Below are 72,089 nucleotides of genomic sequence, written 5' to 3' on the forward strand. Positions count from 1 at the left end.
GTGTACTAGTTTTCTTTCCAGGACAAAATATTTTATATATGATTTAACTTACGAGCTCACGCCTGCATGCATCATATGCATTAGCTTGAACCATGGCCTCGAATAGCGAGGATACTCGGAGCGAGCGCATTGTTGCAAAATTGCTTTCTTGGCGGTGGGCAGTTCTTTAAGCGTTCACGCATCGATAGTTTTCAGAGAAGTTCATCAAAGATGTGACTGCTTGTCGAGTCCACATCAAAAAGAAGCTCTATGAATGAGCACTAGTTTTGGTTTGATTTCTTGGTGTTTTTAATTAAAAACAACGAAGGAGCTATCTTTTGCGTTGGCTGCATTTTTTGTAGCCTAAATCATTGCTGCTTCAACTTCAGTGAATTTCCTGAGCAGGAGCTCGTCTAACATGTGGCAGTGCATTCGAGGCGCGCAAGCGGGCATAACGCGTGCATTATTTTAATTATGATGCGAAGTACGGAGTAACATATCTAGTGTTAGACGGCCGTGAGGTTGTTCTTTTCTAGGACGCCCAATAAAGGTCTGCTATGCCATCATTGCAAATTTTGTGATGATATTTAATAATTTTGCTGAGATTTATCACTTTATCTTGAATAATTATCCAATTGTGCATGGTGATGTCCAGTAGGGTTACTTCATCCCTCTAAAGAACAAGCGTGCTTTTGGTTGCCAGCTAGAGGAGTGCTTTCTTGGAATCTTAAACGTTGGGTTAAGGTAGCGGAAACATCCGATATGGCGAGATGAATGTGCAGGACGACAGAAAGCAGTGAAGCATATCGGGAACATGCGGTAGCACCAATAACACTGGTGGCGCAATGTTTCACAATGAAGCTGTTAGCTTTCAGTCTTTAGGGATATTTCAGGATGTATATTTCCTTCAGAAAAAAAGAAAGAAGAGGTGCGCGTGGGCTAATTTGAAATATTGTGCAATACCGGGTCAACTCACGGCCATAAAGCAGGCTTGAAGCAATACGCCCCTAATAATAGAAATGATAAACGTATGGGTGATACAGCAAGTTCCAGTTGACGCATTAGTACGTTCGATTCTGTATCAATAGCGTGACTGGCAACCCTGTGTTTGCAGGAATGATGAAATCAAAATGAATTTACAGCAAGTGACTATTTGGTTTTATTCAGCTCTTGTCCTTGCTTTTCTTCTTTTTATCCTTGTCACCACCTTTTTTACCCTTCTTACCTCTAAATTTATCCTTCACATGTTCCCACTTTTCAGACACGGCCCCTTTCACTTCCTCCAGTTTCTTTTTAATTGCGCCCCTTCTTTGGCGGTGTAGTATTATTTCCCTTTTTATGCGCTTGGACCTTCGAAGCACACCTGGCATGTTGCAGCGTCCATTCGAGCATTGGGAAATCTGCAAAAGAAGCAGCAACATGTGGATCAACAAGATTAAAGCAAGACGCCAAAGCTAATGCTACAGAAACTGCCGCTGATGTTATGGAATCTTCTCCACGAAAATAATGAAATAACTCGGGTGTTTTGTTCTTAAATCTCTAAGACAATGCCTAGGACACACATGTGCGATTACATTAAGGTATACGGTACTTTTGCAACGCGCTGTGTTTACTCTACATTAAGAATTACATTTTTTGAAGGTGCAAACGTTCCCTCTTGAAAATCGTTGCAGCGACGTTTGCGTGCTTGTTCCGGCTGCTGATGACGACAGCACTTGGGAGGTTGGCCGCTTCTTTTAGCCCATATGCACACTATCAATATCCTCCAACAGCAGCTAACCTAAACCATGAGTGACAAATTTTTGGGTAATGTTGACCACAGTGTACTCAAAAACAGCAGTTTTTTAACGCAATTTCAAAAGAACATAGTTCCAGTTCCGTGTCCCTGCTCTTGGGGAAGACGCGGAAACCAAATGATGGAAGCAATATGAGCTGAATCTTAGCTTATAGCACGGACTAACACAGGGACGACGAAAAAGGCGGAGAAATTCGCCGTCCTCGCTTTTGTCTTCTCTCTAAACCACGATCATTAATTACCAACCAGCCCCATTCGCGAATCTACTAGTCTGGGCTTGTTGGTGTGATATGATACAAGCTAAATACGAACAATACGAGGACAGAGATGAGGCTTTACACTCACGAGCGCTGCTTACTTGTTGTACCTCAGCATTTGTGCGCGTAAAGCATCCTCTCTGACCTCAAGTTATGCGCATTTACCATGTGTCATAGCCCATTAAACCACGCTGATTTGATGCAGAAGGCACGTGACCGAGGCATAGATTCTCCGTCCCTCCCTGCGCCTTTCCCCGAAAACTTGTGGAGTGCAGCCAAAAATAAGAATTTTTGTTGTTGGACTTCGCATATCTCTTAATTTTAAGCTGATCCGCGGTGAGTGTCCGCTTCGTGGTAATTTCGATTAGGCATTTGGCATATCCTAACGAGGTTCCGCCTGCCTCACAATAAAAATGTTAGGAGGCGGGTTTTCAACAGCAATAAAAACAAATTGAGAGTGGGTACTTGAACAAAGATAAATAAGCATATGGTTTCCCTTATAGCACTCTGAAACGCGGTTCCGAAAACACAGCGCGGTTTATTAATGTATCTCCGCCATTGTTGCAACTACTTCTTCTTCCTCCTCAGCAGACTACCCACTACTAGTTTATGTCCCAACTGCGTCGTGCCAGAAGAAGAAGAAAAGTATGCCACAGATAGGCCCCCCCTGCAGACAAGTGGCCGTGGGCACTTGAAGAAAAAAAAATGATCAGACGGAGCTTGTCAGAATGGGTGCCGGCTTGATCCTTTCAATGCTGACTGTGTCTTCATACCCATTACGCAGGATTGTAAAATGATGTTCAGAACGCTGGATGACTGGGAAAGGACCGTCATAGCGAGGCTGAAGAGCACGGCGAGACGCATCGACACGAACAAAAACGTGTGAAGATGTCTGTAGGTTTGCCGGCAGAAAAACGTCGTTCTTAGTGTGAGCTGAAGTTGGTGATGGGCGCAAGTTTTGCATGAAGACCCGCAGACGCTGGACGAAAGAAGATGGATCCGAAACACTCTGCGTAGTAACGGGGCTGACGAGGTCACCAGGCAAACGGAGTGTGCAGCCATAAACCATCTCGGCTACAGAGCAGGCAAGTTCTGGCCGAAGTGTTGAACGCAGGCCGAGAAGCACGATGGGGAGGTGTGATACCCAATCTTCGGCGTGAGGCTGCGAGGCGAGTGCTGCTTTTAGATGACGGTGGAGTCTCTCCACTAAGCCATTTGATGCTGGATGATACGCAGTTGTGCGAATACGCGCACAACCCAGTAGAGATGTGACAGAGGTGAAAAGCGCTGACTCAAACTGTCTGCCTCGATCGGTAGTCACCGTTGATGGTACACCGAAACGGCTAATCCAGGTAGCAAGAAAGGTACGAGCAACTGTTTCTGCCGTGATGTCAGGCATTGGAGCTGCTTCAGGCCACCTAGTGTACCTGTCAATACACGTAAGCAAATACGTATTTCCCCGACATGGAGGTAAAGGCCCGACAATGTCCAAATGAATGGTGTCGAAACGTGCATCAGGGAGAGGGAATTTTCCCCATGGAGGCTTGGTGTGCCGTTGTACCTTTATACGCTGACACGCTGTGCAAGTGCGAACCCAGTCACGAATGTTAGCGCGTATGCGCGGCCAGACATAGCGTTCAGTGACCAGGTGTTGCGTAGCTCTTACGCCTGGATGGCAGATGGAGTGGAGGGTGTCAAAAACAGCACGACGCAGCTGTGAAGGAACATAGATACGAGTGCAGTTGTGTGAAACATCGCACCAGAGCGTAACGTCGTCGTCGGGAAAGTTGACTTGTTCCAGTCGGAGGGAAGTAGAGTATCGGAGTCGTGGAAGCTCATCGTCTAATACCTGTGCCTCCGCGAGCGAAGACAATGAAAGGTCGGTGGTGCCTGTCGTGGCATTGATGGTAATACGACTGAGAGCGTCCGCTGCACTGTTAAAGCTGCCTTTTACATAACGTATGTCTGTGGTGAATTCGGCAATGAAAGCAAGGTGCCGAAGTTCTCTAGGAGTGTGCGTGGCACTGCAGGAACGTAAAGCCGAAACAAGTGGCTTGTGGTCAGTAAGAATGGCAAATTGTCGCCCTTCAAGGAAGTACCTGAAATGCTTCACCGCAAGGTAGGCCGCGAGGAGCTCCCGTCCGAAAGTACTGTATCGGCGCTCAGTGTCGCGTAACTTGCGGGAGAAGAAGGAAATTGGAGCCCATGCACCATTGATCCATTGATGAAGAGCGGCTCCAACTGCTTCTGAAGAAGCGTCCACCATGAGGCTAGTGGGAGCAGTTGGTGAAGGGTGATGGAGGAGGGTGGCCTGGGCGAGTTTGGTCTTAAACGGCGGCAAAAGATTGATCCGCGACCGTGTCCCAGGGAAGTGCGGCTGACTCGGCTTGCGAAGTCGAGAGTAGTGCTTCCAGAGGCTGCAGCAGTGTAGAGCATGTAGGGATGAAGCGGCGATAAAAATTGACGAGTCCGAGAAAACGTCGCAGACTACGTATGGACGTGGGAGGCGGGTACTCGAGGATAGCTTGAACCTTGTCAGGTAGAGGAGTGATGCCATCTTTAGTGATCTGATGTCCGAGGAATGCTATCTCCGAGACTCCAAACTGACACTTTTCTACATTGATTACAAGGTCGTAATCACGCAGTCGAGTGAAAAGCTCACGTAGATGTGCCTTGTGCGTTTCAGCGTCCTTGCTGGCAACGAGAAGATCGTCGATATAGGCGAAACAAAACGGCAAGCCTCTTGTGACTTCGTCTATAAAACGCTGAAATGTCTGAGCTGCGTTTCTCAAACCGAAGGGCATTCGTAAATACTCATAGAGTCCAAATGGGGTAATTATTGCAGTTTGGGAATGTCAGAAGGCTCAACGGGGATCTGGTGATAAGCTTTCACGAGATCAATCTTCGAGTATACTGTTGTGCCGGTTAAAAAGGCAGTACAGTCCTGAATATTGGGTAACGGGTATCGATCTGGAACGGTGACTGCATTGAGAGCCCGATAATCACCACAGGGCCGCCAGTCATTGTTCTTCTTGGGAACCATGTGTAGCGCCGACGACCACGAGCTTGATGACGGACGAATGATCTGCAGCTGTAACATATGCTCAAACTCGTTGCGAGCAATGCGAAGTTTATCAGGGCCAAGTCGGCGAGGGCGGCAGTGAACCGGTGGGCCTGTGGTTACGATGCAGTGGGTCACAGTGTGCTTGGGGGTCTTATCCATTGGAGACTGCGTTGTAATCTCCGGAAACTCGTTGAGCAGAGCTGTATATGGTGACGTAGGCGGTTTCACGAAAGTGGGGTTTAGGGCCGTAGCGCGTGACAGAAAACCATTGACCGATAAGCCGGTATAGCTATCCACCAGGCGACAGCGGTTCATATCCACGAGCAGATGAAAATGCCTTAAGAAATCGGCGCCTAAGATTGCGTAGCGTACGTCTGCTATCCAAATAAACCACTGCAGTTTCCTCTTGAGACCGAGATCAAGGGTCAGAGACTTCTGTCCGTAAGTTGCGATGACCGAAGAATTGATCGCTTGTAAAGGAGTTGACTTCTCGCGGAGACGCCGGTCAGTTTTGGACGCTGGAATTATGCTGACTTCTGCTCCAGTGTCCACAGCAAGCGAAGACCTGTGGTTCTGTCGGTGATGTGGAAGAGGCGGCTTTGATGCTTGGCCTTGATCGCCCGCCGCTGTTATTGACGATCGGCCGGAGCGTTTCCCATGCGCCATGAGCAGGGTGGCACACATCTGCGAGCCGCGGCACGAAAACGCCGGTGATAGTAGCATGTGTTCCGCGGTGAAAAGCGGTGCTCGGGCTGGTGGCGGGGCCGTTGCGGAGCAGGCGACGTGAGAGATGGTCGGTGTGGACGAGGCTGGTCATTTAAGTTGCGAATGCTCAGCAATTGCAGACGCAAGTTGGCGACTTCAGCTGCGAGATCTTTTACCGTTTCTCGAAGGGAATCTGCTTCGGAAATCGGAGAGGTGTGGGCAGCGTTATGAGTGCCGGAGCAACGTCCATCATGTCATCGGCCATTTCTGCCAGCTCCGACAGCGTCTTATCCTGAGCTGGGACAAGAGCCATTCGCACGGTAGGTGGAAGACGCTGTAGAACCAACTCACGTAGTATGGATGTTTCCAAGCCGTCCGGCTGGTCCCCAAGCAGATGCTGCAGGTGACGTAGAAACTGTGTAGGACGGCGGTCCCCGAGCTCTTCGTTGCACAGAAGTTGCTGAATGCGCCGATGCTTAGGCGGAACGAGTCGGTGAAGAAGAGCCTGTTTGACTGTCGTATATGGAGTGTCACCAGGCGGGCCCACGAGGATGTCGCGTATTTCGGCCATTGCCTGTGGCGGCAACGCTTCAACGAGGATCTCATGCTTGCGAACTTCTGACGTGATGCGATGAATGCGGAACTTGTCTCGACTTGAATGAACCATAAGGAGGGATCGGCAAGCCACAGCTGTGGTAGCGTTATGGTAGTAGTACCTCCAACAACACCCGAAGAGGGTACATGGCCAGGTGCAGTGGCAGCGGGTACCAGGGCTGAGGCCGTCGAGATGCTCACGCTGCCTCCATGGAAGGTCGCGTTCGTAGTCCGGGTCACCAATAAATATAGCACTCTGAAACGCGGTTCCGAAAACACAGCGCGGTTTATTAATGTATCTCCGCCATTGTTCCAACTACTTCTTCTTCCTCCTCAGCAGACTACCCACTACTAGTTTATGTCCCAACTGCGTCGTGCCAGAAGAAGAAGAAAAGTATGCCACACCCTAATTTAGTGATGTATGATGCAGGAGAAAGAAAGCGGCAAATAAAAACATGAATTTTTGTTTGAGCACAACGAATTTTAATTCATATGGCGTAGCGCACCCGGACAGGGACAGAGAAGAGGGACGCATACAAAAAGCGCGTTGTGGTGCGCTACGCCATATGAATTATGATTCCCAACCAACTAGCCCCGCAACGTGCCTTAGCATACAACGAATTTGTGAAGAAACCATCAAATATTCAAGTATAGAAATGGTTATTTGTCTCTCTACTGTGTGTACAAATGTTGATGCGAGAGAGTAGAGGTGAAGTGAACTTGAAGTATGTCCAGTGGACAAACACGATACATTTTGGTGAGGATGTGTGTTCTTGTTGTGTCACAGCGGTATAGTACATGTCATGAGGGTGGGGAGGATTATACCACTCCTCCTTACGCTCACTTGCCTTTCCCACCATCTTGTTATACTGTACTGCACACGGCCATGCTATGCATTACTTTCCCCCTCCTCCTTTTCCTTTCCCTCACCATCACACATCTCCTCCTCACCATCATTTCTCTAATCCACCCCATTGCTATACTGTATGCGGCTATGAAATGATTCACCCTCTGCCCTCCTATTTTCCCTCCTCCGCACTATCAAATCACTTCTCCTCACCCTCAATTCTTATTCCCGCCCCTTTTGCTATACTACCTACTCATGGCTGTGCTGTACATGGTTTTGCCTGCGTGACACCATAGATGGCTAGGATATGTTATACCCGCTCCCCTCCTCCTTACGGTCGCTACCACTATGCGCCCCCTTGCTATGCTACACAATACATCGCTATGCTTGACATCGCTGTGTTATACATGGCTTTTTCTGCATCGCGCTGAGCGACGACGTGACATGAGAGCATACGACAACCTGGACCCCTAAAGGGCTCCGCACTTTAAATTGTGGAAGCGAGCCAGAACTTCACCCCACAGACTTTGCGCCGATCCAAGTTCCTGAAGCAGCTTTCGACGTCACCACTAATCTTTCCACGCGTAACCAAGAACAGCTCAAGGGTCCGGTCCTGAAGAACTGCTTCTGGTCGTCACCGAGAATTCGACAAAGCCCTGCTGCTAAACACCGCATTATAACGGAATATTCCCGTCCGCTCCGTCAGATCCAGTGCAGTGTTTATGCAAGCAAACGCAAAGTCATCAAGCAACAAGTATACGAAATTCTGCGTGACAAAAAAAAAAACATCGTAGAGTCGTCCATGAGTCCGTGGGTATCAACAGAAGAAGGGTGGATGCCTGCGGTTCTGCTGCGTCGATTGTTGTCTTTTGAACAAAATCACGAACAGGGACGTGCAGCGCTTCCCACAGATAAACGACAACTTGGATTGGCTGCGCAATGCAAGGTATTTCTTGTCGGTGTATGTCAAGACGAGCCATTGGGAATTTGAAGTCAGGGACAGGGATCGAGAGGAAACCGACTCAATCACGTCCAGACGGCCTGTTCATGTTTAAGGTCATGCCATTCGAGCTTCGTGCGGCCGCGGCGCCGTTCCAAAGACTAATGAATACAGTATTGGCAGGCCTAAATTGGCAGCCCAGTCTCGTCTACTTGTATGACATAGTGGTTTTTCCTGCAAATTTTGACGATCACCTTAGGCGGCGTGTAACAGTGTCGTGGGCCATTCAATGATCCGGGCTCACGCTGGAACCACAAAAGTGCCACTTCGCGTGCCAAGGGCTCCTTTTTGTTGGACACGTCGTCAGCCCACCGAGTTCGCCCAGATCCTCAGAAGACTGCAGCCATCGCGAACTCTCCTAAGCCCGTCGACAAAATAAAGCAGTGCGCAGATTTCTTAAACACACTGTTATTGACGCTTCGTGAAAAACATATCTCTCACGCCGCAGCTCTGACAGTTCCGGTGAAATATGACGTCGATTTCTAGGACAGCGCCACAGACCGAAGTATTTGAGGAAATGAAAGGACGGCTGCTGTAATCACCTGCTCTTTCCCATCTCGACAAACAAACCAAAACATAAATTCACCCCGACGTAAGTAGTAGGGGTCTCGGCGCCCTGCGTATACAGAAAGAGACGGCCGTAATATAATAATGTTATCGGGGGTTTTGCGTGCGAAACCCACGGCATAATTATAGGCAAGCCGTAGCGGAGGCCTTCAGAAAATTGGACAATCTGGTGTTCCGTATTGTGCACTGACATCGCACAATCCATGGGCCTCTGGTATTTCGCCTCCATCGAAATTAGACCGCCGCGGCCCGGATCCAACCCGCGACCTTGAGGTCAGCAGCTGAGCGCCGTAACCGATAGATCACCGCTGCGGACAAGAGACGGCCTTAAAGAGGTCACTGCTTACATTAGGCGGTCAAAATCAATAACCGAAGCCAACTATTCCACGAGGAAAAGGCCTTGCCATTATCTGGGCTACGTAAAAGTTTCGCCCCTACCTATACGGCAGGCCTTTCAATGTGGTGAGCGAATATCACGTATTGTGGTGGCTGACAAACCAAACGCACTCTTCAGATTACCTCGTACGGTGGATTCTCCTACTGCAGGCGTTCGACATCATTGTGGTTTACTAGTCTCGAAGTAAGCCCTGAGATGCCAAATGCTTCTCCTTTCTAACCCGCCAACGCAAGACGTCAGAATGAAGACGCCTTTCTCGATAAGCAACGTCGACTTCGTCGAGCAACAGCGGAATGATCTACAACTGCGATGGCTGACGGATGGAGTCCTTGGAAGGCAAGATCTGCGTAGTCGCAAGAGTATTAGGGCGTGGATTACAATCGTTTTGCTTGCTGGAAATGTCGTGTTTGTAAAGAAGAATTTCCCACGGTTCCCGCCAACTATCTTCTCGTTGTGACTTCGGCGAAGCTTCCACAGATTCTCCTAGCCATGAATGACGACGTGGATGCTGGCCACCTCGGCTTCTCGCGTACGCTCGCGAGGATTCAGGAGGATAATCATTGACCACGCCTTACACCGACGAATGACACCCTAAAGAAAGCCGACGGGATTCCTACGACTGATCGAACCACCTTGTCAACTGTTCCAACAGTTTGGGAGGGACTTACCAGGGCATTTTATGTCGACAACCTCCGGTAAGTGGACCGTCGTGGCTACAGATTACCTCACCCGTCACACCGAAACGAAAGTTCTTAGTAGAGAACAACCTGCTGCAACTTGGTGCTTCTGAAGTCGTCATCACCGACTAAGAGGGGATTTTACGGGGGGCCTAACTCAAGCTATTCTGAGATTTAGCGAGAACCGTTATCGCAAGACAGCCACCTGTCACTCGCAGACTAATGGCTTTACCGAACGCCTAAATAAAACCATCTCCGACATGTTGGCAGTGTACGTCGTCGCTGAACACCAAAACCGGGACGCAGTCCATCCGTATATAAATTCCGCCTACAACATGGCGGTACAAGAGATAGCACAGATGGCACCGTTCATACTGGCATACAGAAGGAACCCCACTATGACGGTCGGGGTCATGCTGCCGTTTGTCAGCAGCGAACACAACCTCGAGGCCCCGTCTGCCAGCAACGCGCCGAAGAAGCTCGACAGCTCGCCCGTTTCCCTATAAAGGCGCTATGAAGCCCCGCCAAGGTAGTCTGGTGATTATGGCGCTCGACTGCTGACCCGAAGGTCGCGGGATCGGATTCCGGCCGCGGCTGCTGCATTTTCAATGGAGGCGAAAATGTTTGAGGCCCGTGTACTTAGATTTAGGTGCACGTTAAAGAACCCCAGGTGGCCGAAATTTCAGGAACCCTCCACTACAGCGTCTCTCATAATCATATCGTGGTTTTGGGACGTTCAACTTTAGATATTAGTATTAATAAAGACGCTACGAAGGATCGACAGCCCGCACAGCAACCTTCGACGCCGCAAAAAACGCCAACCCGGCCGATACGCCGACGCTGACTTAGCGAGAAGCTTCTCCGGCGATACATAGTGTCGTATGAGGTACTTCGGCGTATTGACGCACAGGACCACGGGGTTATCCTCGACGGCATTACGAACTCTCAGCGGCGCCGCGCACGACTCAATATCGTGCACTTAGCGCGGCTTCAACCGTAATATTCGCTCTGACGATCTCTGGAACTTTATTTCGAACATACTTTCTTAAGTAACTCTGTGCTTACTGAATATTGTCAGATTTTGGGGGAGTCAGTGATTCAGCTCCCCGAAAAATTTTGCAGCGCGGAAAAAGCACAAGCGGAGGAAAGGAGGCGACACGAACAAGCGCTCACTTCAAACAGTAGCAGCAGTTTTAACTGTTGGGGTAGTGGTTGCGTTTCCGCTTAGAGTCAAACAGTGGGGTGTTCAGAAGTAGAAATATGCTTACTAGAGAGATTGCAGAAGCGGCTGAAGAAGAAGAAGAATAACGTTTATTGAGGGAAAGGGAAGGGGACTACAGGGATTGCTTGCCTGGCGTGCATCAGCAAGCTTTCCGTTGATTTAAACGAGGAAGTGGATTATTTCTTCCATGCGGATGTACTGTGACGTAGTGCTTTAACTTTGTCACCAGTTTGTTTTTATGCGCAGTGCTTATTTCCTTTTTATTTATGTTGAGGAGCTGGCTCACTAGGTCCTTAAGCTGGGGCAATATCCCACGTCGTAAGCGTAACCTTAGTTCCATAGGCGACCGCTACAGGCGCAGCTCGCGCGAAAGCAAAGCCTTCTTCCTCTTGTTCTTCGAGCGCCTTGATGATGACATTAACGCAGGCAAAACCACATTTCCTCTATTTCCTCGACCACATGTGCGGCCACAGCTGCAAGGTCGGCGACCGCTTGTGATTCGGCAACACCCTGACCACTATCGCTACTATCAAAACGTCTGACGCCTTTATATGACAGTAGAGGCTTTGTATGGAGCATTCACGGTTTACCCGATTATCTCCGAGCCAGGTCCTGAATCATCATTCACTTCGTGGATATGGCGTGATTTTTTTTTCTGCGCTGGCTTGCGATTTTTCCACTATATATATATATGTCTTCCGAGAAAACACTTTGTTGGAAGTCAGCGCTATTCCGTGTCGCCTCCCTTCGTCCATTCATACTTTTTTCATGCTCTAAAATTTTCCTTGACGTATGCTGTACTCAGTTTTACCTGCATATTCTGTTTTAACCATCGGGACAATGCTTTCTCAGATGGGGACATTGCTACGAGCACTTCTTTGTTTATTTTGATGTGACCAGGCATTACCCACATTAGCTCTTACGGCAGCTGGTCGGCAGCTCGTCATGCCGGAATGTTCGGGAAACTTCTCGATTGTTTCACATTACTCCGATAAGAATTGGACCACTACAGATGTAGTCGAAATTATTTTGGAGCGAACAGGAAACCCAATGCAACGCCGGAATCTTCGACCATTGATGCACAAAAGACGCGGTATCTTGCCCACGATCACATTAACAATGGCCTTTCTGGCCGTTATCATTGTATTGCTAGTGTTAGTCGATTGTACTGTGAGTGCAACTTGGTTTTCTCGACGCAATTTCACTCAGTAAAGAATTTAGACTTTCCCAGTGTGACTATCGCCTTCTTCACCGTCACCATCATGTGACAATAGATTAATTTATGCTCCTAAATGTTACGATCAGCTAAATAATAATACCTCGGGTTTTACATCCCAAAATCGCGATATGATTATGAGAAATGCCGTAGTGGAGCGCTCCAGAAATTTCGACCGCGTGTTCTTTAACCTGCACTGACATCGCACAGTACACGCGCCTTTACCATTTCGCCTCCATCGAAAGACAACCGCCGCGGCCAGGATTGAACCCGCGACCTTCGGGTCAGCAGCCGAGTAGCATAACCACTGGTCCACCGCGGCGGACTATGATGAACTAAATCATAGGCCCTCGAAACGTATTTGAACATACCAGCAACTATAGCTTCGTTTCAAAACCCTGCTAATATACATCCTTTCCTCTACTCATGGTAAGTCTACTAGTTTATCCTTGCGAAAAAGTAATGAGAAACTGCGTCAATCGAACGCAAGTTTTTTGTAAAGTGCCTATAAAACTATTGGCATATATAATACCGTTCGGTAATTTTCTAATTGATTACAATTTTCTTTTTTACATAGAGCCCTAACTACCGCGGACCGCATTCTCGGTGGGAAAATTGGGGATTCCGAACACAGGTTAAACATGTGGGTGAGTAAGTATTACTTCAGATACCCGTTTAATTGGACACCACTGAAAACTCTCAACGCCAAAAGTACTTCCGCCATTCAAACTGTATACGACTGACACAACCATAGATCGGCAAAACAATTGAAAACTTACACTCACCAAAAAAAAGTATTTTTTTTTGCGTCGGGCTCACTCATACTCAAAGCACGGACGCTACATCAAAATAAATAAATAAATGAACACACTGCTGATCCCTTCGTCATAAGAATCGGTATAACACGAAAGTGAAACGTGTCTTCCCAGAGCTCGCGCGTTTATTGCGCTCTGATATATAAGAGCTTGTACAATGTCTATAGGTCTTTGGCAGCTGCAGCACCGTTTGACGTTTACGCACCCACGTTTACGCCTATAGTGGTATATCTCTATCCCGACGACTAACGCCCATGATAATAATTTCTTCATTGTGGTAGCTGAAGTTGTTAACATATACCTGGACACAGCATATCGCAAACCCCGTGCACAGATGGCATCGACAAGCACATAAGAATGTCACAGTTTCGCCGCAAAGGTGAAGCAACGAATGCGATAGCAACAAATTGGAATATCACGCGAAGAACGGCACGCAGCTCGAAACATTTTTTAAAAAATAATTGTTGGGGTTTTGTCCCCCAAAACCACGATATAGATATGAACGACGCAGTAGCGAAGTGCTACGAAAATTTTGATCATCTGGTGTTTTTTAACGTGCAACTAAATATAACCACACGGGCCTCGAGCACTTAGCCTCCATCAATATGGGGTCGCCGCGGCCAGCTCGAAACTTGCAGAGCGTGGCTCAAGCACAAAGCACACACGAAAAGAACACACACATGACGAGTACGAACTAACAACGGTCACATCTCGACACTTAAAACGTGCTGTTCGAACACAAAGAAGGGGACGCACGAAACGGACGGACAAGTATGCACAGGACGAGCTCGAACTAACAACTGTCATAGTTGTTATTTTGTGTTTGAGCAGCGGGCTCCTTTCGCGAATTCGGTCACTGCAGCGAGCGAATGACCTTCGTGCGTTCTCTAACCTTACCGCAAACATTACGGTGAAAGCACAAGACATACAAACCGCCCCCATCACGAGATAAGCGGGAGCGCACGGGCGGCTACGCTCTATAAGGCAAAGTACAGGTGGTGGAGGTAGGAGCCGCGTGCATCACGAGAGGGGCGACGACCTTTAAAGCACGCCCTTTGCGTCATATCGCTGGTGCGAGAACACGCTGAAGTGCCTTCGAGCTCTGCGAACCGCCAGCGGTAAATGGGTATATATTTCGCCGTCAGTGTGCTGAAGAACGTACGCTTCGTGGCCGAGTCGTTTAGTGCCGCGCGCTGCGGCGTGAGGAATTGTGGGTTCGATTCACGGCGACGTAACTTTTCTTGCTTGATTTTTTGTGATGTGTTAGTGCACATTTTAGAACGTGATTGCCGCGACGGAAATATGTCAGCTCTTGGTGGACCCCAGCATAAAACATTTTCGTGTTAAAAACATGATATGATAATGCGTTTTTTGTGTGATAGCATTGAAGTCTAATATTCGCCTTGCTAGCGTCTTCGCCAAAACTAGCAGTTGTTCCGTGTACGAATACAACCGATGAGCGAAGCTCTTTAGAAATGGGACGCAAAACGACTATGCGCCTAATCTCGCTGCTGGCTTTCAGGAGGCGCTAAAGTGGTGAGCAGGTGGGGAGAGCGTCTGCTGCGCTCGGTGGCGGGAACGACTGAGCGATTGAGTGCGGCGCGCGCAGCGCAGAGAGAGGGGTGCGAGCGGCGATGCGGCGGGGAGCCTCGACGGCAGCGACGGGGCACCGCGCGCGCTCATTGTTTTTTGACGCCGGTGCCAGGTGGGAACATCTGTTACTACCTTCGACAAAGCGCCCGCAGTGTGCTAGAATGATGGTTGTCCTTTCACAATCCACGATAAAGGTGGTGAAAGAGAAGACGACCACTATATCTAGTTGTGCACAGAGCTTGTTTCTTTTAACCTCGAATTTCTGGTGCGCTAGAACGAAACCGATCAAGGCCTTAACATTTCCTCTTAAATCACCGGCCACTGCAACCCAAAGCGATGCTTAAAGGGCCCCTCACCAGGCCACATAGCAAATTTTAGTTAGACGCTGGAAGCTGTTGTTTGCTGAATGAAGACAAGTATGCCGCAAGCATTTTTCAAATCGCTCCGTTAGGAGCTGAGAAACACAATAATTTGTAGCGGCGCGAAACCATGGTGCGAGGAGGCGAGTTTCAAACCCTTGCCACTCGCGCCGTGTACCCTTAGCAAGCCAAATCTCTTCCCTGCCCTCTTCACTTGACATATACGCATGAACACGTCATGCGCATGCATGGTCACGTGCGCATGATGTGCCCGAGCCAGCCCGAGCACACGAGCGGCGTTGCACCGTTGCTACTTTTTTTTTTTTTTTTTTATGCAGCGGCCGTGGGCTTTTTGTCGGCGTTCTCTGTGGTGTACTGCCTATTTCTGCGGGACGGGCATGAAAGTTGCGACATTTGTATGGGCACGAAAGTGGCGGTATCATGAGCCAGTGCCGCATTAACGTTTACTTGGACGCGGTAGAATAAATGAGCATAATGAGTGCTCGAACGCGCCGGAACATTACTTTCGTTTCCAGGACTGGCGTCTGCTCGATGCGCTAACCGCGGGGACACGAACGCATGGGAAAGGGAGACACATTAGCCCCGCATCTCGCTGGAATTCACGAAAAAAAAAATAAAAAAGACGCACGCATTCCCTTTGTGTGTCTCATTATTTCTCTCAAGTTTTATTAATCTATCCAAGCAACAAATTACACTAACTACACATGTCGTGTCAAATAATTGTCGCAGCGTCACGTGCTACTGTTGGCGACGTCAGAGCACAGTCGTCTACGTAGAGGAGCGACGTCACAGCACTACCATCTACGTCGGGCCATTTTCTCATGTACGTCATCCCCTCATTCTCTAGAGCGCGCGCCCGCGAGAGGAAGGGCAAGCAGCGTTCACCTTGAAATTTGACCCATTTCCGTGGCGCGTAGCGTTGCAAATTTTGGCAGACGTGATCATGAACGCCCAGTGTACGCATTGCGCTCGTTAGCTCAAAATTGTCAAACCTGGTGAGGGGCCCTTTAAGAGAAGGGAGCTTCAACGTCGATGGCGGGGTGCGGGCCTAAGGAGCTTTGCTTCTAAATAGGTGCGGCCTGTTGCCCTGCGCCGGCGTTAATTCGCGAGCGCTTCTTGCGTAAGTTCACAGATACCGGTGCTGTTTTAAGAGCGCAGCTCTTTAACCTCGTTGTGCTGGGTAGTGCGAAAAGTAGTTATCATCATAGTGCAAGAAAATCAACAACTGGGCTACGTTTTAGATGTGAAGCATCTTATAGCGGAGTTCAATCCGGTGGTGGTGGTGGTGGTGGTGGTGTGCGGCGTGACCACCCTTACTGCGCATGCGCAAACCTTCTCCACTCCCCTCTCCACCCCCTCTCTCCCCTTTCCCTCTCCACATCACCTCTCTCTTTCCCTTTCCCATTTCATGTCCCTTTCCCATCCCCCTCTCCACTTCCCCTCTCCACTCCTCCTCTTCCATCTCCCCTCTCCCCTCCCATCTCCACTCCTCCTCTCCCCTCCCTTTCCCTTCCCTCTCTCCATTCCTCCTCTCCACTTCCCCTCTCCCCTTTCCCCCTCACCACTCCACCTCTGAAACGCGGGCTCTACATGCCGAAATTCTCTCCTGCGCAACGCCGCGATGAGACCGAGCGCATGCGCGTCCCCTTGCCTTCTCTCTCCTCTCCTAAGCTGCCCGCCTCTCGCCCGCCTGTCGACCGCGTTCGCCACCGCCCTGTAAAAATTAACGGCCAGGCTAGATGGAACATACGACGCGCGTAGCGTCCCTCTTCGCGTTCCACGATGCGAGGTCGGTAGAATGCCTAACGAACGCCAACGGAACGCGATCGTGCAAGTGCTCCGGCTTCGCATCGGCTCATGGTCCCCTTTAGCGGGAGATGGTGTAATTTTTTTTGAAATGCATGGTTTAACTGATCTAAGCGCACATAGACGCAGACGAAAAAAGGGGAGACAGAAGGGCAAGCGCTTGTCCTGTTGCCCCCCTTTTTGTTCGCATTCGTCTGTGTGCGCCGAGATCAGTTGAACCATGAATTATCATCATCATGAGTCGGTAAGCGCTCGCTTTGTCCTCTTCAACTTCTGCTTGTCCGGCATGGAATACAAAAACTATGATGGCGCAGTCTGTTGCACGGCTCCAAATCACGTATCATCACGTAACAACTAGTCACGGGGCTGAAATCGCGCAACATCACGTAACAAGTTCTCACGTGACTAAAAATCACGTAAAAATGCGTAACAAGTCACGTTACTAGAATCTAGTAACATCATGTAACTACTCGCGTGACTGAAATGACGTAACATCACGGAACATCTAGTTAGTGACTAAAGTCACACAACATCGCGTAAGAGTTAGTCACGTGACATGTTTCCGCCATAAACCACGTAACAGCTGGTCACGTGGCACGCTCCCGCCAACATCCACGTAACAGCTAGTCACGTGACTAAACTCGCAGCATCACGTAGCAGGTAGTCAAGCGATATGCCTAGCCAAGTCTAGCCATACTTAGTGCTACAACCAAAACCTTAACATCTCTAGCAAAAGCTTGGCAATACTAGAATAACTTAGCTAGGGCGAAAATTAGCTCCGCTGACGTTTACAACCTTGCACCTCTAGTCCAAGCTGCGCACTTATTTTTGGTGGGGACGCTTCTTTTCGGGGACGCAGGGCGGACGGCAGTTTGGGGCCAGAACGTGGTTGCCTCGAGATTTGCGATTGTTTGTTTGCTTTTTGAGGCGAGTTTTCGTGAGATTGCATGTGTGAGCAAGCTTGCCTAGTGCTACGCGCACTTGTCCAAGGTTCTTTGGCATGCGTGCGTCTGGCAGGCAGACCATCTTCTATTGATCTGCGATTCAAATGCCAGTAAAGACGCGACCGTGAAATACCTTAAGTTCTCTTGCGACCCACGGCGTTGAGAAGCGTGGCTGAAGAATATATCTCGCGAAGGACTGTCGGGAAAAGGGAGCAAGTGGGAGCCAAGCATCAGGCCTCTTGTGTTTAGGTTGTCGCGGAAGCGTCTCTCAAGAAACGTTCTCTGTTTATAAATGTTATCTATGTATAACTGTAGTTTATTACCAGCTGACTTAGCTGGGGTACAAGCGTTGCCAAGCCAACTGGAGGAATGAATGATTCATCAGACGCTACTGTCCCTCTCACTCCAAGGGCGGCGCCACGGGCGCTCATGTTTGCCGACCTTATCCACCGGTGAATACACAACATCCCTTCCCCCTTACTAGAGTACACTGTACCCTTACGAAATGTAGTCCCGGTAACACTGAGGGGCTTTTCTCTTACGTCGAGGATATCTAGAAGCCTCGACTGTTGGAGGTTGGCTGGAAGAGCTGTGCTCCTGTGAAGGGCTTTAAGGTACATCAGGACCGTCGAGTTCAGCGGCGGGACTGCTAGGTGGACTTGATCTGGGTGAAGTGTCACTCACTCTTGGCAGTGGTGGGTCCTGGCCAGTCACAGCGAGGTCATCACCATCGGCTGAGTCTCTACAGGTATCACCGTCAGCTTCACCGAGGTTTAGTGGGCTGGCGCGGTTGCGGAGCTGATCAACGCGTCTTCGCCATAAGCTACCGTCGGACAGACGAACTTGGTAAGGAAGGGGTCCGGTGACTGAAGCAATGGACCCGGGGACCCACTTGGTGCCACCCTGATAGTTCCGTGCATACACAGCGTCGCCTGGATAGAAATGCCGAACACGTAATAATAATAATAATATCTGGGGTTTAACGTCCCAAAACCACGATATGATTATGAGAGACGCCGTAGTGGAGGGCTCCGGAAATTTCGACCACCTGGGTTCTTTAACGTGCACCTAAATCTAAGTACACGGGCCTCAAACATTTTCGCCTCCATCGAAAATGCAGCCGCCGCGGCCGGCATTCGATCCCGCGACCTTCGGGTCAGCAGTCGAGCGCCATAACCACTAGACCATCGTGGCGGGGCATGCCGAACACGTCGAGGACCATCACTAATGTAAGGCTGAAGGGACGATCCAACCATGTGAAAATATGGATGCAGACGGTCAATGGCTGATCGCAGTCGTCTCCCCATCAAATGTTGAACGATACTCTTCCCTGTAGTTGTACTGGGTAAAATGTGCTGGCCCAGCAAGAAACGGGACAGCTTGGAGGCCCACTCTCCCTCCGACAACTTACGCAGGACGTGTTTCGTCTCCTGAACAATCCTCTCTATCTGCCCATTGGATGAGGGGTGATAGGGCGCGACGGTAATGTGCCGAATTTGGTTTCTGTTTGCAAACTCGGCGAATTCTTCTGACGTGAACGCCGTTCCATTCTCCAACACTAACACTTCGGGAATGCCAAAACGAGCGAACATCGCCCGAAGTTCTTTAGGAACGGCTCTTGTCGTCATTGATTCCATCAGGAACACTTCCAGCCACTTGGAATGAGAATCGACGACTAGCAGAAACACCTTTCTCTTGAAGGGACGGGCAAAATCCATGTGCAAACGTGACCAGGTGTTCTTAGTGAACTCCCATGGGTGCACCGGCCTTACTGGGAGTGTCTCGCTCTGGAAGACTTGATGCCTTCAGGTACTATGCGAGAGATTATTAGTCAGCTGCCGGCTCGTAAAAATATCACGTGCTACGTGACGCCAATAGGCAGAAAAAGAGTGTTCCACACTCGCCGCCATGGCTGCGATCGGCGCTGACTAACACTCCTAGGTTTAAAATGAACATATCATCATCATCAGCCTGTCTACGCCCACTGCAGGGCAAAGGCCTCTCCCATGTTCCGCCAATCAACCCGGTCCTGTGCTTTCTGCTGCCACGTAATACCTGCAAACTTCTTAATCTCATCTACCCACCTAATTTTCTGTCTCCCCCTCACGCGTTTGCCATCTCTTGGAATCCAGTCAGTTACCCTTAATGACCACCGGTTATCCTGCCGACGTGCTACGTGCCCGGCCCATATCCATTTCTTCTTCTTGATTTCAACTATGATGCCCTTAACCCCCGTTTGTTCCCTGACCCACTCTGCTCTCTTCCTGTCTCTCAAGGTTACACCTATCATTTTCCTTTCCATCGCTCGCTGCGTCGTCCTCAATTTAAGTTGAACCCTCTTTGTAAGTCTCCAGGTTTCTGCTCCGTAGGTAAGTACCGGTGTTATAGATGCAGCTGTTATATACCTTCCTCTTGAGGGATAGTGGTAGATTACCAGTCATGATTTGATAATGCTTCCCGAATGAGCCCCAACCCATCCTTATTCTTCTAGTTATTTCACTCTCATGGTTCGGCTCCGCGGTTACTACCTGTCCTAAGTAGCGTACTCCTTTACAACTTCCAGTGTCTCGCCACCTATCGCAAAGCGATGTTCTCTGCCAAGATTGTTCCACATTACTTTAGTTTTATGCATATTAATTTTCAGACCTACTCTTCTACTTTCCATATCCAGTTCAGTAATCATGAGCTGCAATTCGTCTCCCGCGTTACTCATCAATGCAATGTCGTCAGCGAATCGTAGGTTACTGAGATACTCTCCATTAACTCTTATCCCTAACTCTTCCCAATCTAGGGCCCTGAAAACCTCCTGTAAACACGCGGTGAATAACATTGGAGATATCGTGTCTCCCTGCCGTACGCCCTTCTTTATTGGGATTCTGTCGCTTTCTTTATGGAGGACTATAGTGGCTGTGGATCCGCTGTAGATTTCTTCCATTATGTTTACATAGGCTTCGTCGATGCCTTGATTCCGCAGTGCCTGCATGACTGCTGATGTCTCCACCGAATCAAATGCCTTCTCGTAATCTATGAAGGCTATGTATAGGGGTTGGTTGTATTCCGCGCATTTCTCTATCACCTGATTGATAGTATGAATATGGTCTATTGTTGAGAATCCTGTACGAAATCCTGCCTGGTCCCTTGGTTGATTGAACTCTAATGTCGTATTAATTCTGTTAGCAATTACTTTTGTAAATAGCTTGTAGACAACGGACAGTAAGCTTATAGGCCTGTAATTTTTCAGGTCCTTGACGTCCCCTTTCTTATGGATCAAGATGATGTTGGCATTCTTCCAAGATTCTGGTATCCTCCCCGTCGAGAGGTACTTCGTATACAGGGTGGCCAGTTTCTCTAACATAATCTCTCCACCGTCTTTCAACAGGTCTGATGTTACCTGATCCTCACCAGCTGCTTTGCCTCTTTGCATTCCCTTTAGGGCTTTCTTTACTTCTTCTGTCAATACTGGTGGGATGTCATATTCCTCTGCGCTATTACTCCTCCTTACGTTATCATCCTGAATGCCTCGGCTGCTGTACAGATCCCTGTAGAACTCTTCCGCTACCTCAACTATTCTATCCATATTGTTTGTGACCTTGCCTTCCTTGTCCCTTATTGCATACATCTGATTTTTGCCTATGCACAGTTTTTGTCTTCATAGCTTTGAGGCTTCTTCCGTTCTTTAGAGCATGCTCAATTCTCTCCATATTATACTTTCTTATGTCGGCTACTTTACGCCTATTGATTAACTTCGAAAGCTCCGCCAGCTCTATTTTGTCTGTTGCATTTGAGGCTTTCATAGCTTGACGTTTCTTAATGAGGTTTTTCGTCTCTTGGGATAGCTTACCAGTGTCCTGTCTAACGACTGTACCCCCGACTTCCACTGCACACTCCTTGATGATACTAGTCAGATTATCATTTATTGCGTCAACGCTAAGGTCGGTTTCCTCGGCTAAAGCCGCGTACCTATTCTGAAGTGAAACTCTGAATTCCTGAACTTTCCCTCTCAGAGCTAGTTCATTAATCGGCTTCTTGCGTATCAGTTTCTGCCGTTCCTTCCTCACGTCAAGTTGAATTCTAGATCTTACCATTCTATGGTCACTGCATCTGATCTTGTTAACTACTTCCACATCCTGTACAATGCCCGGGTGGCCGCACATTATGAAGTCTATTTCATTTTTAGTTTCGCCATTAGGACTCCTCCACGTCCACTTACGAGTAGCCCGTTTTCTGTAGAAGGTATTCAAGATGCGTAAATTATTGCGTTCTGCAAACTCTACTAGTAACTCCCCTCTGGCGTTTCTAGAGCCGATGCCATATTCCCCAACTGCATGATCTCCAGCCTGCTTCTTGCCTACCTTTGCATTAAAGTCGCCCATCAGTACAGTATACTGTGTCTGTATACTGTGTCTGTACTGTACAGTATACTGTGTTACCTTACTTATTGCTGATTCTACGTCTTCGTAGAAGCGTTCAACCATTTGATCATCATGGCTGGATGTAGGCGCGTAGGCCTGTACCACCTTCATCTTGTACCTCTTATTAAACCTAATTACGATACATATCACCCTCTCATTAATGCTATAGTATTCCTCTATATTGCCAGCTATATCTTTATGAATAAGGAACCCCACTCCTAGTTCTCTTCTGTCAGCTAAGCCACGATAGCATAGGACGTGTCCGTTTTTCAGCACTGTATAAGCCTCCTGTGGCCTCCTAACCTCACTGAGCCCTATTACATCCCATTTAACACCCTCTAATTCCTCGAATAGTACAGCTAGACTCGCCTCACTAGATAAAGTTCTAGCGTTATACGTAGCCAAATTCAGGTTCCAATGGCGGCCTGTCCGTACCCAGAGATTCTTAGCACCCTCTGCTGCGTCGCAGGTCTGACCGCCGCCTTGGTCAGTTGCTTCGCAGCCGCTGGGGACTGAGGGCCGAGGGTTAATTGGTGTATTCATGTGGGAGGTAGTGGCCAAGTACTACACCAGGGTGGCCAATCCTGCTCTGGTGAGGGAGTGCATTGCTGGCTGTGGTCGCCAGTGAGGCTGCACCCCAGGCCTTTTATCACAATTCCATCATCACGCGGATTTTTTTTTTAATCCGGTTGGGAATTGTCCGGCACCGGGATTCGAACCACGGACCTCTTGCATGCGAAGCTGATGCTCTACCACTACGCCATCGCTGCTCGAATATTCGCACACCCCTAATTTTTATGCTTGGAGTATATAAAAAATTTGTGACATGCTTTGATGCATTTTGTCACTAAAATACCACAACAATAAATTTCTGGCCTGTGTTATTTACACAGCTCATTGTATGGGCCAATAGGCATCAAAACTGATTCACTTTTTCTGCATCCACTAAGTTTCCATAAGCAAGATGCATATAGTATAGTGCTTAACATTATTTTTCGGACAAACTAATCTTGCATTAAGTTATTTTGCTGAATAACACAGGCCAAAGAATGCACTATTCAAAATCTTTGTGGGGCAGAAGCACATAAGAAATGCAAAAATATTTTTTCATTTTAAAACACAAATGCAAATTACCATACATCACTGCAAATGTCAACTGCAGCATCAGTGCACTTGATGCTGCATCAGAGCCATAGGTCGGCAAACTCACTCATGAGTCGACTCACTCAGACTCACTCAGACTCAGATCGAGCCGTGAGTCCGGGTGAGTAATATTTTGGTGAGTGTGAGTCCGAGTGAGTCCGGATCAGAAAAATTTTAGTGAATCTGTGTCCGAGTGAGTCCGGTAGAGGGAAGTTTCGGTGAGTCCGAGTCCGAGTGAGCTCTAAGCGCAAAATATATTTCTTGAGTGAGTCTGAGTGAGCTCCACAATTCTTTGCCGGCCTATGGTTCTATTTACACAACTTCAGCATTACTATCAGCCTTATGTCGGCTCACTTTTATGCTCCCGCTGACGCACACATACTTCAAAGCACTGGCGTTCATATGCCAGCTCATTATTTATTAATCAGAGGCGTGAGTTACGTAGAAGAGGGGGGGGGGGCAGGTTGACCTGCTCTCCTGCAACCTTTTTCACAGGAAGTTCTTGATAAAAATAAAATGAACATATACACCCTATAAATTAGACGAGAGGATGACCGCCTCCGTAGCTCAGTGGTAGAGCATCGGACGCGTTATTCGGAGGTCGCAGGTTCGGTCCCTGCCGGCGGCAAGTTATCTTTTCGTCCACTTTACTTTCTGTACATTTATGTCCCAATTATTACAAATAACATCTCCTATACTTTCCTTAGCATTGTTTGTCTGTTAGTTCTCATTCATATTGTGCCTAACAAAGAAAAACAAGCCCTTAATTTAAACAAGTCCTTCATTTAAAGGCAAGTGATAACCTATGTGAGAGTGGAAGGTTAATCTTTTAGAGTGTACCGAATCGATGTTATATGCAGCAGCGCGTTGGTAAACGAAACATTAATGTAAATACAGGACACTATTTGCGCCCCCAGTGGGACATTCTGGAACGCATACCGTTGGCGTTGAAGGGCCTCAGTACAAAATCACATGTACTGAAAATACCCATGAGACAAAATAACACTTAAGTACATTACAAGACGTTATAAAATTCAACTATAGCCGGACACAACTTTAGAAGTCAGAAGTATTTCTCCTCAAAGGCGGATGAACACAAGCCTACAGCAATGGGTACGCACTCGAGAATGACGTCATGAGCGGGACGGCCGGTGGCTCCGCCTTCGGAGAACATCGGCGCGTGCATGAGCGGGACTATTTCTTTAGTCGCGGAGTCGATCGGCTGCAGCGCTTCGGTGGTCTGGGCGGTGCCTCTCCTGACTTCTTAAGTTGAATCTGACTATAGTGCGTTTCAGTGGAATTATTTCAAAAAAGAACGCCGGGTGGTGCTCTGCTAATGGCCGTTGCGCAAATAATAACACCCCCTATACTTTCCTTGGCATTATTGTCTGTTAGTTCTCATTAGTTAACTTGCGTTACAGCTGGAATAAAAGACCTATAAAGCGATCAGCAGAATATTTTAGAATGCTCCTTACCAGGAATCCAGACAAACCTCCGGTCGGCACCTGGGAAGAAGAAATGTATTGGGTTTGTTTAAAATGCTGTTATGTAGCTGTTATGGAGAGGAACGCAGCTCTCGAAATGGTAAAGAAAGATTCAACGCGTGGGGCGAACCGGCACCCAGCAAAGGCGGTAACGCTCACAATATACAACTACGGCGGCGAGAAGTCTTGTGTTGTTGGCAATCTGGTCGGTTAAATGCGTCGGCTTTAGCATTTGTGTCATAATGGTACATTCGAGCGTTATCGCTAGTGCTCGCGAAAATTCCAGAATCTACAGCCGTCATTGTGCCAAACACGAACGCTCCGCAGCGTGGCTTGGACCGGTATGACAGACGCCAGTCGTGAATGGGTAAGCACTTTTGCCGAGGTAATATCTTAGCATCTTTAGATAATATCCCGGTATGAATGAATAATATCTTGGCAACAGAGCCCAACAATCCGCAGCGCTGCTTTCAGTCAAGTCCGTGGAGGCCATGCAGCGGAGCGTTCACTTTAAGCGTGCTGCCGGCTGTACAAATTATATGCGCATTGCATGCAATCTGAGTAGAATACTCGGGAACTATAAAGAAGATGCGAGTATTGCAGGCACGGTGAGTGCTAATTAGCGTGAAAGTTTTAGGCAGTGAAACCCGGTCGCCACGAATCAGGAAAACTAGTACGCATGCCAGTAAAAAGTATCGTACAGATGCTGCAAACAGAACACGAAAGGAAATAAAAAGTACGCGTAGTTAGTGACCCCCCCCCCCCAAAAAAAAGAAACAAACAAAAAAAAACGCGCAGTGAACAATCTGATACGCATCACATATGACACTTCATGTCATGTTCGACACCGCTGTGAATGCATCATGCTGTCAGGTACAACATCATTGTCCAGTGCGCCGCCGCATGCATCAAAAATACTTTAAGGCCTGATGTATTGCGGAAGAATCTGTTCAATAATTTCGCGTCGGTGTCCACAGCGAACAGGGTCGTCGGGTTAGTATTTTATGCGGCACAGTCGAAGAATATAGTGACGGCTGTCAATGTTCCGCTGGGTCTTGATGAGCACGTGGACATGCGCTCTCGTTTCTTCGTTGAACAGTGACGACGTCGAGGCTGTCTTTGCCGATGACGTCCGTTATAGCATGCGATTGAAGCTCATTGAAGAGTTACTTACGTAACCCATCTTCAGCTATGCACTCCGCGTTGTTTCTTGTTTAGCCGAGTTAAAGGAAAGATTTGCGTAGTTAAAGATAGCGATCACCAGCTTGTCTAATAACGTCAACGTAAATGGCTAGCATGTTGGCCAGGGCCTTGTTTAGCCGTACTGCAAATCCATACACTCGCGCCTGGCAGCCGCTTGTTCAAAGGCGAATTACCTAGCTATACTGAATAATTGCTTGAGTAAGCGCCGCTGTAGAAGCCGTTCATCCGTGATGAAAAACCCCTGTCGCACACCGTCCCGGTAGGATGTCCTCGACAAAGAACATCGCAACTTCGGCAACAACATGTTTCGGTAGGCCTTTTGTTGCGGCATACCGGGTGATGTAATGCGTGGCGGGGACGATACACTTTGTCGGAGCTAACACGAGAAAGATCCAGCCCTGACAGCGTTCAGTTTTCGAACTGATTTTTTATTATCGCGCTGCACCCGCCGCGCGGCCGAATGCCAACTTCTTCTTCCTTGACGAGCGCCGCATTCTGAGGTGCTACAGGCATAGAGTTTCCTACAATACTTACTAGAGGGAACTCTGGCGCTAGTGTCTATGGGGGCTGCAACGCATGACGCTTCAGCCAGCATGGGAATGATGGGTAGTACACAAATTTGTCTAAACTTCGTGCTTTCGGCTCCGTTTGGCTCCGCGTCGGCTGCATCCGCTTTGTCGCAAAACGAATTTCAGTAAAAGTCAGCAGTTTCACTTCGCCACTTTATCTTCTTTAGGCTCAGCGATTCAAATCTGGTCACACAGTTCAGAACGACCCATTCTTTTATTCGAAAGAAAACCAAAACATAGTAATAAACAAAGCCACAAGTACGTTTGAAGCCGTAAGCACGAAGACTAGGCAAATTTGTGTACTACCCATCATTCCCATGGTAGCTGAACGATCGCAGCGCCAGAGTCCCCTCTAGTTAATTTTAGGAAACTCTATGGCTACAGGGCTCCCCCCCCCCCCGTAGAACTAGAGCCATAGGAGTCGCCCAGTGAACATGCTTGGATGTGGGCATCCAGACTGAAGATTGAAGCCCCGCGGACGCGAGAGCGGCGATATACGCAGGTTTCAGTCGATCGGCAGCAACGACGTCTTCACGGCCATTGATGTCCAGCGTGAACGTCTTAGGTGTACGATGGAGTACGCGGAATGGGCCATCATAGGCTGGTGTGAGTGGTGGCCGTATTTGGTCGCGCCGAACGAAGACGTGACTGCAGTCATGCAGATTCTGGCTGACGAAGACAGACTGGGGGTGTCGGTCGGCAGGAATCACAGGAGCAAGGTCCCGAAACGTGGCGCGCAGCTCTCGAATGCACGTGCAGGCATCGTGAGTGGAAGGTGGCGATGATGGCTCGAAGAATTCTCCTGGAAGACGCAGGGAAACGCCATAGACTAGTTCGGCTGATGAGCAGCCGAGATCCGCTTTCAATGCTGATCGGATGCCCAGAAGTACGAAGGGGAGGTGGTCGAGCCAACGTTCCCTTGGCTGGTGAGCAGTGAGGGCAGCTTTCAGTTGTCGATGAAGCCGTTCGACCATGCCATTGGCGGAAGGTTGGTAGGCAGTTGTGTGGATGTGTCGAATGCCCAGGATATTGGCAAGTGCGGTGAAAAGGGCCGATTGAAATTGACGACCGCGATCAGTGGTGACGACAGAAGGGCATCCAAAGCGCGACACCCAGCCGTTTGTGAAAGAAATGGGAAATGCTTCCGGCCATCTGGTGAAGCGATCCACACATGTCAGCAGGTAACAAGCTCCTTGCGATGACGGAAGAGGGCCGACGATGTCGAGATGGACGTGAGAAAACCTTGCGTCTGGAGGCCGAAAGGGGGATGTTGCCGTGACAGTGTGACGGTGAACTTTAACCCGCTGGCACTCAAGGCAGGTTCGCGCCCAGCGTCGGACATCAGCATTGATGCTTGGCCAAAGGAAACGAGATATAACTAGCTTCTGGGTCGCACGAATACCAGGATGGCTCATGTTGTGCAATTGATAAAAAATTGCACGACGAAAAGCTGAAGGCACGAAGGGCTGAGGGACACCCGTAGACGTTTCGCACGTTATTAATGAGGTAGAAAATGGAAGCGGGCACTCCGTGAACGATAGAGATGTGGATGAAGAGCGAAGACGATGCAGCTCAGGATCGTTGCTTTGGGCAGCTGCTAGCTCTTCCATGTCTAGTGGTGGCTGGGTCGACAAGGCATCGATGCGAAATAGTGCATCAGCAGCAGCATTTTCCTGGCCCATGGACGTGTCTGAGATCCACAGTGAACTCGGAAATAAAGCGTAGTTGACGATCTCCCGTGCAGTGTAATCGCTGTGATTGCGATGGAAGGCAAACGTCAGGGGCTTGTGGTATGTAACGACGTAAAAGTCGCGGCCCTCCAATAAATGGCGAAAATGTTTGATGGCGAGGTATACCGAGAGGAGTTCTCGGGCAAATGTACTGTATTTTGCTTCCGGTGGCTTCAGTTTTTGCGAGAAAAAACCAAGTGGCTGCCAACCGGATACGTGCTGCTCGAGAACGGCGCCAACTGCCACGCTTGATGCATCGGTGATGAGACGAATTGGGGTATCAGGGACGGGATGTATGAGCATGGTGGCGTCTGCCAGAGCCTTCTTGGCAGTGCCGAAGGCAGATGCAGCGTCCTCGGTCCACTCCAGTGGCGCAGCCGGGTCTTTATTTTTAGCCAATAGGTCGGTCAAGGGCTTTAGGAATATGGCACACTTTGGAAGAAAGCGCTGATGGAAGTTTAGTAGGCCCAGAAATTCTCGGAGTCTCTTCAGTGAAGTCGGGGGTGGAAAGTCTTGAATAGCCTTCACTTTGCTGGCGAGTGGTTGGATACCCTGTGGAGTGACAAGGTGGCCTAGGAACTCTATTGTAGCAACGCCGAAGAGACACTTATTGGGAATAATTACGAGGCCGTAATCATCCAGGCGGTGGAACAGGGTGCGCAGATGGGCTTCATGCTCCGGGCCGGATGAGCTTGCTACAAGGAGGTCATCAAGGTAGGCAAATACGAAATCGAGACCTCGCGAGACCTCATTCACAGTGCGCTGAAAGGTCTGTGCAGAGTTGCGCAATCCAAAAGACGTCTTCACATATTCAAACAGACCGAATGGGGTGGTGATGGCCGTCTTCGAAATGTCGGCGGGTTCTACAGGAATCAGAAGGTTGCGTGTTCGAATCACGTCCGGGTCACCATTAACTGTCGGAGCTAACACGAGAAAGATACAGCCCTGACAGCGTTCAGTTTTCGAACTGATTTTTTATTATCGCGCTGCACCCGCCGCGCGGCCGAATGCCAACTTCTTCTTCCTTGACGAGCGCCGCATTCTGAGGCGCTACAACTTCTTTCCGGGTGTAGACGGCTCGAAAGGGGCCCCATAAAGACACAAGGATTTGCTGTTGCGGTTGCCTTAGACATTCCTGATTTTAGATATCCTACTGGCCTTCATACAGGTGTCTGTCGGCGCTGGCGTCACGTAATCAGCGACGCCGGTGGTCAGACACAGCCAGTAATGCTTCATGTGTATGCTTGCAAGCGCACGGAAGAGCGCAGGATTCCCAGTGGTAGGATCGCCATGGAACGCTTCCAGTACCTCTCAATGCAGCACTGAAAGCACAACGCGTTCTACTTTTCTAGGATGCCTTATTTCAAGAAAAACTAATGAGGCCCACGTCGAAATACCTTAGGGACATCGCCGGTCTTGCCTTCCAAGTATTCGACCAGTCTTCTGTCTTCCGGATTCGTTTATGCTGTGCCGCGAGGTAGTGTGCTCTTAGCGTTTCATGTCAGCTACGTCATCAGGCCTCCTTGCGACGGAAGGGGGGGGGGATCCATGGAAGCTGAATACTAGTGTTTTGCGTAGATTTGTATACCGCAGTGATTTAAATTTTCTAGAATCTGAGACCTATTTTGAGAGATGGCCTAAATGATATTTCAATGCAGTGACCGACACTCAACGCCGTATGGGTGGCGGCGAAATTGTCGTAGCCCGTATATTGAACTCGTACTCCTTTTCAAATACCGTGATTGAGCGTTCGATAGCGGCCGACTAGCGTAAGCGATTACGCTTTCTCGTCCGTCTTTTCGCTGCACAACCACGGCGCCGAGTACTACACTTCTGGCATCAATGTGGATTTTTAAATGTGCGCGAGTGTTGCCAATAACTGAAGGTGCCATTAAATTTCTTGAAATGCCTCTACATCTGGCGCTTTTCACTTCACCTCAGCGCCTGATTTATTGAAATATGGTAATGGCGCGGTGATGCAAACGAAGTCTGTCACAAAGTGTCTCCAATAAGCACACATACGGAAAAATCTGACTACTGCTTTCTTGTCTGTTAGCGGAGGGAATCTGCGATGGCAGCTATCTTCTGTGCATATGGACACAGACTTGTTGATGACGTTCCCTAGGAGCAGTAGCTCTTCCTAAGCGAAGCAGCTTGTTTCTTCCTTCAGCGGGAACACAAATGACTTGATTGCCTGAAGTATTGCTGCAAGACGTCGGAGGTGTTTCTTGAAAGTTTGGTGCGAGCGTGAAGACATGATCCAGGTAGAGAGGTCGACCACTTCAAGCCAGTCAGTAACGTGTTCACACCCGTTGGAATGTCCCTGGGGCTAGGCAAATGCCGAACAGCATGACCTTGAAATCGCGCCGGCCGTTACAAAAGCAGGCTTCTCTCAGTCTACCTCTTGCCTGTAGGCGATCTGGCGGTCCACCGCCAAAAATATATTGCCTTGTGACTTCGTTCAGGCGAAGGTAATGGACACAGCAGCACAAATTTCCGTCGCCGTTCTTTAGCAATAGTGCTGTATATGCCCATGAAGTCTTGGATTGCTGGACGATTCCGTCGTGCAACATAAAGCTCGTGTCGCCAATAATGCGCCGTCGGCTTCGGCGGCGTTTTCCGCGGGCGCGAAATCCTGATGGATGCAAAGAGGAAATCAGGAATCGAGTCGAAATCTAACCATGCATTCTTCGTGGCAGTCATTGATTCTACCACAAAGGCACACCAGTTATTGAAACTGCTTTAGAAAACACTTTATGTAGGTGTCATTGCGGGCGAGTAGCATTGTTAACAGATGGGATATTGCATGATATAAGCGTAGAGCTGCACTAGGCGCAACACCCGTAAGCTGCTGAACGAGTTGGCAGCTTAGAACTGTCTACCCAATAAAAGCGTGCCACCATATTTCATCATAATCATCATAATGAACAATTAAGAATGGTGCAACAAGCCGCTAATGAAAGTTAACAGGACACACAAGACCAATAACTGGTTAGGCTATACTGATATATAAAAATACCAGCATTACTGCCAACAGCCATTTTAATATTGAGCCGTTAATGCATGCGGCGCAATATGCGTCTCTAACGGATATTCACAGTACCAAAAAGCTGACGTACCACGGTTTAACTATATTGGTGCCACTACTACTCAAATAGTGATAATAAAATACTTTCACAAGGCCGCACTTCGAACGCGGCGTTTCAATTACATTCAGCATGTCAAGTCGCTAATTGAGCGAAATACGAAAGCGTAGGTGAATTTCTGTCGCCTGCGTTTATTTTGAATTTGTAAGATTAATAACTGTTCTGCGCCTGCCTTAACCTTCAAAGTTGTTTCTTCATACATGTGCAGACAATACAAGGAAGTCTTTGTAATGTAAGACCCTCGGGGAAATATTCGTTGCAGGAGCCCATAACGGTCGTTTTATAGGTTTACTTTAATCAATAATTTACCTTACAAGGAGTGCCATCTACTTCTGTGTGCAAAAGTATTATTTGCCCTGGAGCGTTGCTTGATGTCCACAGGCAGGGAAACATGCACGGAGTCACTGCAGAGGTCTGGAACAAAAAGAAAGCAAGCTTGAAGCAAGCTTGCCTCTGCTGTGAATTTTTCATAATAGAGGAAACTTCAATGAAGTAGTTGCTGTTGCAAGAGTGGGTACATAGGAAAAACACATGTGGGTTTCACATTTGTACAAGCGATATATATATATATATATATATATATATATATATATATATATATATATATATATAAGGCCCAAATGCGGAAGAGTATCTTCGGTCTCCGCAAGGTTCTAAGTATTTTAAGAGTATATGCGCCTTCATAATAAACAACTTTATTGTCGACGGTTCGATCGGAGACCGATCTTCATCTTGATGAAGATCGGCCTCCGATCGAAACGTCGACAATAAAGTTGTTTTTTATGAAGGCGCATATACTCTTAAAATACTTATATTGTTGAAGTGTTTATTTGACGGTAGTCGGCGACGATCTGCAATGGCGACAGTCAAGGCAAAAACACGGACTCAGAGCGCGAAGAGCCAAAGAGGACAACCCACTAGAAGGCTATACAGAGAGCAACCTATCACTCCTCTCAAAGGCTTCGCTACAATTACCCCTGGTACGAAAAGGGAACCGTCCGGCGACCTAACAGCTCGTCACTATGAGTGGGTCATAGTAAGCCTTGAGGCGCTCCACGTTGACTATGTCGCGCCCTCGACGGCGCATGTCCGAAGATGGTTCGATGGGTTCGATCACGTAGTTGACTGCGGATGTGCGCTCGACGACACGGTAGGGGCCTTCCTATTTCGGGAGTAGTATTGTAGAGAGGCCAGTTGCAGTGGTAGGGACCGAGAGCCATCCCTTACAAAAATATGTTTAGATAGTCCATATAAAGTTTGTAGACATCTGTCTATAAAATCAATTGACGTTCTATAGCTGAGTTCTTTAGACTGGTCTATAGACAGTCTATGGAATAGTGGCCACACTCGTTTTTATAGACCAGTCTACAAGAAAGTCTAAGTCTATAGATTGGCTATAGAAGGTCTGTAGATTAATAAAAATTCATGCGTTTAAACCGATGTCTGCAGAATGTCTATAAACAAAAGTCTATAGGCTCATATAAATCTACTTTGGTTTACTTTTGTCTATAAAATATCCACAGACAAATGTCTGTAGATTATCCATAGGCTATTCCTATGACCCAGTATATAGAGTGTCTACGGACTTATTACCTCACAAATATACTGTGGTCTACAGATTGCCTAGAGGCAGTTCCTGTAGATTAGTGATGTATAAATTTATCCCAATAAATTCTGGAAAAGAAAACGAGGCAAAGCACACAGAAAAGAATGACAAGCACAAGCGCTGACTTACAACAGAGCTTTAATCAGAAAAAGATACAAAAATATAAAAACTTACGACAAAGCATGCGCGAAAAACAAATGCAGACCCATTTTTGCATACAATGTAACGAAGCTACTTCTCCGTTAATAGAACTTTTACTAGACAGACAATTTATGGTTCATCAAACAAAGAAAATATGGAGTGGCAGGACCAATATTTGCCCCAATTTTTCTCACACAGATACAGCAACAAGGAGAGCATGCACTCGCTTAACAAGTTTAATTGAACTGAAGCTCACATCCACCAACGATAATTTACATATACGTGGTGTGCTACTTCGAATGAATTAAGTTTGTAGTTGTATGTGTGTACTTACTGTTACTACCAGTTCAAAACGTGTTTCAGACAAATGAATTGCCTTACAGTGAGCCTCGTGTACAAACCTAATGAACGAGCGAATGGGAATTTTTTCGAGGGCCTCGTTTCTTTGTTAGACACAACCAAATTAATCGAACAGACAATTAAGCCAGGGAAAGCATAGCGGACATTAATTGTCGTCTTTAAAGGGGCACTGAAGAGCAAAACGATTTTTCTCATATTAGTAAATTACTCTTTCACGATACCAAAACCACCACGCTTGCTGCGAGAAGATGCTTAGTAAGCACGAAAATACGCAAAAACAAAATGTGGGTGGCGACGCCACCTTGAAGTTTCCACACCATTCGCCGTGACGTTACATGTTTTGACGGCGCCTACTAGGGACTACGTAGTTCCTAATCGGTAAAAATGAAGTACATTGTCCTCTGAGGGGGCCAGAGACTTGACATACCAAGTTTGGGGTAATTTTATTGAGCAAATGGCGCCAAAATAAGATAAATACACTTTGAAATCAGTGACGTCACGCGGGAAGATTTCGGCGCGAAATTTAAAAATGAAACTTTGACGTTGGTTTTCTCCTCTATTAATAAACCTATGGTGGCGAAATTAACGACATTAGAGTTCTCAGAGCCCAATTTATCGATCTAAACCGATTCATTGTTTCTCTTTAGTGTCCCTTTAATTGTAGTGTAGTAATAATGGCGTACGTTGAAATTGATTACAGTGGACGAAAACTCACCCTTTCCGTCGGTGGGATCTGAATCCACAACCTTCTAGTTACACGTCTGGCGCTTCCCCGTTTACTTCGTTGGGTACTTATGTATTTGTTATCCCTAGGAGTCTCAGCCAGCACCGCACGTAGCCCAGGTGGCGAGTTTGGAACATTCATTTTTGACAGAGGGCATCACGTGGCACTTGATCTTAGCACCACGTAATAATAATAATATCTGGGGTTTAACGTCCCAAAACCACGATATGATTATGAGAGACGCCGTACTGGAGGGCTCCGGAAATTTGGACCACCTGGGATTCTTTAACGTGCACCTAAATCTAAGTACACGGGCCTCAAACATTTTCGCCTCCATCGAAAATGCAGCCGCCGCGGCCGAGATTCGATCCCGCGACCTTCGGATCAGCAGTCGAGCGCCATAACCACTAGACCACCGCGGCGGGGTCTTAGCACCACATACAGCTGACCAATAAACCCTCGCATGCTAACTTGATGCTTTAAGTCTACCGGGGCGACGCCCTCGCTGAATCTACGAAAGAAGGGGATCTTTTCGATCGTTTTGGTTGTGTATAAAAAAGAAACGAGGCCCTCCAAAAATCCCCTTTTTTTCTTTCATTCACCGCGAAGTCCTTGCCCCGGCTGACTTATGCCTCAAGTTCGCATGCGACGTTTTATCGGTCAGCTGCCGCCTCATGGAAAGATCGCGTGCCACGTGACAAACTCTGGCAAAGAAGAGTGTTCCACACTCACCGCCTTGAGTACGAGTGGCACTGGCTAACACTCCAAGGGACTACACATACATAAATGCCCAGCAAAGCGTACGGCGAAGCGCTTTCCGTCGTAGCTCAATCGGCTGAGCATCGGGCGTTTAGATACCATCAACGCAAAGGGCGATTTTCCGTTCACTTTATTCCATTTCAATTTAGGCCATTATTACTACACTACAGTTAAAGCCAACAATTAAAGTCCGCTATGCTTTCCCTTGGCTAATCGATTGATTTGGTTGTGTCTGTACACACCCAAGAGCTACGATCCTGCGACAGACAGACTAAAATATTTAATATAGAACAATTACGTACATTCTTTGCAAAAACGAGCGCGGCACCGTAGACGGCGACGCAGCTACAAACACATAGCCTCTGAGCAGCATGGCGTATGCATGACCGCGCCGTGTGTGTACATGTGTCTCTCTATCTGCACACCCGTCTACTTTTATAAAGTTGATTTGCACGTTAGTTAACTATAACCATGCTTATAACAATAATTGATGGGGTTTAACATCCAAAAACCACGATTATGAGCGACGCCGTAGTGGAGGGCTCCAGAAATTTTGACCACCCGGGGTTCTTTATACGTGCACCTAAATCTAAGAACACGGGCCTCAAGCACTTCGCGAGCCCTCAAGCAAAGCGACCGCCGCGGCCGGGATTCGATCTCCGCGACCTGTGGGTCAGCAGTCGAGCACCTTAACAACTATATATTTAGACCACCGTGGCGGGTAACTATGCTTATTGAACGATAACGTCTGTTGCATTTCCACCACAGAAAGGGTACGGGGCGACCAGTAATGTTTAAAAGCAGACTCAATTTTATAGTGACAAGGCATGTGCACGTCATTTCATGCAAGGATGCCGCATTGCATACAGTCAAGGAAGAAGGGCGAAACAACACAAGGCCTGCATAACACAAGCATAGCATCGCGCAATGCAACGCGTATTCTTCAGGCTGTTTTTAGCTCTAATCGACGCACACGGCAACGGCTCCGCGGAAGCGTATAACGAACACCACAGAAGGCAGAGACACTAGTACAAGGCATACTTTCGTATCAAACACTTCCTCTTGCACACCATCTCTATTATGGCAGCTCGCCGCTCGGGCAATCTTACCTACACAAAGTCGTCATGCACAGTCACGCGATTTGGCAACGTTCTTGAACTCACCGAAGAGCGATATTCGCTGTGGCGACAGTCTCGTCAAAAGGCGCGCGCTTGTGATCTTGTTCAAAGCTTCGCGCTCGTTGGGGCTACGACAACACATGGCCGTCAACGATTCCATGTCAAACAACGATGCGTCCGTCCCGACACGCGGTGTAAGTACGTGTCCATTCCACGACTTCCAGCGACGACAGCGGCACGTAATATTAATCAACGTGGTAAAAATACATGCGCGCAACAAACTTATTTCGGTATTACACACTGCGCTGCAAGAACTTCTTTTACAAGCGACCCTCAAATGCGTCAACTGCCTGAACGGCTTAAACGTCAGTGCGCCAGTGCGCCTGCGCGCCCCCTAGTTTGAACTGATTGGCTCTCGCTCAGCGAGCGATTTGAAACTGAGTTGCAGCTGCGCGCCCTCTTCCGTTCGTTTGCCGCACCGGTTCTCGCTTTTCTCCCCTTCCTTATCGTGTTCGCTCGCGCGCCTTCACGATTCAAGGCGAAACCCCATATGCGCAAAAATTCACGCGACGAGCGACGAGCGATGCTATGAGCGACGAAACGAGCCGTTCGCGCGACGTGTTGCGTGGTCAATTTCGCGCGATCGCTCGGTTTTTCAGATTTGGAATCCGCATCGTCGCTCGTCGCCCGGAAGTGCTGTGCTCAAGCAGCCAATAGCCAAACACCGGAATAAGATGCATCAGTGACGTATTGCTGATTGCCGCCACTTTCTTATCGACGCACATCAACAACAACGTTCATCAACATGACCAACGGCGACGAGCGCAATGTTGACGTTGTTGAACGCGAACGCTGGGACCCGCGCCGTCTGTGACGCGGCTTGGCAGCACGTAGCAGCAGTGATGGGATCGAAAAATATGCTGCAAGACAATGATAAACATTTTATGTACCATTATGCAACAAAACATCGTATTTGACATTGCATACCGCTGAGAACGGGCCACTTTTGGTACGAGTGAACGCCCTCATGCCAGCAACAGTGGAGATCGCTCGCCGAGGGCGTCGCGTGAATGGGGTTTGCCCATCGAAGCGACCGCTTGCGCGAAGACGATCTACGTCGCGTCGCTCGTCGCTGTCGCGTGCATTTTCGCGTATATGGGGTTTGGCCTTCACGGCAGTGCCTGAACGAAAAAGCACCTTCTTAGTGGGGAGGCCGCTTCTGAGCGATTCTTCAATTGTATTTCCAGTGCTTGCTGTTTAAACATACCGTTCGTGGACCATTCGTGTACAGGATATGTAACGAACGGTCCGTTTTTACTACTATCTGTAACAGCTGTTGCCCTCACGGCCGTGTCTGTGTGTATGATCACAAGCATGTGGAAAACTTGAGCCTTTGACAGCAAGTGTCCGCAGTGCCGAGTGATATCTCTTTGAAATTTGCACCGAGCCAGTGTCACCATGGATGCCTCGCCCTTAGGGCGATTCAGTTGCAAGTTCTTTCTTATTGATGTTCCCTGTTAATTTAAATTAATATATTCTAAGCGGGAGATGTAAGCAAGTGCATACACACATTATCAATTTGAAATCGCTTACTGAAACACGATTTAATATTACATTGCACGTCGTCGTAATGAAAACAGAAAAATGCATATTTGTTGAAGAACATCTTAATTAACATATTACCTTCTGAAAATGTCGTGAAAATGAACAAATATAATGAGCTAGCGAAAGGGCCACAGCTAATTCGCAAAATATTTTTAACAAAATTGGTTTCTGGGCACAGTGCTTCGTATATGAAAAGAATGGCGAAATACTGTATATTGAATAGTAACAAAAATGAAAGCACTGCAGTGGGCCCTGCTATTTGTGTCTTGAAAAAGAGCTGTTGTACTCTGTTCACTGTTTGCCCATCGTCCCGCTTCAAAGCTGCGATTTCCAGTGTTCCACGAAATACATTGCCCTTTGCATTGTAGCAACGAAGGCGGAAAGAAACACACAGTCCTTGCAGTACATCCAGTCGGTGAGCCATAGAGTGCGACATACTTACTGGAAACATCTTTAGTTCTAATGTGAGCATGCGAGTTACGAGGGGAAATATATATGTGCCATGTGCGCCAGAATGTGTTAATGAGATATACAAAAACGCATTCCTGCTCAATTTCACATTGTGGTTCAATTAATTAATGAGCCCCCTTAGTTCTTTTTTAACATACCTTACAGCTAGGGCCCAATGGGGCAATAAGGAGTGCATGCTTAGATGTTATATAAACAAAAAGGTAGCAAAATTGCATAAAGTACACACGTCTGATAAAATTTCAATGAAAAACCTTATTTTCAGCAAAAAATTAAATAACTCCACTTTAGCTTTTGTCTTTAGACAGTCTATAGACTGAGATTTGACAATAGGAAATAACACCAATTTATCAACCTTTGTATATAAACAATCTATACACTGGGATTAGACAAAACACAAACTTCATCAACTTAACTTTTGTCTATAGATTGTATATAGACTAACAATAGAAAAAAAAGAACCATACGCTTTTTAAAACTTTTGTTTATAGACAATCTATAGAACGCAATTAGACAAAAAATGACACGCATTTATAAACTTTTGTCTATAGATTGTCAAAAGATTTTCTTTAGGCAAAATACTAAATCTACATAAAGGCGAACTCGACTACAAGAAGTCTACAGACACTCTATAGACTGTCTAAATCCATTTTTGGAAGGGATACGAGCGCTCCAGGGAGAAACGTCGACTCAGAAGTGGTGTTTCCACCGCGAATGCTCTTCTGCCGCTCTTGTTCCTGCGTTGTAAATGTCTTGGCAAGCTCGCGACACTCTTCCGCAAGCCTGGCTGTGTCAGAAATCGACGTACACTCAGTTGAACCCGGCTTGTATGGGAGTATCGTGTCGATGGTGTGCCACGAGTGCCTTCCGCACAATAAGAAGAAGGGTGAAAAACCAGTTGTGCTTTGAGGGGCGGTATTATAGGCGTAGGTGATGACGGGCAGAATGTGTGATCGGCGGCGACGTACATTGAGAGCATGTCGCCGAGCGTGCGGTTAAAGCGTTCGGTTAGGCCATTCGTCTGCGGGTGGTAAGCAGTAGTTTTGCGGTGAACAGCATGGCACTCTTTCAGAATGGCTTCGACGACTTCCGACAAAAAGACACGGCCTCGATCGCTGAGAAGCTCCTGGGGTGGACCGTGACGCAGCATGAATCGGTGTAGCAGGAAGGACGCAACATCGCGTGCTTTAGCCGCTGGGAGGGCGGCAGTTTCGGCGTATCGCGTTAGATGGTCAACAGCGACGATGGCCCAGCGAAGAGCCAAAGAGGACGACCCACTAGGAGACTATACAGAGCGCAACTCATTACTCCTCTCAAAGGCTTCGCTACAATATATATATATATATATATATATATATATATATATATATATATATATATATATATATATATATATATATATATATTCAGTTCTGCGCCCAATAGATTTATTTGCCCCAAATGTTTGAGAAACACTCATGGTATACAAAAGTCATTGCCAGTAAAGAGGTTTCGATCCAGAGCTGTTACATGGATTTCTACTTGTTCTAAAAAAATATACGCATGTTTCGCTTGCCTAAAGCTGTCAACTATGCGTGAACTTCACACACCATTGTTCACATCACCATACTGTACTGCTGTACTGCTGGAGGTACGTAACAAAAACATACTGGATGTTGAAGTTCTTGAGAGTACTTACTACTGACAAAGGAAGAAGTCGCATGCAGTACCAGTCTGCCGCTGCCCATGCTGCAGACTTTGGCTGCCCTGATGCAAGAATAGTTGCTGAAATAAAATGTTATTTTCAGTAACTGTGGAGCAGGGCTGGGCAGAGATACTCGGAAAAGTATTCCGGTATACAGATATTGAAATTCATGGACTGGAAGCCCAAAATACAAGTACTGAGATATATTTGCCGTTAACGTAATGGGATATTTCGGGTACACTTTCGCAATAACACGAAAAAGTATTCCGGAATACAGATATTGGAATGCTTTTTTAACACGAAAGTGTTTTATGCCGGGGTCCACCAAGTACTTCCGTCACGGTTATGACGCTGATAAAATGGACGCCAACGGGTGAGAAAGAAAAAAAACTAAGAAAAACATCTGCCGCTGGGAATCGAACCCACGACCTTGCGGCCGCGACGGTAAGCGCCCGACGCTCAACCACCTAAGCCAACCTATTTTTTTTCTTTATTGACCTAAGACAACTTCGCAGATGACGGACACTCCACGAAAGCGCCTTATATCTTTCACACATCCTTTCGCACGGTGCTCTCTCTTGGCGGTGTCAGTAGGCGGGGCGGAGCGGGGCGGTGCCGCTGTCGGTGAGATGTGAAAAGAAGTAATGCGTCACGATCGACACTAACTAGCGCTTACTCCGAGATTGCGTGCGATATCGGAGGCCATGATTAAAGCGTCTCGATACCAGCGAGGGACACTGGCCACGTTGGCGTCGCCAAGGGAACCTAGACGCAGTTACATTATTTTGCATTTCGCTTCGTGTTAGCGTGCCGCGGCTCATCGGAGTAGCGCAGCTTCCACATGCACCAACGGGATTTCTCCGCCGCCGACTACTCGTACTTCGATTGCGAGAGCACCGACTAACAAAATTGCTGCAATACGCGTTGCAAAAAGGACACTATTTCGACGGGCGAATGTCGTGCCTTGGTGGAGCGAGACAGAGGCCAGCGGGACGCACGCGTTTGAGGCTCAAGCTACGAACCTCTGCCTCCCGTGTTGCTGAAGCGCAGTGTGTAAGCATGAACACAAGTGTCGGTCACCCATTACTAGAAACGCACACCGTGCCGCTTCTCTCCTTAATTGACGGCGTTTTGAAGAAGTGCATATCGGGTACCAGTGTTGATTATGAGCTTGTTGATGTCATCTTTACGCATGATTCACGATTCGCTGATTCCAAATATATGCTCACAACGTCAGCTACCACAACGGTTTAATTATGATCATGGGCGTTAGTCGTCGTGATGGAGACGGGCCACTAGGCGTCAACATGGGTGCATCGGCGTTAAACGGTGCTATAGCTGCCAAACAACAGTAGACATTGTAGAAGCTCTCATATATCACTACACGATAAGGACAACTTCTGTGAAGACACGTTTCACTTTCGTGTTATACCGATTCCTATGACGGAGGGATCAGCCATGTTTTTTTGTCAAGGATGCTCATACTCCCCAAAGAGATTTATAAATGCAGCATATTGTTGCAAATAAAGTTGCAGCGCATTCATACTCTCAGTTTATTTATGTATTACGGTACCCTGAGCGCCATTAAGACATTACAGAGAAGGGGGGGATTACAAAGTACATAATTAGTAATGTTATAAAACACGTATCTATTGCAATAAAAAAGTACACTATTTCACGGCAACAGTAACAAGCATTGGACACCGAAATCAACATACTTGGTGACAACAAAATGAGCTATGCTAGAAATAGCACAGTTTAAGCAAATCACTCGAATCACTAATGAACACCAGTGAATTAGAAAAAGTATACATCTACTTTGAACATAAGATCTGCTTTGCTGAGAAGGTTGCTGTGTGATCATCGGCTGTCTTCTAGACAGCGTCCGTTGGGCCTCAGCACAATACTTGTGAAAGAAGAAAAGTCTCTCTACCGCTGCAGACGAGCACAAATTCGTGTTAGAGAATAAATACCACCTTCATAGCCGGATAGCCCTGCAGCGTGGCGATGTCTCTTCTCTGGTAATCTAGATACCGACACATTTCCGCCATCACGCGGGTTGTCCTGGCCGTTCAGAAGCCGAAGTCGGCCCCCATCTTCGGAATCCTCAACCGTCTGGTCCGGTCTGCGCCGGGTCTGATGACTGAGGATTCCGCTGCCCTTATATGCCGGCCATAATTACCTGGAGCAATGGAACCCTAATACGTCAAACTGCACAATTCGAACATTGGCTTCCGAAAATCATGTTCATTGGGGGTGAGAGGGCTTAAGCCCTTCCAAGTCGCTCCTACCAGCTTTCTAAACAGACATGGAAACAGGGACAGCTGCTGAGAGCGCCCCATCAGAAACTACAGCAAGCACTCGTCACCTGGGCCGCAACGGTCACTCTTCAATAAAGCTGTCACCACCACCGATACTATCAGCACCCATTCCAGCAAGCCGGAACAGGCGAAGTCCGCTCCGGCGGTGGGGGAGCCTGGTACCACAATAGACAGTTTCACACTTGTAATCAATTAGGAACGCACCATGACACGCTGGAAAAGTGGCTGAATGCGCGACAAAGATAGTCATCTTCTATTGTCACTTCCGCCGCGACTACACTAACTGCTTTTGGAAGTGCCGCCGCTTTGAGAACTGAACGCACGCGAAGCATTGCAATGCCTTTGCTCCAAGGCGGTATCCGCGCGGGAGGTCACGAAGTAATGGCTGGCCACCCGAAAAAAAATTGGCGTGTCGCACTGGCCTTGAGAGACAGCGACTTTAGTCGGCAGAGGCCGACAACAGTGCCTCCGCGATTCTGCCGTCCGTGGCGTCGTGCGCTTTACCACATGGGCCATTCTGTACTTGAGGGGAAACCATCGCCGCCCTTTCTGTCGGCGGCGAGCCTTTGCTTGAGTTGGCACAAAAACAAACAAAACAATCGCCATTCCGTCTTGGAAACACGCCTCAACTCATTTCAGACAAAAAATGTAACGAGATACCCGTGTCTTGAATAGTATCGCGATAACGAAAAAAAAAACGCCATTTCCCCTTTGAAAACACGCCTCGACTCATTTCCGACCAAAAACTGTAACGAGATACCCGTGTCCTGCACAGTATCGCGATACAGACGACACATCGTAAAAGTATTTCACTACTGAGTTACAATTACATTTTTCAAGTGTATCTCGATACAAAAATACAGATACTCAAAGATAGCTCTGAAACGCTATCGCGATACTGCCCTGCTGTGGAGCTCAAAGAAAAATTGTTTCTTCGTCTGTAGTTAATGTTGTGTTTCTCATGCAAGTCATCTCAGTGCATTCAGAAAAGATACAACGTATCATGTAAGGGTTTCAAAAAAATATGGGACAGATTATAAGCATTTACAACGAAGCATTTCATAAGCACACTTTGCTGTGACACTACTACTATTATTCACATTAATGTAAACAGAGAAGAACGTGATAGTTGTTTTTATGGAGCGTAGCTCACGTATGCTGATAAGTCACAGACACAAAAATTGCTCAGGTTGGTATAGATGGACGAAACGAAAGATTTTTTTCAATTCCCTGGCCTACATTTTGACTGTTTGCAGTTCACTGTAGAAACGCCCAAAGTTTGCTATGGAGATGTATGAAAAGCAAGCTTTCACTCGAGGCCAACATGGATTAATGCATTTACCGTCAGGTAAAGCATAAACATACATTTACCAGAGGGGCACTGCGCCATTTGATTGACATCTAATTAACTGCTGAAAGAGCTTGAAAATATAGCGACTGAAGAGGTTGGAGTGGTACTTGCAAGAATATACTTCGCAAGGAATTTGCGAATAGTGTGCTCTCGAGAAAGGTGCATAATGTCTAGAAACCCATCACAATGCACTGAAAGTATGCACCACATTTTTGCGAAAGGCATCTGCTGAAGCCTATCAAGAAGACGAATTTGCTGCAGTAACATACAGCTTTCGGTGAATCGCATAACTATTTATGACTTTTAATTGCGAAGGCATTCCTCGGCAAGCATCTGTTTCAGTTATAGATGTTCGATTAGTTTTTTATCAATTAACGATTACTCGTTCACTGGTTTGGTCATTAATCGATGATTCGCTATTAAGAGACGTTTCTTTCCTCGATTACACGATTAGTCGGCATTTCTGACGTGCACGTCCAAAAATCTTGAAACGCAGTTTATAGAGCATTTAGGACCCTACATACTTGTCTGATAGATCGAACAAGGATGAAAAGCACAAGTGAATACTGATTTGATAAAAGCAAACACAAAAAATCTGAATCCGACGGACTCTAGAAGGGACAATACTTGAACAAGGAGTGTTCCTGATATGCTCTGGAACACGGAATGCCGCTCTGAAATGGCACTTATTGAGTATACATGTGCACGTTCAGTGGAAGGAAGCGACTCAGTACTCACGAACACGAGGATAGAGCACTTCGTATGTACAAGAATCTCGATGCATTTATCACAAGCATGCCGTAATGAACAACGTGTCATCACATTAATGACATGGCATCAATGACATAAATTACAGATATCATTGCTGTTACTCATTTACCTGGAATAAATCAATATGTTATAATCGACACAGTGTAAACGACATCACTAGAGACCGGAGTTTAGGCAAATGCTTATTTTGTTCCTTGCGCTCCTATCACGCCATTTTGGTATATGAGCTTGAATTAGAGGTCAAGAAGGGCTGTTATAGTGTGTTTCTAGTGCCTATAAATGCCTATTTTTGGCGTTCGTGCCTAAATGTTTACAAATGCCTATAAATGCCTATTTTCAAAATTGGCGCTTATATGAACGCTATTTAGCCTCAAGCTTCGCTCCCGGGTTCTGTTTGAGACCGTTATTCATGTTACTGCGTAAGATTGACTGTTGGGAACTATGGGGTTCAACCTATCCTCTAGTTCGACCAACCCTAGTCCTCTAGGTGCCAACCAACCAACAACCGCTGGTAGCAGTGAAGCGGGACACGCCGGCGTGCACTCGCCGCCGCGCTGACATGGCCCGAGCGGTTGGGGAATGCGAAACCGCGGAGAGACGTCAGAGTAAAGGAGAGTGAAGGCCAAAAAAGAAAGAAAAATGTGATGTGCATGTAGCTCTTCTTTCGTTTGAAATTTATTTTTAAGGTGTTCACTGCAGTAGCGTAGCCAGAAATCTTTTGCAGGGGTTGGGGACGGGGGAACAACCATACTTTATATATGTTCGTGCATGCATTCGTATGTGTGCGTGTATATGCACACTCGCTAAACTGAAAAGCTTCGGGGGAGGGTGGAAAGTTGAACCCCCCCCCCCTGGCTACGCCAGTGGTTCACTGCCAGGGGAGAAATTCACTCCACGCAATTCGACCCGGCCAATAGGAGGAATCCCTCCCTTCTGTTCTTTTAGGAATCTGGCTGTCTGCTCCTGCACTGTACTTCTCAGTCATGCCGGAAAGACACTCAGGAGTGTGTTGATTCGACCGTGCACACATGACTCACTCTGCAGAACCCGGGAGTGCGAACCGTGCGGGACAAAGCACGCTAGGTTCAAATGTTGGCGCCTTTGTGCCATCTTGAGCAATATCATTTTTATTTTCCTGTCGTAGATAGAGGTCGCGCACGTCTTCGTTAGAAATTATTTTCATTTATATGAAAATTTATTGTGCCTATATTTACGATTTTGGAAGCCCAAAACATTGTTTTGCCTGCCTATTTTTTGGCGCCTAAAACGAACTTTTTTAGCGCCTGAAAATCCGGCCTCTAGACGTCACATATGTCTCATGACATGCGCCATATTTACTCGCATAAAATCAACATTGATTAGCCGACTGTCGAATAGCCTGTCATGCTTCCTTGTTTTGACAAACTGTTGACTGGGACTGATTGATGTTGCTGAATTGCTTGCTGATGCTGGCTAGCGGGAGATACCTCTGCTGGCCTGGGCAAGCTACTGTGCATATAGCTATTTGCGGTTAACTGGTTTTTAATGCTGGCTATCACTGCATAATGTGGAGTAAGTGCCTGCTAGTGTTGGCAAGTGTGCCCTAACGTTGACTACTGTTGATTACCCCGGTAAAGTTGGTGAAGTGGTGGCGTTTGTTGGCTAATTCTGGCTAGTTCTACCTAGTGTTGGCTAGCGACGGCTGAGTGTTGACTAATGTTGGCTCACTGTCGGCTATTGGTGGGATGGGCATGCTAATATTGGCTAATGGTGGCTAGTGAGGGCTGGCACTGGCTAAGTGTCCGATGGTTTTTGCAAGTTTTAGCAAATTCCTGGCTAGCACAGGACAACGTTGGCCAACTGCCGGTAAGTGTCGACTACTGCTCGCCATTGTTGCCTCTGCACTGTCCGATGTTGATTAACTGTGTGCTGGTGTTGATATATGCTGGCTAATGTTTGCTTATTTTGGCTACTGGTGACCAACTGCCTTATGGTGTAGGCTAGCGCCTCTTAATGAAACACACAGCGCAAAACTACGACGGGGACACAGGAAGGAAACAAACAGCGCTGTGTCCCCGTCCTGTGTCCCCGTGGTAGTCTTGCGCTGTGTGTTTCACTATGCTAGACCAACATGCCCAAATTCGTTCTATTGCGCCTCTTAATGCTTGGCAGTGGTAGTCTCTGTTGACTTGCATAGATTATTGTTGACTACTATTGGGTATTGCTGGCTATAGCTGCGTAGCGTTGGCTTTCTCTCGTATAACAATATAATAAACATAAGATATCTACTGCACTGCAGCTAATAGTCTAGCGTTCGTGGACACACCAGAATAGGCCAAAGAATGCGGCTTGTGATATGCGCGTCAGCGCGTCCTTGCGTGAACCTCTCATCAATAGACAGATTTAGTTGGGCGTCCGCAACAACGTACGGACGCAGCCTGCCAGCCATTTCCTATGGCAGGCTGCGTACGTACGTTGTTGCGGACGCTCAACTAAATCTGTCCAGTAAAGCAGACGTGCGCACTAGAACGTGAATTTTGACTTTTCGCCGTACTAAAAACAGCCCTTTAGCCTTCAGTCGAAAAGGATGCAAGGGGACATCAAAAGGACGTTAATGTACCTCCTGACGCTTTTCTAAAAGTCAAATAACTTGGCATGCGTAGTCCCTCTTTGACTGCTTCGTATGACACTGATTCCCACCGTGCATGGAATGTGCAGGATGTTTTTTTTTTCAATAAAGCGAGCATAAATGTCGGCGAATCCAAAGAAAGAACGAAGTGTGGCGATCGAGTGTGCGCGGTGGGCGAGCTTTCCCTCGTCTTGCGGCAATAAATCGGAGCTTATGGTGCGCTTTTCTGCCTTTCTGAGCATCTCTCTCATTGCCGTACTTCTTACCCTCTCCTGTGCAGAATGTTTACTGATGCCACAGTTATTGCAAAAGTGAAACACACAAATTAGTGGCAAGTTTCAAAGGTGCTATGTAATTAATAAACGTATCTTATGTGTATTACCAGGCGCAGTTTACTGAAGTTTATTACAGTTTTTCAGCGTCCAACTACAGAGCTGTAAATTGATAGTTTCGGTTCTTGCAATACTTAATTCCTGCCAGTTTTCGCAAAGGCATTAATGGCCTAAAATGTTCCTTCAAGAGCGATTAGGCATTACAATTTTAGCTTTGCGCAGCGAATCGATTGAAATATATTGAGATAATTCACACCTCCGTCCCCATGGACTTAAACATTTGGCACATCCCATACCTTGTGGGAAACGAATTCATACGAAGCAGTCAGTGAGTAACTGGCTATGCTGCATGTTTTTGCCTTTAAGTCAAGCGTTACGAGGTGGATTGGCGTTTCTCTTTTTGTAAATGGAGTAGTTGTGTGCGCATGGTCCGCTTACCGGCACGTAGTCTACACTGGCGTTTAAAGGGTGACTTATGGTCTGACATAGTGCCAGCACTCACGTTGGAGCACACACGTGAGTATTATCGAAACAAAGTTGCCTTTACTGTGCGGCGATGTGGATATCATAAGGAACTTTCGTTAGCGTATTCCTCCGGGGATGACCAACATGTGAATATGGCTTGCGGAATCATATTGTAATGATTGGAAATGTCACGTTATTACGAACGGTACAGAACCTCTGTCTGTCGGGGCACCAGGACGTCGAGCTGAACCGACACAGTTGGTTGGTTGGAGCCTACTAATTCTGGCACATACCCACTCTGGGGGATTGGCCAAGAAAAATTATTGTAGCCACGGATGATAATTACAGTAATTTTTTTTAACCTCCCTATTACTAAAGTAGAAAAAAAACGCGAAGCTACAGAGCAATCAATTACAAAAGGTAATATAGCCTATGAAGGATAATTATATTAATTACAATTTTGAGCCGACCAGACAGCTGAGTTTACCTGACTCGACCAAATTTGGGTCTATGACTTACTTTTAATGACATTTTATAATTATGTCACGAGTATTTTTCCAGTATTTCTTAGACCTTATGTTGGAATACGTTTAGTTGCTAAGATGAAATTACACACAGCATCAAAAATTTCTCTGTGACAATGTCCCAAAACAGAGGCACCGAAATTTAGAACATTTTCTGCAGTTAAATTTAAACCAATCGTTGAAAATGGAGTAACCAGAAGTCTTTTCCTAATTATTGAATAGTTGCGGCATGATATAAAATAATGTTCAATAGATTCTGTTTCTTCGCAAAATGGGCAAAGGGGTGATATCGCCAAACCAGCTCTGTGTAAATATAAGTTTAATGGGGGGACACGGCATCTAAATTTGGAAATAATAACCTCAAACTTTCTAGATTGACTCCACTTAGGTTTCCATGGAAATTTAAGGTGTTGATATTCTGTCCATTTCGTTATCGTTTCCATCATATCTGTACAAATTGCTAATTTTCTATATCTGATCGCTGCAATATATTATACTTCTGGGAGTACCGAAATTATTGATCCATCGAGGGAAGCCCGGGCTAAAGAATCGGCCAATTCATTTAATTGTATCCCGCAGTGACCTGGTACCCACAATAATTTCAGAAGTTTCAGATATGGCGGAACTAATGTGCGCAAAGTCATGAGGGCTCGTGAATGTTCTGAAGCTGTAAGTGCTGTACATACCGAAAGAGAATCTGTTATTATGATTGCACTATTTTCGGTTGAAGGCAGTTTTCGAAGCGCCAAAATAATAGCCAAGAGCTCAGCCTCAAAAACAGGCGTAAAATCTGGCAGCCTCACTGAGAATGACCAGCCAAGCAAATCGGAAGCAATTCCTACGCCTGTCTTTTGATTATTCACAGAAGCATCTGTGGCTATTATGTTTTTTGTTTCTGCATGAACCAAGTAATCTTTTAACCTGTTATTCAAAAATTGGAGAGATTGGAACTTAGATTTCGGGGGGAAAATTTCATCATATTCTATCGTAATATTACTATGTGAGTCATTAGTTTCAATTATCGTTCTAATGTCCAACTTAATGCTGTCCAGTTTCTTTTGAACAAAAATTATTTGGGGTGTATGAAATCGTGGCCAATGGGCAAGAAAGAAGGAGTCGGGGTCTCTGATAAAGGCGTATTCAGATCTTCTAGCTGGTAAGCTGTAAAATTTTAAAAAAGTTTGCACCGTTAAGATGTGAAATCGACAAAGAAGAGTTGGAAGGCGTGCTTCTTGATACATAACATTAATGGCCACAAACTTTGGGAGACCCAGACACATTCGCAGCGCTTCACGCTCCAATAAAACTAAAGGTTTTGTTTTATAAGCAGGGCCGCCCGAAAATAATATACACCCAAATTCCAATATTGGGCGCATGTACATTTTGTACAACATTATCAAGGTGTCTCTACGTAACCCATATTTCCGGTTACTCAGCCAACGCAATAAGCCTAACGCTCGTTGTGCCTTTGCTGCTATATATTCTATGTGTGGACTCCAATTAAGTCTTTCATTATATATCATGCCCAAATACTTGATAGAATCCACTTGTGGAATGGGTTCCTGCTGATATAATACGGAAATTGAAATTGAATCTGCTAGGGGAAACACCAAGAGCGCACTTTTACTGATGTTTAACGACAATGAAATCGACTGCAGCCAAATTTCTATGGTATTTAGATACCTTTGCAATTTTTGATGTAATGAGTAAATATCACAGTCTGCTGCGAAAAACGCGATATCGTCTGCATAAATGTAGACATTGACGTCCTGGTCATTTGGAATAGAGCTCATCAGTACATTGAATAATACCGGAGATAGGACTGCTCCTTGAGGAACTCCGCGTTTCTGTTTGAATTTTGATGAACAACAGCCATTCTTAACACAATAAAATTCCCTTGATTTTAAAAATTCTGCTACCCACTCAATAATATATTGTGGAAAATTTAAGCTCTGTAGTGTATTCAGTAAAATGGAGTGCTCGACGCTATCATAAGCTTTAGCTATGTCAAGTGTGACAAGAGCAGCGTAATGTCTTCTTTTACGGGCAAGCCGTATTCGACTCTCTAAATCAGCGTGAGCACACCAAATTGAACAATCATTACGAAAACCGATTTGGTTTGGTTTTAATATTGACTTGTCTGCCATCCAGATATTTATCCTGTCATTTAGGACCCTCTCTATAAGCTTGATGATATGAGACGTTAGAGAGATGGGTCTGATATTTTCTATGTTAAAACCTAACCCTTGATTTTTTAGTATAGGAATTACCTTGGCTATTTTCCAGTCATACGGTATCCAGGCGTTTTTTAAAGAATAGTTTATCAAATTTAGGACGTCACCAGGTGATAATTTGTATAAAATTTTAAGCATAGGCACTGTAATTCCATCGGGACCAGGAGCAGACGAAGGTAAATATCTAATCACGTTTGACACTTCGGACAGTGTCACTTTTTCAAAGTTAGCCGCTATGGTAGATTTTTGCCAGTTGTTCTGCACAGTCGAAGAGAATCTACTTTCTAGGCCTTTACCAATTGACTCTAAAGATTTTGTCATTTCTTCCGATGATAGATTTTCATAATCAGTATTTACTGGAGCCGATAGGATTTTTCGAGATCTCATATAACGAAATAACGCTTTTTTACTTTTAGGTTTGGAAAGAGAGTCGAAATGTCTCTTGTCATACTCTTCTTTAGCTTGGGCCACCGTGCGTTTAAATCCAGCAGCAATGAATTTGTAGTCTGACCAATTTCTGGGGGACTGGTTATGAATTAGCTGCTTCCAAGCTGCCTTTCGTCGTCTGTGATCACGTGAGCAATCTGAATTCCACCATGGACTATAAGGTACCCTCTTGGCCGATTCAATAGTAAACTCTGCTTTTTTATATGTTCTTTAAATTACAGCGCTTAATTTCATAGCTTTAGTTTCATCACTGTCTTCAGAGGGAGATGCTAAAGCTGCCTTTAGGTCATTTTTAAATTTTGAATAATTTATAAAATCTCGGACGTGAGAACATGATGGTGTTATGGGGTAATTAATCTCAAACATTATGGGCAGGTGGTCACTATTGGTGGCACAGTCCAGGGCTATCCACGAAGGGCTAGAAATTGTCGAGCTAACAAAACTCAAATCTATGGCAGAACGGGATCGATCTCGGACAAATGTGGGAGTTCTAGCGTTGAGGCACGATAAATTGTTGTCTATTGACCAGTCCCACAATCGTTGGCCACATTGATCTGTTCTAAAACTCCAACTGGTGTGGTGGGAATTAAAATCTCCAACCAGAATTTTTTCTTTTCACCATGAATGGACTGCCACATCTAAACATCGCGTGTCTTGTACGCCCACAGGAAAGTAGACAGGAAAACACGACTTCTTCGTTTTCTCCACTTCCTTCTCTTCTCGTCAGTTTTACAGTGGCACATACACACAGTAGAACAGCGCAATGCCATCCCATGCTCGTGGCAATATGAATAAAAATTGAATGTTTATTAGGCTGCTATAAAACCGGAGCCAACTTTGGTACCACAATTGACGTTAACCTCACATGACACATGTATCATAAGAGTACGTATGTAAAGTTTATAGAATTAAATAGCCAACACTGCAGCCACAGTTGACATTGCACCGACAATACGCATGCATATAGTCCCTTTCCAAAGTAGTGTCGCGACCTGCCGTGGCTTTGGGGTAGAACATTTGACTACCACACATATTGCTTGGGATTGATTTCTGCTGGATTCCTGATTTTTATTCTGTACATTCGTCCGGTCAACGCTGCCGACGTCAGTTGTTCTTAATGCTCTCGCATTTAAATTACCAATGTCGCTTCTCGCTGTTCCTGGGTAGATACAAACTGTCAATCACCTGTGGCGCATACCCGCATACCGCGGACGGGTACATGCCATACGTGTCTGGAGAAAAGGGTTGGACGACGTACGTGACAGGATTTTCACGTTATTCATGTCATGACCAGATAGTGACTTCGTCAAACCCTCTTATCCTCCCACGACAAGTTTGCTATACACCAAGTAAAGGAGGCAAGCGCGAGAGCACCCAGATGTAGGCGGATAGATAGATAGATAGATAGATAGATAGATAGATAGATAGATAGATAGATAGATAGATAGATAGATAGATAGATAGATAGATAGATAGATAGATAGAAACGCTCAAGATCGCTTTGGTTCGCTAAGAAATGCTCTTCATTTCAAAGGCACGAAATAGAAACACGATATTTCGCCCTTTAGCACATTACCTTCCTGCAATGCCAAGAGCAGCTCTCTTTCCACGCGAAAACGCATGGTGAGAGAGAAAACGAGTGAAAGGAAAATGCAGGTATCCGACGTCAACATGCAATTCAAATACCAACTCATCGTTAAGTCGTAGCTTTTGATGGCGTCTACTAGGGCCTACAGAACTCGTAATCGGTAAAATGAATTACATTTCTCGGTAAGTGGGTGAGAAAATCAGCATGCGATGTATCAGAAAATTTTCTTTAGTTAATAAGGCCAAATATGAAAAACTTCCTTATGCATGACACCAGGCTGACATTTGTGTGGAACGACATGGCGCCAATCTGAACATAAGGCGTTGAAATTCATTATCTCGTTTAACAATGAACCCATGACCACGGACCCGACTACAGTAGAGTTGCCGCAGACTAGCTATCCCTTTGAGACGTTTGGTTGTTTCCATTGCAGCTGGAGCACCAAAGCTTAAGCTTTCTTGGAAAGACGAATCTGCCAAAGTTTGCTCTCATTTCGAAGTTTTTACCGGCTCAGTACTGCAGTAGTTCTTGACTACCAAATGAACAATGCAGCGAAAATGTTCACGGTGCAAACGGGCCGCTGCAAATGGAAATAAATTGCAAACACACCTTTCCAAAACGTGATCTCATGATTGACTATGAGACTGCACCTGGAAACCACATATGAAGGTTTTTTTTTCGGGGCGCCCATTGTCGGTCCGGTATTACAGACATTAAGCATTTAAACATATTATAGATGGAGAGGAGCTCACCAATAGTCGCAATACACAGGGCAGATAATGAAGTACATGCCATCATAACTCGTACTAGAAATGCCGCAAGCAAAACGGAGGCCGTGCTCTCCTGCTGGCTTTCTGATTGTAAATAGTGCTCATCGGTACTGGCAAGTGTACTCCTTCGTCATATAGGGCTGAATTCAATAAATATGCTGTCATTACAATCGAATCATTGTGTTGGATCTTCTCCAAACATTTGTAGAGCTACGTTTTACAGATGCATCAATTGTTCCTTTTTGTTTGCATATGAAGGGTAGCTTCAGTTTTCAGTTTAGGAGTAATATGCATAGGAAGTATGGTAAAACAATTTGTGACACTTATTCAGCATTCGGCACGGTGTATATGGCGGCGTTTTCGAGAGGTTGCTATCTTTGAGATTTGACAAACGTACACGCGCATACAAATATTTGCGATTGGTCTAGAACTTCTAATAAATGCCGCGCTCAAAAATATTATAAATGTTGGGGTTTAACGTCCCAAAACCACAACATGACTATGAAGGTCGCAGTAGTGGAGGGCTCCGGAAATTTCGACCACCAGCGGTTCCTTAACGTGCACTTAAATCGAAGTACACGGGCCTCAAGAATTTTCGCTTTCATCGAAAATGCGGCGCTGCGGCCGGGATTCGATCCCGTGACCTTCGGGTCAGCAGCAGCTCCGAACAGTTTTTTAACTGTTTTCGAGCTTGACGGTGAGTCTGTTCAATTATTCATTAGGGTGATTCGTCGAAATGAGGAAAAAACTGCAATTTCGGTACCTTGCTCCATCGAATACTACGAGAAAGATATGTGTGCAGCATTAGATCGAGTGCGCTGCTAAAGTAGCTCCTGCCAAAGAAAGATCTGATTTTAGAGGGTGCTGAAACAATGGCACTCTCGCTGAAGCAGCAGATAATGACATCAATGAAATGGCCGGAGAATCGTCAGCGGTGCTTAAATGCAAGGCAAACCGTCCACAACCAAAGAGGCACTCGCTAAATGTTGGCGTTGTGGTAGCGTCAGACAAAAGAGTAAGGGCTGCCGTTGGAGTAACGCGCGTTGTTATCGCTGTGGTCAACGCAGTCACCTAGCTCAAAAATGCTCGAATGACGTAAGGGCAAAGTCTCGAACTCTAGAAGCTCCCCCGGGAATGCGGCAGTATCCTGGCTATTAACAAAAGGGAGACAGGTGAAAGCATTGTTGATAGCCTGCACATTTGAACGCTAAAAGCTACGCTCGAGGAAACAGCGAAGCCCCCAATGCGACACAGCTTCACGTGTGGAGGTGTTGATGTATCAATACTTATTGACACTGGTTCACCGGCCTGCGTCGCGGTCCGTCAGCTTTTACAGCGAAAGCTGTTATGAGATCTAAACAACACTCGTTTTTCGCGCCGTAGTTGTCCGCCGCCGCCGGTGTGGGTGACCGCTATCGCCCGAAATAAGAAAAAAACGCAATAAGAAAGAATATTTAGGATGGAACGGGATTCGAACCTGGGTGCCCACTGCGTGGTACCCCAGTAATCTACCACAGAGCCATGCCGATGCTTAAAACTCCTTAGCAAAAAAGACCCTATGAAGGCTTCATGTCAGGAAGCAACCTCATTAACGCATGTATTATGGCGTGGTAGAAGAGTAAAATGACAACCAGACGTCACACAACGCGAATTCTGTTACCAGGCGTCACACAATGCCAGTTACGCAACGGGTGGGTCGTTGAATGCATCCAACTCATTACAAAGTGCTCAGCCATAATTCTTCGTCGTCATCAAGCACAGCATGCATTAAACAGAGTTGACATAATAGAGAGTTTGAGAATTGGGGACCCAAGACGCTGGGCCCCCAAGATGCGTCGGGCAGCACGCTCTTGCGTTCGGTTGATCAGCAGAATTTGAGAAATGGGCCAACGCAGGATGCGTTGGGTCAAGCGCACGATGCACCACGCGTGACGAAATTTAAAATCATGCGAGACGTGGGCCACACTGCGCCGTGCCCCGCGCTATGTCTGTGTCTTCTCGCTGGTGACACAAGACGCTTTGGGGCCGCATGCTAGTTTTCAATTTTCACGTCTCGGGTCAACGCGAGCGCAAGATCCCAATAGTGGCTTGGGTTCTGCGCATGCGGCCTAGCGGCTTGCAAGCGTCTTGGGTCCCCAAGTTCCTTGGGGACCCAATTTTCAAACTATCGTTTTATTACGTAGAACAGAAGTATGCCACCGGCACTACATGAGAGGTCAAGACACTTTGCCTATATATAGCCAATGGTTGCAGTTTCCGCTCTGTAGCGTGGGCGCTCGGTGTATATGGTTGGTCTTTTACATTGGAATGGTTGTGTGTGTCATTCTATGTTCATGCACTTGCCACAAACTGCATCATTCAATGCTCTGCATCATTCAATGCTGATTCAGTTGAAAATACCATGAAAGGATAGCGAAGGGTCGCCATCTTTCTTTTTTTTCGGTTAGTCCAGACGATTCGACTGCTAGTTCCTCTGGAGCATTCTACGAGGGCCAGCATTTAAACCAAGTGGAGTAAGTGCTAGAGAGTAAAAGTTGAACCTCTGTAGTTACTCCCGAAGTTGGTGAAAAAAAATGGTTCAAAATCTGTGGCGGCTCATTAAGTCCTCTGAAAGACCAATGCCATACCCCATTTTAGTACTTTTCGGCTTAGAGTGTACGTTGCATTAAAACCACAGAATTTGAACTAAAGGGGACGACATTGTACACGCCTCGAACGACAAACAGCTAAGAACAGACTATCTTAGGGGGAACTGCGAAGGAAGAAACTATACCGCATTATGTTCCAAAAATAAAGAACCTTATGTTACCAACTGCGTAAAAAGTGTCGCTTTACTGGCGATGTGGCAATTACAGTACAAGCAGAAAAGGGTCACTTTTTTACGTGTTCTGTATGTTATAAACAGCCGTAAACAAACGCGCGGCTTTTTTTGTTTGGTTGTTCGCGCGCGTAGATTTGTAGCACAGTTAAAAAATCTCAAAGCTTCTTAGAATATCTTCTTCCGTACACAGCTCCAACAGCTTCTTACAGTATAAGTAAGCGCTGGGATGCCAAAATTTATGGACTAAAATAGTACATTCAAAGCTGTGCACTGTCGCAAAAGTCGGCGGAAAGCACCACTCTTATACATGTCTTATTTACCATCTGACAGTTGAACTGGAGCGGATGAACGGATTATCACAGCCACTGGTCTTGTCCTTCGTGCACCAGTGGGCAAACTGCAAGCTTTGTCCTGATAAAAAATGTCAGCGTCACCGCTAGACAACTCTCTGACGGGTGGAGCTCACAGCCAATAACGCGAAAAAAAGGTGAATTAATGATTGAATTACGTATTCCGATCGGATTATTATCATGTGGTGGCCGCGCCGAAGCTCAACACCGCTATCTCGAGCTCAAGTGAATAACGATGGAATCTTGGAGCGGCATGTCACACATTGCTGTACTGCCACAACAATTTTGTCTGTGTTGGGCAGACATTCCTTGGGGACTAATACGGGTTTCACGTCACTGCGCGGACATTTTTGTCAGTGTTGTCTAAGATAGTGCAGTAAAGCATAGCGATACAAATCCACCATATTATCACCCCAATTGTGATGCGGTGCAATGCTGCCGTTGCTTACGACCACTGCTGGAAAATCCTGGCAAGACCAAGAACGTCAGTTTAGAAAATGCAAGTGAGAGAAGGAGAGAGAAACACTACAATGCGAGCAGAGGAGATAGCCGGGCCGGAGGAAGTTTAGTTATTTTGTTATTGGCATGCTATTATGCTCATTGGAAAGTGATGAGGGCACTCAAAGGTAGAGTGGCAGAATTGAAAATGACGAGGACAGTGTTGAGGGAGCTATGCACGTGTGCGATATGCTTGCTTTGCCTGCACACAACCTCACATTTGTCGCAGTGCGCAGGCTTCAATTCCAAAGGCTGAAGTTGTATTCACTATCTCTTAAAGCAGTGTAGACAGAAAAAACTTCTATAAAACTTTAGTCTTTTACGTGGAAGGCCCCGAATCGATGACCTTGATAACGATCCACAAGTGCACGATCGTGTCTGCAGTAATATGTTGCTACATAATTTATCGGTAGCATTTCAATATTTTCCTAATGCCAACGAAGAGGCGCAATATCCCTGAGTGACCAGACAACTAACAAAACCCTTCGGCACCTAACGTGATTTTGCACTGCCTCCAGGATAGTAGCATCGCAAGCTTTCTGCAGCTCACCTGATTTCGCACTGTATCCCGCATCGGCCCACATTTGCCCAGGCGACGATCTCATGTGATGACGTCATCATGTAATGCCATAGGGACGTCACGATGGCTTCATAACGACGTTAAATTTTGGCCATATGTGACGCAATATCGACGTCATCACGGAATGACGGTTCTTGCATCGCTCGTGTTGACGCCGACGCCGCCGATGGTCAATTTACGAGTTTGATGAGGTTTTTAATGCCTTTAGCCTTCAAAAAAAATACTCATTCGGTTTAAGAAGGTTCAAGCGAAGCCGACATGAAAAATAATCACAGTCCGGGGGCTAATAACAACAAACGATTTACTTCAGCAGAAATGGTCGTCTGCAAAGTGAAATATGTCGGCATGGTCAAAATTCAGTTCGTGTCTCCCGATTTTTAATTCCACCGGGCTCACCGTCACACCGCGCGTGCATACAGACACACAAACACACACACACACAAACGCGCGCGCCCGCTCACACACACAGACGCAGTCCACGCTCCATGTGTGTTGTCCCCAGCAAGGTGTACGTGCTGGCTCACCTCTCCCATGACACAACCCGACTCCCAAAACGAGCAGTTGTGTGCAGTGGAATTTACCCAATTTCTGTGGCACATAAACGTTTATGATGATGATGTGGTGAGTGATGTATGGTGATATGAGTTTTCCGACTGGCCTCACTACTTTCTATGGCGCATACCCGTTTGTTCGGCTAACTGTTGCCTTCTTCATTTTTAGTGGACCAGTGGTGAGTAGTGGCATTTACCCAATTTCAGTGGCGGATACCCGTGTATGATAAAGATAGTGTTTTGGTACGCGGTGATCAAGGAGCGATTTGCTAAACAGCTTCGCTGTGCAAAAATATGCAGGATCGGAGAGGATTTGAACCTGGGCCCTCTGCGTGGCAGTCGAGTATTCTCCCACAGAGGTGCGCCGGTGCTTGAAACGCCTTCGCAAAAAGACCCTATGCAGGCGTCATATCGGACAAGGAATCCCGTTATCAGATGTAATTTAGCGTGGTAGAAGAGTGAAATACCAACCATGCGTCACACAATGCGTGTTGTGTTACGAGTGGATCGTTCGAAGCTTCCCACCAATTACAAAGGGTTCACCGATAATTATTCATCGTGATCAACCATAACATCAACAAAGTGCACGTAGTGCTTCATAGATGTGTAGCGGGCACCTCGCTTCTCCGCGAAATGATGAATGGCACACTGGATGCTTCCCTGCTTCGCAAATATGAATTACTGCGTAGTGGGTATCTCCCAAGTGTTCCTGTAGCAGTGTCACAACGGGCTCTAGAAAGACCACTCTTCCAGCTCTCGCTGTGACAGTGCTGCGTGTTCCGCGCAGGCCTGGCGCTTCGTATTAGGTATCTTTGTAGATGTCAAACAATAAAGATATTCCTTGCTGTGGCACTTGCGTAAGTGTATCACCAGGGGCGTAATCAATGCGCAACGGTTCGAAGACACGCTGGCGCGTGATGCGATCGAGATCGTCGCTCCAAATTGTCGCACTTGCGCTGGCGAGGCGCATGACGAATCATGAGCTCGATGAAGGGTCAGATGTGAGGCGAACGAAGCCAGATATTGGGAGTGAGAGCGTTGCCTGGTGTCGCCGCGAGTAGGTGCCACGGTGAGAACACTCAGACGTCATTCTTGCTGGCGCATCGTCAGCCAGCGTTTTGTGGGCTCCCTGAACACGTCGCAGTTGTGCCGTTGTGGCGGGGGCTGAATGTCCCGTTGGCCTTCGTACGCTGTTCACCCTCGAAATGTCATAATGTCAAGGTGACCGACGCCATTCATATTTCGCCAAAAAATCTCATAAATACCTAGCAATCAAATAAAGGACACATCTCGGCTTCAAATTTGATGTCATTGCTCATTTAGGTGTGTTCATCAGACAGATTACTCTACATACAACGGTAAAAGAAAAATTTGTATTAATTGCAGGTGCACATAAATTGTCGCATAGACTCAGGAGTACAGCCGGCACATTGAGTTGAATATTTTGTTATGACACTCGCACTTAGCAAATATTCGCTATTTGAGGAGTACCTGAAATTCACCGCCGAGTGGGGTTGTCTATAAATATAAAAAAGAGAACAAACAAAAATTAAACAGCATAAAAAGGTGGTAATGGTTGTATATGATAGATATGATATATGAGCATAGATGTACTGCAGAAAAAGACGAACACTCCATCAGGTTAATTAAAATTATTTGAATGCTGATAGGTGCACATTGGAAGTACAAAAACGAACACATTGGCTCGCCCTAAGTTAAAGGACCCCTGACAGCAAAACTTTTGTTGGTGACTTTTTTTACTGTAATTTGTAGCTTTGTGTCTGGAAATCCCTAAGTTAAATCGTAAACGCTCTAGCGCATCGTGTAACTAATTCTAGCGTAGTTAATTGTGACCATTTAGGCGTCACTTCCAAACGCCCGCCTAAAAAGCACAAGAAACTAGCGCCCCATGCGGGGGAGCGTCAAAGACCACGTGCACTCAAGCTGTGGTGACGTTAAAATCGCGGATTTCAAATCGGGGCCCGCGCGCGGTAGAGATTGAAAGTATGTGGGTGCCTCGGTATAGGTTAAATGTGTTAAGCGCGTGTCCCCTCACGAAAACTACCTAGAGAGCAGCCCGACAACAGAGCGAGAGGGGTGCGGAACAATAGGCCTCGCCGGGTGCCAGTCGTCGTGTTGTGCACGCGCGCCCCGCAAACCTTCTGTGACGTCCACAATACTTGCTTTACTCGTGGCACGTCACGCGGGGCCTCTATCTACGTCATACCAGGATGTCGTGAGGTGCAGCCAACTCAAATGAGCACTCACGCTTAATAATATTAATATCTGGGGTTTAACGTCCCAAAACCACGATATGATTATGAGAGACGCCGTAGTGGAGGGCTCCGGAAATTTCGACCACCTGGGGTTCTTTAACGTGCACCTAAATCTAAGTACACGGGCCTCAAACATTTTCGCCTCCATCGAAAATGCAGCCGCCGCGGCCGGGATTCGATCCCGCGACCTTCGGGTCAGCAGTCGAGCGCCATAACCACTAGACCACCGTGGCGGGGCAAGATCACTCACGCTTACTTTAAAACCAAATTAAGATAGCTTAAAGGCAACGTTTGTCACTAATAATCGGTCAGATGTGCCCCCGTATACAGGAAAGTCAAAACACACAAACATCTGGAGGTTTCAATTTTGGTGTCAGGGGTCCTTTAACAGTTAATTGGCGTTTCATAGGTGCAGTGATTGTCGCGTCGTGGGTACGTTTTGTGGGAAACAGAGGCTCGAAAAAGAAGTAGTAGTAAATAGAAAGGTCGGGCGTCTAGCGCACTACATTTCTGATTTCTTCTGCCTCTTGCTGGAGTCGTTGTTTCTTTGTTTGCGCTAATATGAATACCACTGCAAATCAGTGAAAGTACGGAGTGCAAATGCTATATTTGTGTCCACTGCAATACAAAATACAATGTATAAGGCTATGCCTACTGTGGGAGCCGCGCGCCCCGCCAGGTGATAACGCCACGTGCTGTGCGGTAGGTGCGCGCGGCCAACGTAGGCCATACAAAAGCGCCAGCCGACACGATGCGCTGGCAGGCGGCGGACTGGCAGGACTGGCGTCGGACATCGGTGCGTACGCGTGTGTTGTGCGCCCGGTGCGGCGAAGGGTAGTACGAGTGATGGTGGCCGTGAGTGTTTTGTATTATTCGTGCGCGTAACCGCCTGACATATTTCGTTCTAATAAATGTTACTTTTTCGGCCCTGTGAACCAGCGGCTGCATCACGGCTGCATCACGTAAACCATCACATGTGCTTGTAAATCACATTGAGATGATAATGGAGCAGTGCTTGATAATGGACCACTCATGCGAGTTCGTCAAATGTGCCTTTAAAGAAACGGTACTTTCCATCTGATGGCTTTGGTTATAGAGCATGCATTTTGGTGGTTTCACGAACAATGTAATGGTAGTGAGCACAAACGTGCTTTATGTTTTCGAAAAAAATTTGGCGCAAATGAATGCATTCTTTGTAGTAAGAAGAAAAATAAAACCTGGGCGGATCAATAATGTAAACATTACGTTGGGATGCAGGTTGCATTCTCTTACTGTAATGGCAATCACACGCCCTGCATTCTTCGTCAGTTGATGACCTCGTTTGTGAGAGCTTTCCTTTAAGTGTGCCTATCGCTTTCCCAAAATATTTTTTCTTTTACGTATTCATTTATTATTCTCTACGTTTCCTTGCACTCCCACGCTGCCTTTGTCATCCGTTCACAATTTTAACTGCCGATTACCGTGAAAACGCGTGTTGCGGCCACCGCGGTGAAACATTTGATAAATTTTGCATCGACTAACAAAGTCGAACAACATATTGACATTCAGTGCTCCAGTCGCAATGAGGCCTGTCACAAACGCTCCTCTTGTTCTGAAATAACAATGAATTGTTTGAAGAGACTCTATTTGAGAAATTCCGAGGCCGCATGTATTGAAGGGCAAAATATACATGCAGCAATATAATACGTGCAACAATATACTTTTTCCAAATAGATATTTGTGAATACTGTATCAGCCCTCTAAAGTTATACGGGGTGCTTTTCTAGATATGACAAAATCCATGAAAACTGCGTGCGGACTTATCCGCAATTCGACTCGTTCAGCTCAAATACTTCGCGCGGCAGGCATGCTCTACACACAATTATAATTAGAACTTGCCTTTGAATATTTTCGGTGATAATATGCATATTTTAACGAAATTAGGCTTAAAATAATGAAATCTTGCACCGCAGCTTTGCCAGAGAAAAGCTAAATTATTATGATGGTTGTAGGGTTTTGCGGCTGCAGCCAGCCCTGAACCCTTTAGGCATGAGGCCGAGACCCAAATAGACACGTCTTTACTGGTGAAAGCCTCGGCCGCAACTGCCCGCTGCCAGCGGCTGCCGCGTGACACGAGCGCACATGCGATCGTCGTTGTCTTCCAAGCGCTCACAGCCGCCGAGCGCCCCCATACTGCCCCCTCCCCTCGGAAAAAAGTGAGCGAGGAGTACGCGGGCAACTTCACAAGGGTAGCCCGCGCAAGTGTCCTGGCTATCCTTGGCCACGGCGGACTGCTCGTGGCACACCGGACCACATGCCGGCGCTGTCCGCCCACAACTCTCTGTGGGACCTCATGGGCTGCCGGACGCGGGATCTGCTAACGCACGCAGCGGAGGCAACTCTGCCGTCGCCCGAAGACGGAGGCGCACCGGACTCGCTCAGGTTGACGACCACGGTCGTCAGCATGACCACGCTCGAGAGCATGACGGAACGCCGATGGTCCCGGTGCAGCACCGGTACCAGCGAGTGATATGCCATTGTCGTTGTCGTATGTCGTTGTCGTTGTAGCCCCCCAGACCATTGACGTGCGGGTGGCGGCCACTCCTCCCGGTAGGAGTCATCGAACGCAGGTGACCTCGGCAGCGACGGAAGCGTGACGTCCACGTAGAAGGTCTGATTGCCTTTGTCTCCGGCGTCCACTTCACAGACCTCACCGAGGTTGGTACCAGACGTCGTCTCCGTCAGGGACGGTCCTTTGCCCGGTCCTAGCACTGGCTTCCCGGATTGCTCATCGGGCTTTTCGGGTTTCTCCCCCTTACTCTTCTCGGCTTTTTCGGACTTTTCAGCCTTGTTGTCCGAAGCTTCTGCGACAGCTCCCTCGTCCTCGGCACTCGCGGCACCGTCCACATCATCCACGACCTTTGCATCGTCGGCGTCCACGCACTCCATCTCGTCCCATTCGCCGTCTCTGGCCAGGCCTTTACGCTCCCCGTAGTACGCGACTTCGTCCGCGCCCTCTTCGGCTTCGCTGTCAGCGCCGTCAGCTGCTCCTTCCCAGGCATCAGTGTCGTCGTCACCTCCTGCGTTCTCGGCTCTCTCTTCGTCAATTGCCGCCGCTTCAACATCCCCGAACTCCTCCCTCTCTTTGCCGTCGTGGCAGTCAACGTCCGCGTAATCAACGCTCAACTCGTCCACTTCCGCGTATTGTTCGTCGCCTACCTGCTCCGCGGCCTCCACATTACTGCGACGCCCATAGTGCTCTCTCTTTTTCTTCATTTTCTTGTTCTCGTTCTCAACCTCAGCGCCATCGGCTGCTCTTTCCGGGTCCGCGACGCCGTCTCGTCGCGCGGCGTCTTCACACACGGCGTCCGTCGCCACTCCGACCTCGGCGACGTCCCGCTCGGCGGTCCGACGCTCAACGATCTCCTCCTCACCGCCTCTGAAGCCATGGGCTTGGTTCCCGGAGATCTCCACAACCGCCGCCGTGGACTGCGCGGCGTTCACGTTCTCCGGGCCCTCGCCTGCGCACGCGTCGGCGCCGCTTTTGTCGTCGTCCTTCTGTGCCGCCTCGCCGCACGAGCGCGCCACAGCCTCCATGACCGGCGCGGGCAGCGGGACGCCGAGGTATGCACCGAGGTGCGCGAGGGCGATGATGGCACGTCGCTGCTCGTCGGAGGTCATTCTCCCGGAAAGGCAGAGGCGCATGAGGGTCTCGACCGGCTGAAGTAAGAGGACGAGGTCGTAGACTCCGTAGGCGGCCATGTCCAAGAACGCCCGTTTCAGTGCCCATAGCTCCGCGAAGGCGATACCGCCGTGCAGGGGGCCGAAATCAGGAGCTGCTGTGATCCGGCGTGCGTTGATCGGGCGCGTTGATCGGCGTACGTTGATCGGACATCGGGTATGATGTCGGGGTGGGGTCCTCCCCGTTGGGCGCCAGATGTAGGGTTTTGCAGCTGCAGCCAGCCCTGAACCCTTTAGGGATGAGGCCGAGGCCCAAAGCGACACGTCTTTACTGGTGAAAGCCTCGGCCGCAACTGCCCGCTGCCAGCGGCTGCCGCGTGACACGAGCGCACATGCGATCGTCGTTGTCTGGTATTTTATTTACGGAAGATGACACCCTGGCCACTGCAATGTAGCATTTCTCAAACAGTTTAGAAAAAAAAGAAAACTCCACAGATCTGACGCATTGTGGATATCTATGACATGCAAAGCAGCCAGCGAGTAGCATCCTATGTAGGATTTTTCGCTTCGAGCCAAGCATTACGCGGTGGATCAACGTATTTGTGTACATTTGGTAGTTGTGTGCATATCGTGGGCTTGTCAGGCACGGCGACTACAGTGGCGTGTAAAGAGTAGGTCATGGTCCACGTAATCTCGCCACTCACGTTAGTGTAGACATCTCAGTTTTTTCGCAACGAATAGCACACTATATGGTGATGACGTGGATATCATAATTAGGGATCGTCGGTGAATACGATCAACGCTTCACTAAACCTTGCGTAGTCAATCTTCCGTATATTATTCTCAAAGTGAATGGCGATCACTACCACCACTATTGGCGGTGCCGCGACATGAAACTTGCATAGGGTCTTTATCCTAAGCAGTTTAAAGGACAGACGTTACTTTGTGGTAGAATACCTGGCTGCCACGCAAAGCCCCTCGGTCCTGTTCCTGCTTTGCTCAAACTCTGATTTATACTCTTTGCGTCCATAGGGATTTTTCGCTCGCCGAAAACGCCGCCGACGCCTGCACTGGATTATCTGCGGCAGGGGCTCTTTTACGCTATCGCGCTAAGATCTGCAATGTCTATTTTCTCTTTCCCTGGGTTGACATAGAATGTGAACCACCTGTATCGCATACCCGTATACCACAGGCCATGTTAAACGGGTATGTGCTGTACGTGACTGATGGAAAGTGTTTCATAGCGTAAGTGACAGGCAAAACCACGTTATTCATGTCATGACCTGTCCATCGCGTTCGCCATATACTCATGTCTTCCTGTGAGAATTCTGGTATATACCAAGTTTAGGAGACGACCACGAGAGCGCCCAGACATAGGCCACTAGATAGATAGATAGATAGATAGATAGATAGATAGATAGATAGATAGATAGATAGATAGATAGATAGATAGATAGATAGATAGATAGATAGATAGATAGATAGATAGATAGATAGATAGATAGATAGATAGATAGATAGATAGATAGATAGATAGATAGATAGAAATGGTCTAAGTGCCTTCGGTTCGCTAAGAAATAATTTGCATTAAAAAGCGGTAGTAAATTGACCATTGTTCACTGCAATAGTTCATGCTCTCTCTTTAACCTCTAGTGTATGTATGCACTTTGTTATACAACCAAACTAAAAACGTGCATTTGTTGTGCGGAGTTACGATGTTGATACTGCTCTAGTTTGTTGCTGCGATCGCTAAGCATAGCGTGATTTCGTATGCAGCCGGAAATGTGGCACATCAAACCCCTGACTTCAAAGTACACCGCTTACCCCGTCTTCTTCCACAGATGTCCGAATAGCGGAAAAAGTACAGAACTTGCTTCCACAGAAATGCTTTCGTGAGGAAAATACTCTTTATGGATGTAATAACGACAGCTATTAAATGCCTTAAATACGGTTCATCAGTACGCAACTATGGATAACTGCTGGCCGACAGATATGCTACAAAAAGAAAATACCGTAAAAAGAGGAATTAATTTTTGAAAGAAGTTTTTTAAGGTACAAGCGAAAATTTCAGTGCTCATTTAGTTTACGTCTGTTTTTGCACATAGGGCTTAAGGATACAGAGTAGCGTAAAATTTTTAAAAATCGAAATTTGCTTTTTGTGCATATTTGCAATCATAAAGCGTTTGTTAACAACATCCAGTGTCCAACACATTTTCCGGCATTTTGACTGAGCCAAGAGGACCCGGTGTTAGAGGCCAACTGAAGAGCAGCCAAGCTCTCTTTTCTCAGGCCCCGCACAACCTGAGCTTTCTGTCTCAACGATTTATTTAGAAACCGATTCTGGTAGTTCCTCTGAGCTTAACGGGTTTTTAAAAACCACTCTGGCTACCCAAAGGCACATGGTCCAGTTTTTCTGTTTTTTGAGAGGCATGGCATTTACCGAGCCTACTGGCCTTGTGTGGGTGAGAGGCGCATGGAGGCGCGGTTCAGGGCATGAATTTCTAGTCTATTCGCTCCTTTGTTGATTTTGTTGCGGTGGTAAAATATATTGTCGCGTTCACAAAGTCTAAGAAGCTATTTAAAAGAGCAGTATAATTGCAATTTGACACGCTTCGGGTACTAACAGAAGCGAGACCGGGAGCATTTGTGCGAGCACTTCAGAAAGGAAGATTGTACTCATTCCGCGTCTTCGCAAAAGCAAAATGTTGCCTATAGTGACAATGGCTATGCTTTGATTCATGTGGAGCTTCTGCAAAGCGCGATTACGAGTAAATGTGTCTGCATAGAATCTGGAGGAACCATGGCACTCATCGAGAACACAATGGATTGTGTTACTCGGATTGACAACCCTAAGAACTGCCACCTATGAAACTATTCTAACTTTTAACAAGGCTTGAATCACCCAAGTAAACTTTCCCAAGGACGTTTGGCGTATCACCAAGACGCAACTTTGTGATATGGTTGGGTGTGATGAACCTCCGTCGACAGTATATTGCCAATAGAGAGACATACGATATGGCAAAACAAGCCAAGGAACCAAGCAAACAAGAAAATGAGCGAAAAGCTGATTCGCGTGATGAGTATTGGCTGGTTGCTGTTAATAGACCTTTTTCAAGCACACGAGCGCCACCAACGGGCGCGCAAGCGCTCATGGGAAATGTGTGTACGCCGCAGCAGCCGCCGCGACGAGCGCGTGGGCCTCGCGCTGTAGTTTTCCGCTTGCGCCGTGCCAGGACTTCTCAGACACAGTGAATGTGGCAAGGTGCAACATGTTACTTCGCAATTCAATCACGAACTTCAGTGTTTAGCTGCGACGGCCTCTTGACGATTTCCATCTGTCCCGCTGTTGGACCAGTTGAGCGGCTCAGAAGCGTCACCTTTTATTATTTTTTTTTGCGCCAGTGCGACTTACGGCACAAATGAAAAAAAAAATACAACTCGCTTGCCTATGAAGTGCAGGAGCGGTCTATGATTCGCGGGTGCATTTGGAATCAACGTCCATCGACACTGTCGACAAGTACAGTGCGAGGTTTTTGGGGAAAAGTCGGTATTTGGGGAAATGAGATACATTCATTGCGTCGCTCGCACTCTATATGTAACGAACGATAAGTGCCTACTAACCTTCGTTGCTGCTATAACTACAGGTTGTAATAATACTTAGAGCGAAAAAAGAAAGGATCAGTACAAGGAAGGAAATGCACAAACCAGCGTTCACATACAACTGAAAGTTTATTGCACGCGTGAAAAAAAAAGCATATATACAAAAATGGGAGTGCGTCGCGCGTGTGATAAAGAGGCACAAAAAGTCAAACAACCGAGGCGCGTGCTTATACAGTCGATTAATAAAGCTGAATTCCTTGTCTTGTAACGACTCAGCAGGTTGACTGACACAAAGTGTGGTGTTATTTGTGACATGATATGCCTCTGAAATTTCTCGCGTTGTCCGATTAGGTTGATGGTACAAAATCACTGTGCTTTCGAAGATGGGATTACATTTTCATGACTGACATAGCGATGCGAGATGAGACGGCTTAATTCAATGAATTTCGATACTCGCTGAGGCGCGTATTAATACATCGACCAGTCTGGCCGATGTACATGTGGACACAAGAAAGAGAAGTTTGCAGTTAACTCCTACAAATCTACAAAACAATTGGCATGCCTCTGACCGCATTTTTCCTTGCCCACCGCAGACCCCTGCGACCTTAATGCGACTAAGCTTATTTGGGGCGGCAAACACAACCTTCACCTTTACATCGCTTCCCTGCGTTCTTCAGGTCATGCGACTTCTTATACATATGTGGAATAACTGCAATATTTCTAGTTTCTTCATTATTTACGGATAGAGGACGCCCGTGTAAACCTTTCTTTGCACATGCGAACAGATTTTCGCAAACAGATACAACGATACGCAGGATATCCAGCCTCTTTGATCACTTTGCAGCTGGAAACTACTGCTCATCTTATGTGCGCAAGTTTTTTTTTCCAATGCTGTGCGTAATCATGACATCACAATTCCTCGTTTAACAATATTCGAATGCGCCGACGCGAAATTAAACACCGATTTCGCTGAACGCGGGCTATACTGCCCGCAAACATGCTCCGCAGTGAAACTTAAAAGCACGTATCAAGAAAGCAGAAAATTATCAGAGCGAGGCATCTCGCAAGTGAATTCTAGTCCGATCCCTTTTTCTTTAAACACGTTTAGAATGTGGTCATTTCTTTGTACAGCGCGTGACTTGTCAATTAAAATCAAATAATCATCTGTATACCTGAACACTGTAACACCTCTCTACAGTTTGGTTAAACCCGATCACGAGCCGCTATGGTATTAAATGCCATAGCGGCTTGTGAACAAGTAGTCATTGAATAAATACGAATTCGGTGTTCCAGCTCACATTGCTCACGATAGCACGTTTTGACTGCATGTATCGGCACGTCATAACTCGCATGCCGCTTAACTGCTACATCTGGTATACATCCGCTCGGTAATACCTACACTGACTGCATCATTCCTTTCGCATTTCATGCGTAGAGATACATGCAGGTGCGTTCAGACCATGTGTAATATTTAGGATTTAATAATAGTCAACCAGCGGCTCCCACGACGCCAACGAGTAGCGAGCGACGGAACAGCCGGCGGGCTCGCCGTACATACTTTTCCCATAGTGCTTCGCGCGCCTGCGGGGGGTTCTGGGATCGCTTGAAAAAGGTCTATTCAGTTGTTCAGTACGTCTTACTGTAGAACAAAAATGAAATCAACTTGTTTTTTCTCGTTAACTCTCAATATCTCGAGATCGATTTTTTTACACATGAACGATTATCAGAAGAACTTGAAAAGACAGAAGGCTGATTTTTTGTCCTAGAATATACCAAGCACCAATACAAGGCTACTGAGCTAGTGGATGTACGTATAAATAACGAGGACACGTGGTCGTAGACGTCTTTACTGTGTAAGGGCTAGCTCCGAATCCCACTTCCTTCTCTTCCCTCCTTTTTGTCTCTCGCGCCTCTCCCGGAGCCCATGCCCCACTTCTTTATTTTCAGCATCCTCCGAGCGGGAGGGCACGAACGTCATACAAGTCACTTCGCTGCTTCCAATGTATACAATTTGTATCGGGCAGTTCACCACGTGGCCAGTTGCCAAACGCACGGAGCAGGCTCTGGCTACCCCGTCTCGTCCGGGATGCAGCGACGTCACTCGCCCGAGGCTCCAGAACGTCTGAGAAGTGTTGTCTTCGTGCACTATGACGACGTTGCCTACGTGAATCGGTGATGAAGCTTGGTTTGGACGGTAGCGCGCTGATCGGAGTTGTAATAAGCATACACTCTTCCATCGCCGCCAAAGCTCCATGCTGATCCACTTCCGGTGCTGAGCACGTCGTTGTTGTTCAGCGTGACTTGAGGTTTCTGTGGTAACACCCGGCTCCGGCATAGCGATGGCTCGTTTTCCAAACAGAAAGTGCGCCGGAGTTAAAGGCTGTAGTTCGTTGGAGTCATCCTCCAGGTACGTCAGGGGTCTGCTGTTAATGACGGCTTCAACCTCGCATAAAGTTGTCATGAGGCCCTCTTCATCCAGGCTGCTACGCCCCAAAGTACGCTTCAAAGCGTCTTTAGTTGTTCGTATGAGGCGCTCCTACCATCCGCCCCACCAAGGAGCTCGTTCCGCAATAAATTTCCACTGTATGCGCGTGGTGATGGCGTACTCTTGCAAGGCAGGGGCGACCGCTTTGAAGCTCTGTGCGCAAGACCAAAACGTCTGAGCGTTGTCCGAGTAAACCACTGTGGGAACACTTCGCCGCGCAACAAACCGACGAAAAGCGAGAACCGTGGTCGCCGTTGGCATGTCGGATGTAAGCTCGAGGTGGACAGCACGTGTAACGGCGCACGAAAATATCAGTACGTATGACTTGTTGGAGTTCCCAGCTGTTCGAACGTAAAGTGGGCCACAGTAGTCTACGCCAACAACTGAAAATGCTTGGGCTTCGGTAATTCTCTCTGGTGGTAATGGTGCTACTGACGCAGACCCTGCTGTCAATCGCCGTTTTCTGCAAGGTAAACATTGCGAAATTATGGTCTTTACGGTTTTCCGTCCCTTCAACACCCAGAATCTTGCACGGAGCTCAGTCAGCGTGAGCTCGATACCACCATGAAGAGGCGGGCATGAGCAGCTGGAACTGTCAGGGCTGTCAACTTGTGTTCGGAAGACAAAATAATGGGATGCCGAATGTCGGGGCTGGCGTTAAGCAGGTGGAGCCGCCCACCGACACGAAGGAGTCCATCTGAATCCAGGAATGGAGCCAGGCGAAGGACCGGTGACGTTGATGGCAGCCTTTTGCCTTGTCTATGTTTTGCCTATGTTTTGCCTATGTCTCGAGACATAGTACTTCGGCTCTGAAAGACTGGTTTTGCAGGAGTCGAAGCCAGTAACGTTTGCCCTCTTGAAGCTCCGGAGTTGTGAGGGTTCCACTGCGAAGAGGGCTCCTTCTCGAAGCATTGTGGACGAACCGCTGTAGGAGGGCGGTAACACGGAGCAGCCGATTGAGCGAGCTCAAATCCTCGGAGCGCACAATTGAAGTCCCAGAAGAAATAATTGATGGACAGATCGTTGTGGCTATCTCAAATAGAGGCTCAGCGTGTCCTATTTCTTCCAGAACATCATCCTGCTTGAAAGTGGGAATTGGCCCTGGCATTGAAAGCCAAAGGGTCCCGTGCCACCACTTATCTGATTCCAAGAACGCCTTTGCAGACACGCCGCGGGTGAGTAAATCGGCAGGATTATCGCCGCTGCTGCAATGCATCCAGTCATTGGGCCAGGTGAACTTGGCAATCTCGGCCAATCGGTTATTGACGAAGGGATCTCGATTTCGAGTTTTGGCTCGGATCCAGTGTAGAGCGACGAGCGAGCCGGTCCAGAATCGAATGGACGCCGCCTGAGGGCGTGGCACTGACCTTACGTACTCAGACAGCCGTGCTCCAATGACGCATGTGATAAGTTCCAACCAAGGAAGAGACATCGTCTTTAGCGGTGCCACGCGACTTCGGCTGATGAGCAACCATGTGACTCATGTACCATCGGCAGAAAGCGCCCGAACGTAGGTGCATGCACCGTAAGCTTTGGGACTGGCATAAGCGTGCGCAGGGTTGCCCTTCAGGGGGGCGAAGGTTCGTCGCAGCGCCCCCCCTCCCTATTATGTCAATGTATGCGGCTGCCTTTGCGCCCTCCCTATCGCCCCCCCTACAATGTATAGGGCTGACTTTGCGCCCCCCCTTCAGAAATGATCTTGAGGCCGCTCCAAACGAAACTCTTGTCATCCGCCATGCGACAATGGGTGAGCTTGGATCATTCTTGGAAGGCAAGTGCTGGGCCCACAGAAACCGTAGTAAGTCCCGGTCTTCTGGCGGAATGAGCATTTGTAAGTAGGCTTTCTT

The 72,089-nt window shown here is 47.1% G+C and overlaps 1 protein-coding gene across 1 annotated transcript; it reads right to left on the reverse strand.

The window, feature by feature from the left end:
- Positions 1-1,137: 1,137 nt before the first annotated feature.
- Positions 1,138-53,542, reverse strand: LOC119388999 (uncharacterized). The gene is made up of 5 exons (XM_049414911.1): positions 53,404-53,542; positions 40,005-40,090; positions 31,855-31,959; positions 24,889-24,918; positions 1,138-1,379 (listed from the first exon to the last, which is right to left on the reverse strand). The coding sequence occupies exons 1-5, from the start codon at positions 53,447-53,449 to the stop codon at positions 1,143-1,145; spliced, it is 504 nt and encodes a 167-aa protein (XP_049270868.1). The 5' UTR covers positions 53,450-53,542; the 3' UTR covers positions 1,138-1,142.
- Between the last annotated feature and the right edge of the window lie 18,547 nt (positions 53,543-72,089).

The sequence above is a fragment of the Rhipicephalus sanguineus genome, chromosome 4 (assembly GCF_013339695.2).
Source record: "Rhipicephalus sanguineus isolate Rsan-2018 chromosome 4, BIME_Rsan_1.4, whole genome shotgun sequence".
Taxonomy (NCBI): domain Eukaryota; kingdom Metazoa; phylum Arthropoda; class Arachnida; order Ixodida; family Ixodidae; genus Rhipicephalus; species Rhipicephalus sanguineus.

Excerpts from the sequence above, each read along its gene's own strand:
- LOC119388999 (XM_049414911.1), bottom strand. The coding sequence starts at position 53,449 with ATGATGGCATGTACTTCATTATCTGCCCTGTGTATTGCGACTATTG. Across the intron at positions 31,960-40,004 it reads GACTTCTTCCTTTGTCAGTA|ACCTCTGCAGTGACTCCGTG; the intron begins GTAAGTACTCTC and ends TTTTTGTTCCAG. Across the intron at positions 24,919-31,854 it reads TAGATGGCACTCCTTGTAAG|GTGCCGACCGGAGGTTTGTC; the intron begins GTAAATTATTGA and ends TCTTCTTCCCAG.